At 53.9% G+C, this 67075-nt stretch overlaps 5 protein-coding genes across 12 annotated transcripts; 4 read left to right on the top strand and 1 right to left on the bottom strand.

The window, feature by feature from the left end:
• The first annotated feature begins 22061 nt into the window (after positions 1-22061).
• Positions 22062-27481, top strand: FXYD3 (FXYD domain containing ion transport regulator 3). Its single transcript, XM_059904678.1, has 8 exons — positions 22062-22149; positions 24674-24737; positions 25855-25887; positions 25995-26018; positions 26565-26639; positions 26719-26755; positions 27082-27119; positions 27284-27481. The coding sequence occupies exons 2-8, from the start codon at positions 24698-24700 to the stop codon at positions 27301-27303; spliced, it is 267 nt and encodes an 88-aa protein (XP_059760661.1). The 5' UTR covers positions 22062-22149; positions 24674-24697; the 3' UTR covers positions 27304-27481.
• Positions 27482-28388: 907 nt separating this feature from the next.
• On the bottom strand, positions 28389-36556 carry LGI4 (leucine rich repeat LGI family member 4). 2 transcript variants are annotated; one of them, XM_059904192.1, is made up of 9 exons: positions 35947-36556; positions 35449-35520; positions 35125-35196; positions 33678-33749; positions 33494-33565; positions 33091-33260; positions 30773-30937; positions 30185-30690; positions 28389-29338 (listed from the first exon to the last, which is right to left on the bottom strand). In XM_059904192.1, the coding sequence occupies exons 1-9, from the start codon at positions 36114-36116 to the stop codon at positions 29024-29026; spliced, it is 1614 nt and encodes a 537-aa protein (XP_059760175.1). In that variant the 5' UTR covers positions 36117-36556; the 3' UTR covers positions 28389-29023. The 2 variants fall into 2 exon arrangements, with proteins under 2 accessions (XP_059760175.1, XP_059760177.1); XM_059904194.1 differs by lacking the exon at positions 33678-33749.
• A 4182-nt stretch (positions 36557-40738) lies between these two features.
• On the top strand, positions 40739-45301 carry FXYD1 (FXYD domain containing ion transport regulator 1). Of its 2 annotated transcripts, none has more exons than XM_059904225.1 (7): positions 40739-40872; positions 42078-42142; positions 42607-42639; positions 43224-43298; positions 43790-43826; positions 44755-44804; positions 45000-45301. In XM_059904225.1, the coding sequence occupies exons 2-7, from the start codon at positions 42082-42084 to the stop codon at positions 45020-45022; spliced, it is 279 nt and encodes a 92-aa protein (XP_059760208.1). In that variant the 5' UTR covers positions 40739-40872; positions 42078-42081; the 3' UTR covers positions 45023-45301. The 2 variants fall into 2 exon arrangements, with proteins under 2 accessions (XP_059760208.1, XP_059760209.1); XM_059904226.1 differs by lacking the exon at positions 40739-40872 and adding an exon at positions 41576-41668.
• Positions 45302-45441: 140 nt separating this feature from the next.
• On the top strand, positions 45442-53873 carry FXYD7 (FXYD domain containing ion transport regulator 7). Of its 2 annotated transcripts, none has more exons than XM_059904872.1 (6): positions 45442-45622; positions 49848-49877; positions 51517-51591; positions 51708-51741; positions 51909-51949; positions 53510-53873. In XM_059904872.1, exons 1-6 carry the CDS (start codon positions 45592-45594, stop codon positions 53530-53532), a joined length of 234 nt encoding a protein of 77 aa, XP_059760855.1. In that variant the 5' UTR covers positions 45442-45591; the 3' UTR covers positions 53533-53873. The 2 variants fall into 2 exon arrangements, with proteins under 2 accessions (XP_059760855.1, XP_059760854.1); XM_059904871.1 differs by having other exon boundaries at positions 51708-51750.
• A 474-nt stretch (positions 53874-54347) lies between these two features.
• On the top strand, positions 54348-66232 carry FXYD5 (FXYD domain containing ion transport regulator 5). Of its 5 annotated transcripts, none has more exons than XM_059905116.1 (10): positions 54348-54438; positions 54962-55077; positions 55168-55228; positions 57060-57140; positions 57892-57945; positions 59269-59367; positions 62094-62162; positions 63448-63477; positions 63557-63631; positions 65917-66232. In XM_059905116.1, exons 3-10 carry the CDS (start codon positions 55168-55170, stop codon positions 65964-65966), a joined length of 519 nt encoding a protein of 172 aa, XP_059761099.1. In that variant the 5' UTR covers positions 54348-54438; positions 54962-55077; the 3' UTR covers positions 65967-66232. The 5 variants fall into 5 exon arrangements, with proteins under 5 accessions (XP_059761099.1, XP_059761098.1, XP_059761100.1 ...); XM_059905115.1 differs by having other exon boundaries at positions 54355-54496; XM_059905117.1 differs by lacking the exon at positions 54962-55077 and having other exon boundaries at positions 54355-54496.
• Positions 66233-67075: the final 843 nt, after the last annotated feature.

Raw genomic sequence — 67075 nt, 5'->3', positions numbered from 1 at the left:
ATGAGTGACAGACAATGACTTTTTAAACCCACATTTTACAGCTGGAAAAACTGAGGCTCATAGAGTTAAAGTCACTTGTCCACAGCTAATAAAGGACATCGTTAGACTGGAACCAAAGACTTTCTTTCTCCAGGGATGGAAGAAGTTTTATTATAGCAACATCCTGCAATTCTTTCTTTCTTATTTAATTCGTTAGCATAGAAAATTTCAAACACAAACAAAAGTAGAGAGAATAGTATCGTGGAGGTTCTTGTACCCAACAGGCCGCTTAACAATGGCCAAGTTGTGGCCAACTTTGTTTGACCCACCACACTCCTCACCTTATTATTCACTTTTTGTAAAGCAAGTCCCAGACCTCATGGAAGCCTATAAATCAGCATGATTCTCTAACAGATAGGGCTTAAAAAAAAAGGCATGATTTGCTCACACCTAACAAAATGAACAAGAATTCCCTGATATGAAAAACTGAGTCCATATTCATATCTTTCTGATTGTTCCCCAAATATCCTGCCCTCCTCCACTGCACCACAATTTTTCCTGACTCCCTAATGCTTGGATATCAGAGGTTCGAACATTAGGGATGCAATAGGGACAAGGCATGTTCTCTGTGGGGTACCACTCCCTCGCCCAACCCAAATGCACCAAAAGTCTTCATGGGACCATCAGGGGATCAGGACGTCCCTAAAACCATGCCCTGTCCCCATGATGTTAGATCCAGATGTGACTCTCTGGTACCATGCACTAGGGAGCCCTTCAAAGCTTTGGAGTCGGGGAGAGAGGGCTGGGATAGTGCTCCTGGAGAGGGAAGGATAGGCTAGGGGCTGTTTCTAGAATAACAATAGGTCACGTTTATCATGGGCTCATGATGTGCCAGGTGCTGTCCCAAACCCATAGTTTATTTTAACTTGCTTAGTCCTCAAAACAAGTCTGAGGCCAGTACTAAAGAGTCCATTTTATTTATTTATTAATTATTATTATTATTATTTTTAAAGAGTATAGTTGATTTTTAAAATATTTATTTATTTATTTGGTTGTTCCAGGTCTCAGTTACAGCAGGCGGGCTCCTTAGCTGCAGCTCGCTGGCTCCTTAGTTGTGGCACGTGGGCTCCTTAGTTGCAGCATGCAAACTCTTAGTTGTGGCACGCATGTGGGATCTAGTTCCCTGGCCAGGGATGGAACCCGGGCCCCTGGCATTGGGAGCGCAGTTTTATCCACAGCGCAACCAGGGGAGTCCTAGGAGTCCATTTTAGAGATGGGGAGGCTGAGCGCTAGTAGAGAGGAGAGCAACAGGATCCTGGTCGGGGACAGAGCCGGGATTTGAAGCACAGAGGCAGGGAGCCGGGGCACCGGGGTGCAGATTCTAGTCGCTGCGTTTGTTTTCTCCGCCCTGTCAGCTGCGACGGGCCCCAAGCACAGCCGCTACCAGCTCTGCCTGGACCCCTGCCGCGCACGGCACCTCGGCGTCCCTGTCCGGCTGCACCCGCCCAGCGGCGGCCTTGCCTGTGCTGAGGGCTGCGCCTGCCACGACATGAGCACCTGTGGGCCCCGGGCCAGGTGTACGCGCCCCGAGCAGTGTGGCTGCTCCTATCAGGTGAGTGGGGGGCTGGGCTTTGCTCTAGTGATGGGGGCGGGCCCATCTTGAGGGTCAAGAACCCCCCAAACCTGCTAAGATTGCGGTCCCAATCCAGGACAGCATGTTCTACTGGTGTGGATGGCAGATTGGGGATTTACAATGTGTGTCCCTGCGCTCAGCACTGTGTGATAAGTGCTTATTATTATTACTATTGTTACTAGTATTGTTTGTATTTAGCCATCATTTATTTATTTATTTATTTATTTATTTATTTATTTATTTATTTATTTATTTATGGCCGTGCTGCACGGCTTGTAGAATCTTAGTTCCCTGACCAGGGATTGAACCCAGGCCTCGGCAGTGAAAGCACCAAGTCTTAACCGCTGGACCACCAGGGAATTCCCAAGCCATCATTTATTGAGTGCCTACTAAATTTGAGACCCCTACCAAACACTTTCATAATAATAATGATGGGAATTCCCTGGCAGTACAGTGGTTAGGGCTCTGTGCCTTCACTACCAGTGCAGTGCGGCCGAAAGTAAAAAAAAAACCTGATAATAGTAACGATGATGATAACAATAATAAAGAGCAATAATTACAACAAATAAAACTATTTAGCATTAATAGGTACAAAACTTTGTGTGCTTTATTATTGTTGGTGGTGGTATTATTTTAGTGGCTAATATTTGAGACCTGACCATATGTCAGGTCCCTTACTACTAATGCTACTAGTAATGAAAATATATTGGGTATTTACTGTGTGTTAATGTCTAGGCTAAGCATTTTAATAACAACAACAACAATGGCTAGTATATTTTGGGCATTTCCTATGTGTCTATCTGTTTGTAAGCATATTAAAATAATGAGGATGGTGATAACAATAATAATGGCCAATAGGTACTGGGCATTTGCTATGTTCCTGTGCTAAGTGCTTAATGACATATAACAACAATGGTGAATATGTTTTGGTCATTTACTACGTATGTAATCCTGTCATCATAATAACAGGTAATATTTTCTGAGACCTCATTCTGTACCGAGCACTGAGCCAGCATGTTATTGACAGTAATATTAGCCAATGTGTGTCGGCAGCTTACTGTGGGCCAGCTGGGTGCCAAGTGCCTCATGTACACGATCACACTGACCCTCAAACAGTGTGAGTTTAATACCCATATTGTGCAGAGGAGGAAGCCGAGACTACCAGAGGCACAGAGCGATCAAGGGGCAGATCCAGGTCTGGAATCCTGGTGTCTCTGACCCCAAGCTGTGCTCTTAACCACTGGCCGGCGCTTCTTGCCGAGGGACACGTGTTTCACAGTTTGCTGCTCTCTGGGCCCATCATGAGCGTCAGGCATGCCTGTTGCTGACTCTCAGCATCGCTTCATGCCCATCCTCGCTGAACAAGCCCCTCGGCCTTTGCTCTTTCGGGCCCTGCGGCCAGACCCAAACTTCTGCCTGCCCCAAGCCTCCACCATGCCCTGTTTGGGTCAGCTGGGCTGGGCAAGGGATGCTTATCTGGCCTCCCTCCCTGATGAACTGATGCACCTGCTGCTGCAGCTGCGACAGACCAGGACATTTCCGCGGCAGCTCCGTGCCCTACTGGGGAGGTCTGTGGTCTGCGGGGTGGCCAGCTGGACTGCCCGAGCCCCCTAGGCACCTGTGTGGCCACCGGAGACCCTCATTACTTCACCTTCACTTCCAAGGCACCTGCACCTACCACCTGGCCCATTCCTGCGAGCCAGATCCCATCACTGAGGGCTTCTCCTTCAGCGTAGCGGCTTCCAACAGGAACTTTTGCAGCCTGCACGTGTCCTTCCTGTACTGCAAGGAGGAGGAGCTCAGCAGCTGGGGACTGAAGACCCGTGTGATCCTGGAATGGGGGCAGCAAGTTCAGGTGACAGGGCAGAAGGGTAAGGCCCACTCTCAGTCCTGTCCAGGTTAATCCCTCATCCCACCTTCATGCCTTTAAGTCCATGCTGTCATCCATCCACCAATCCTTATAACCATTCTTCCATACAGTCATCCTCAGTCCATCCATCCACCCTTCCATCCATTCATTGATCCATCCATCCCCTACCCTTCCATCCTTCCACTCCTCAATTGACCTGCCCCTCTATCAACTCCTCCCTTCATTGAAATTCCCCTGCATCAAACCATCTCTAACAGTATAGCACACCATCGATCCCTCCATCCCTCCATACTTCGGTTCATTCCTCCCTCTATCCATCCATCCTTCCATCCATCCATTCAACAAAGCTTTACATTGACTTTGTGTCAGACCCTGTTCTAGGCTCTGGGAGCACAGCACAGAACAAAACAGACAGGTCCCTCCTCTCCCTGACTTCACATTGTAACAGTGGGAAACAGACAGTAAAACATAAATATATAATATATCAGATGGTAATAAGTCCTAGAAAAATAAAACACCAAAGGAAGATTGGGACTGCGTGTGTGTATGGGGTGGGGGTTATAATTTTAAATGGGGTGAGGTTCCCTCTGGCTTCATGTGGGGCACAGACTATTGAGGGCATCTGGGGAGCGGGTGGACCATAGAGGAGGCTAATGGGATAGGCCAGGCGGGAAGTGACAGGGGTTGGAATCAGGGAGAGGGTAGTAGGGGATAGAGAGAAGTGGGTTTCTGAAATATTTCGAAAGGATCGGATGTGGGGTGAGAGAGAGGGTGAGTTCCAGGATGTCTTGGGTTTTGGCCCCTGCACCCTGAAGGATGGAGCTGTCCCTGCCTGAGATGCAGAAGGTGAGGGGCAGGGCTTGGGGTATGATGGGAGCTCAGGTTTGGACACGTGGAGCTGGAGATGCCCCTTAGCGCTCCCTCCCTTCCCCCATACCTGCGGCATTGGTCAGGGGCAGGAGGTGGCATGAAGAGTCAGACCCTGAGCGCCCCCCATGCCCAGGTGGATGGCGAGGTGGTGGGCCTCCCGGTGCAGCTGGGCCCCGAGGCCCACCTGTGGCGGGCACCCAGCTCCAGCTATGGCTCAACGGCTGCACCACGCTCTTCCTGCAGGTGGGGCCTGAGTACCAGGGCCGCCTCTGCAGCCTCTGTGGCAACTTCAGCGGTGACCCTGGTGATGACAAGGTGCTCCCCAGCAGGGTGCCCGGCTCCAGCGATGCTGATTTTGGCAACACCTGGCAGAGCTGGGACAGCTGGCCTGGGTGAGTGGCCATACTGGACCAGGGAGGCCTGGGCTGGGGGAAGTGCGGGGCTGGGGGCAAACAGCGGGTGGTGCCTCAAGGACAGACAGGCTGAAACAGAGGTCGCTAATAGCAAACATGGGGTCCCCCTTATTACCAGGAACTATGATACCCATTGACAGATGGGGAAACTGAGTCACAGAAGATAAGTATTCGCCCAAGTCCTCACAGTAGCAAATGATGGAACAGGGATTAGAAGCCAGGCAGCCTGGCTCCAGAGTCCTTGATCTTAAATACTCCACTTAAATACTCCACTTAAATACTCCACTTAAATACTCCACTCCTTTGCCAAAAGGAGACAGCCAATCCTCCCCGTCACCAGACCTTTAGTCCTGAGATGTCCCATGCAGCAGCCACTAACCTCATGTGCCGCTTAAAATTAAATGTGAATTAATTTAAATTAAATTAAACCTCTCGTTCCAGTCACACTGGTCGTATCGCAAGTGCTCAATAGCCACAGGCGGCTGGGGACTGCTGTATTGGACGGCACAGATTTAGAGAGTCGTCCAAAGGCAGAGCTGGGATTTGAAGCCAACAAAGCTGATTCCAGAACCCATGCTCTACTGGCTACTCTGGGCTGAGCGACAGTATGAAAATCATTTTACTATGGGTTGGGGTTTTTTAAACTTTATAAAACTGTGCCAGGGGCTGTCAGGGCCTGAACGGACAGGCTGGCAGGGGCTGGAGGAGGAGGGCTGGCAGAGGGCAGGTCCGGCAGGGGGCAGGACGTGAGGCTTGGAGGTGTTCGTGCTGAGTCCCCATGACCCCCCAGCTGTCAGCAGGACATGGCGGGGATCCGAGCCCTGCCGGGACCGGCCCCGCAGGGGAGCAGCTCTACAGAGTTCTGGCGAACAGCTCCGGGCCCTTCGCCGAGTGCCACTGGTACGAGGACCCCGTGTCCTCCATGCAGGCCTGAGTCTTTAACCTCTGCCAGTACGGCCCCGGCAACCGCGTGCTGTGTGCTGCCGGAGGCCTACGCCGAGCTCTGCACCCTGCGTGGCGTCCGCCTGCCTGAGTGGCGAGCCAGCCTGGGATGCAGTAGGTGTCTCTTCACTTCTGACGAGAACCTCACCCCTTGGGCAGCTAGGATGTCCCCTTCCTCGGCTGATTGGAAACCCCTCACCCCCAGGGAGACCCAGAATCAGGGCTCCTCTCAGCCCCTGTCTAATCTCCCCTCCTACCTCTCCGTACTTGATCCCGAGTAGCCCTCATTGTTCATCATGTGCCATGATTTTTAAGTGGCCCGTGGATGTGATATTAATAAACCACATGGAGGGAAAGCATTAACCGGGATCAACGGCGATATCCAAAGTATCCCGAGGCCCATCCCCGCCCCCTCCCCCTCCGCCCCGCCCTGCAACCATCCTAGGTTTTTCTCCCTCTGATTGAGGGATCCAGGGTTTCAGGGTGGTGCCCCTCCCCCAGGTATGGTGTGTCCTGCCAACAGCTACTATGACTTCTGTGGGCCACCCTGCCCAGCCACCTGTGCCAGCCTTAACCCCTCCGCTCCCTGGGCTTGCCAGTGCACGGCGGGCTGCTTCTGCTGCCAGGGCTTCGCCCTGAAAGCGGACATCTGCGTGCCTCACACTCGCTGCGGCTGCTGCCCGCAGGGCTGCTACATCCTTCTGGGCGCTGGGGTGCTACTCACGGCCACCTGCGACCAGAGGTGCTGGGCCACAGGCCTGGACACCCACTCGAGTGCTACCCTCATGCCTGCGGGCCCCACGAACTGTGCTACCAGCGCAGGGGTGTTTGGGGCTCCGCCCCATGTGCTACAGGACATTCTGGCTCTGTGGAGACCCTCACCGGCACACATTCAGTGGGACTCGCCACCAGTGTTGAGGGCTTGGCTGGGAGACACTGACCAGAAGGTGCTGCCACACCACACCCCCCCCTCGCCCTCTGAGTGGAGCCCTGGGGTGCCACGTGGGCCCAGCAGGTGTATGTGGACATGGCAGGATGGCGGCTGTCACTGCTGGTGGGACAATTTGGGGGGGTCCAGGTAGGCATCGGCCAACTCATAATGAACATGAATAACAACAGGCTGACAAAATGGAAGGCCAAGGGCATTCCCTTTGGAGACAGAGATACTGGGGTTCTGATGCCCTTAGAACTGGGCAGAGGGTCCCTGCCCCAGCCCTGCAATTCAGAGGTCCCGCTCCGGACACCTCTGACTGCATCCCTCCCCACGGGTGGCAGAGTCCAAGGCCCTTTGAGAAGTGCCCCCAGGAGCCTGCTGTCCCTCCCAACCCCTTCTAGTCCTTGCTCCAGAGAATGGACCAGACAGCGGCAATGAGCACACGCCAAGGCCCCCCTGCAGGGGAGGGTGGAACCAAACTGGGCTGAGGAGGGCAGGCTGGGTCGTATGAATATGCAGGACCTCTGCCAGGGCTGGAAGGTAGGACGCAGGCCTGGGGCAGCCTGTCCTTGGGCACCATTTCCTGTCCAGGAACACTGAGGAGTCACACCTGGCCTCTGGGCATTAGGAAGGTCCTGGTGTCAAGGCAGGAGGATAGAACGTATTTCCTTTAGCTGTTTGGCAGCTTGAAGACATATGAGATGTGGGCCTCCATTTATACTCTTGTTCTGGGCCCACAATTCAGGGACAAATGGACACCGGGCCCACCCAGTATTAGTCTATGCTCTAGCCGGCCATGGGGTGAAGTGGTGCTGGACCTGGAGGCCTGGGTTTGAATCCCACTGTGCCATTTGCTAGTGACCTTGGCTTGGTGGCTTTACATTTCTGTGGTTTGGTTGCCTCATCTGTAAAATGGGGGATAATGGTACTGTGAACACTTCTGTGGCCAGACGTGTGGGTTTTCCACTCCAGGCAACTCTCCGTGGATACCAGCTGGGTGTCTACAATTTAGTTCCATTCTGACCCTCTGTACCTGGGTCAGCATCAGACCCCACAGGCTAAAAGGTTCAATCTCCCAAGACCGTCCCCACTTCAGATGCCAAGCCCAAGTAGTGGGTCCCCATGTTACCCACACTTCTGTCTGATTTGGCTACAAATCAGGGGTTCCCACAACCCTCTCCTCTGTTTCGATAATTTGCTATAATGACCCACAGAACTCAGGGAAACACTTACATTTACTGGTTTATTATAAAGGTTCTTACAAAGGATACAGATGAACAGCCAGAGGGAGAGGTGGAGAGGTACATAGGGCGGGGTCTGTGGAGGGGTCCCGAACATGGGCGCTTCCGTCCCCGTGGAATTGGGGTGTGTCATCCTGCCAGCATGTGGATGTGTTCACCAACCTGAAGCTTCCCAAACCCCATAGTTGAAGTATTTTTATGGAGGCTTCATCACATAGGCGTGATCAGTGACTCAATCCCTACCCCCTTCTCCTCTTCCCAGAGGAAGGGGGGTGGGACAGAAAGTTCCAGGCTTCTAATCATAGCAACAAGCTTCTAATCTTGGCTTGATTTTTCAAGGGACCGGCCCCCATCCAGAAGCCCACCAAGCATTGTCTCATTAGAACAAAAGACACTCCTATCACCCAGGAAATTCCAAGGGATTTAGGAGCTCTGTGTACCAGGAACAAGGGTCAAGGACCAAATATCAAAACAAAAGATGCTCCCAGCACCCTTATCACTGAGGAAATACAAGGGTTTTAGGAGCTGCTGGGGGCAGAGACAACATGTATATTTCTTAATATGTCACAGGGGCCTACCTGTATGTGAAGATGAAAAGGTATAAATTGCCTAGGACAAGGCATTTAGTAAGGGCATAAAGTGTTTGATAAATAAATCAAACATATAACTGCAAAGGCAAACCAGCTTTCTAGCGGTGCTCCGTCCCTCACCGCAGAGTAAAGATACAATCTTGAAAAATCTAAAGTCAGGTCACAAGGGTCCTATCTCGAAGCCTTCCCATGGCTCTGTCTTACTCGGAGTAGATCTGTGGCCCATGTGACCCCCCAAAACTGGCCTCTGTGACCTCTCTGCCCTCATCTCCTCCGACTCGCCCCCTTAATCACTCTGCTCCAGCCATACCAACCTCTCTGCTTCTCCTCCAGCAGCCAGGCAGGCTCCCGCCTCAGGGCCTTTGCACTGGCTCTTCCTTCGGCCTGAAACACTCTTCCTGGAGAGGCTCATATATAGCTGATGCACTCTCATTCTCTCAAATGTCACCTCCTCTGAGAAGCCCTCCCTGACCACCCCCATGAAAGGAGCCATCCCTCCCAGTCTCTCTCTATTATAATCCCCCATTTTCTTTCCTTCAAAGTAATGTATCAGTATCTTAAATCATCTTTTCTTTTTTAAAAAAACATATTTATTTATTTTATTTTTGGCTGCGTCGGGTTTTAGTTGCGGCATGCGGGATCTTTCACTGCGGCGTGTGGGCTCTTTGTGGCGGCGTGTGGGCTTCTCTCTAGTTGTGGTGCCTGGGCTCCAGAGTGCATGAGCTCAGTAGTTGCGTCACGTGGGCTTTGTTGCCCCGAGGCATGTGGGATCTTAGTTTCCTGACCAGGGATCAAACCTGCGTTCCCTGCGTTGGAAGGCAGATTCTAAACCACTGAACCACCAGGGAAGTCCTTAAATCATCTTTTCTATTGATCACTTCTTTGTTTCCTGTCTGTCTTCCTCTTGACAGAATAAGAGTCCTCCAAGGGCAGGGACTTAGTTTATTTTGTTGAAAAATAGACAAAACCCCCTGGGAGAAAGATAATAAACCAGTACATAAGTACACTTCTAGTGTGTCAGAAGGTAATACAGTTGTTCTGCAGAAAAATTAAGCAGGAAAGGAGACAAGAGCATGCATTGGGGTGTTACGCTTTAAGAAGGAGGGCAGGGAAGCACCGGGGCAGAGACCTGAAGGAGATGAGGGAGGGAGTCAGGTAGACACAGGAGGGAAGGGTAACCAGGCAGAGGGAACAGCCAGCGTAAAGGTCCAGAGGTTGGAATGGTGCCTGGTGTGTAGCTGGAGCAGGGTGAACAAGGGGGTGAGTGAGAGGAGAGGAGGACAGAGGAGTGACAGAGGCTGGTTCTGTGGGCGGCACAGGCCACAGGTGGGAGTTTAGAGTTTATCTGGGTGTACTAGGGAGCCATGGGAGGGTTTGGAGCGAGGGAGGGACAGGATCTGATTTGTGATTTTAAAGGATTCAATGCATGCCGCGTGGAGAGCGGATCACGGGGTGGGGGGCAGAAGCAGGGGGGCCCCAGAGGGACCGGTATCTGGGCAGGTCTGCCTGACACAACCTGGGTGCCTGTGTTCCAGGTGAACGGGTCCCGACCCTGGCTGGGGGCACTCTCCGGGCCTTCTCCACGTCCTCGGCCATCACAGTCAGGCGGCCCCTGGCCTCTCTGTGGCCTTTCACGTGCTCTCTGGGTGACAGCGCCTGAGAACTACACTGGCAACCTCTGTGGCCTGGCTGGGGACGTTCACACGGATACTCATGTTGGCTTCCGTGGCTCCCACAGCACGTGGCTCTCTGACGCCCACGGCTCAGCCACAGGCCTGCCACCCTCTGTTCCCGCAAGACACAGACCTGACAAGGCAGCCCTATTCCAGGCCTTCTGCAGATGGCTGGGGCCCGGACAGGCCCTATGGGGCCTGCAGTGAGGACATGGAGCCTCGGGTCCACTTGGAGAACTGCGTCCACGACCTCTGTGCCACAGGGGGATCGCGGGAGACCTTGTGTGCCATTCTGGGGAGCTATGCCCAGGAATGCCAGTGACGAGGCCTCCCCGTGCAGCCCTGGAGGCACCTGTGGCCTGTGATGAGTGGGTGTTGCCAGGGGAGGGTCCTTCTCAGCCTGTTCTCACCAGCTGGCCCAATACCACCTCCAGGAAATCCTCCTAAGTCTGTGCCACCCAAGTAAAGTCACTGCACACCCTGCTGGATAACTGCCCCCTTGAGGACTCTCCCTCTTTAAAATGCTTCATTAAAAATGATAGCTGGGGGACTCCCCTGGCGGTCCAGTGGTTAAGACTCCACGTTCCCAATGCAGGGGGCATGGGTTTGATCCCTGGTTGGGGAACTAAGATCCCGCAAGCGGTGCGGCACAGCCAACAATAACAACAAAAAAATGACAGCTGACATTGAGTGACATCGAATCAGCCAGGATAGTCTAGGTTCCGCTGCAGTAACCAACCAACCTGACATTTCCATTCCCAAACATGACCAAGGGTTAGTCTCTCTCCTACAAATTCCGCAGTATTGTCCAGGACACGATTCAAGTTCATTTCCAGCCCGTGATACCACGCCGGTAACACGTGCACCCCCTGCTCTTCTATCCTCACCTTGGAAGTCATAGCACTTTGGCCAGAACTCATCGTGGTCCCACCCACCTGCAAGAGTGGTGGTGGAACGGGGAAGCACGTGGGCATTCAGTGGCCATAAGTGACTCTACCATATGCATTAGCTCATTCAGTCCCCATCACAACCTGCCAAGGGAAGGGCTATTATTACCTCTGTTTTATGGATGAGGAAACTGAGGCACAGGGAGGTTGTATAACTTGGGCAAGGTCACTCAGAGAGTCAGCAAGATGCATGCTGCTTTGATTCCTGCTGCCCTTAGGAGGAAGTGCAAGCCTTTGGCTGAGCACCTGAGCCCTCACGTGGACTGACTTGCCCACCCTTCTGACCCCTGCCTGCTGCCCTTCACCTGTCTTTACATTTCCTGATGTGTGTCTACACCCTCCAGATGGTTTCTTGCTGCTTCTTCAGGGCTCAGAAACCCAAATGCCAGCGGAGCCAGGCAGGCAAATGGCTGATGCGGATGTAATAATGAGGGGAGACTGCTGTATAGCACAGAGAACTCTACTCAGTGCTCTGTGGGGACCTAAATGGGAAGAAAATCCAAAAAAGAGGGGATATAGGTACACATGTCACTGATTCGCTTCTCTATACAGCAGAAACTAACACAACACTGTAAAGCAACTATACCCCAACTGAAAAAACATAATGACGGGAGGCCCAGCAAATGTGGGAGTCTGTCCTTCCTATGGGGTTGGTGCTGCTCTCCCCAGATAATTCTTGCTAAGTGGGAGTCCAGGCTCAGTGGAACCCAATAGCCTTCAAATCCCAGCTCTGACACTCAGTAGTCGTATGACCTTGGGCAAGTCACTTAACCTCTCTTGGTCTCAGTTTCCTTATCTATGAAAGGGGGTGATGAAAGTCCCTGTCTCCTGGGGTTGCTGTGAGGTGTAAACAAGATGCTATATGAAAAGCAAGCTCCTGGTATCTGCTCAATTATGGGTAGTTCTTTTCATCAATGGGATGATAACGACCTTGCATGGTTTCTGGCTAACTCAGTTTTCTTCAGTGAATTCAGGAAGAAAATATGAATAAGTATAAAATATAATACCCCGAGGAAGCATAGAGCAGAGCCCAGTGTATAGTAAGTGTTCAGGAAATGTTATCTCACACCATCCTCATCACTATCATCATCTCCAGCATCACCATCACCATGATCACCTCCATCATCATCATTACCACCACCATCCTCCTCTCCATCGCCATGATCAACACCATCATCAGTACCATCACCAGCGTCATCATCACTATTACATTACCTCCTGATGATACCCCCACCTTTCCCCTGCCCTTATGACCTGCCCTTGGCCCCCTCAACCCTCCCTCTGCTCCCTTGGTCCTCTTCTGGTTGGATACTTTCCAGAAGAGTAATGCTTGGCTAGTTATCAACTCTCATCTGTCTTCCTCCAGAGCTGGTCTGCCCTCCCCACAGCCACCACAAGCTCTGTGGCTCCTCGTGTCCCAGCTCCTGCGCTGAGCCCACCCTGCTTGACGTCTGCCCAACAGGAGGGCTGCCAGTGTGACACAGGCTTTGTGCTCAGCGGCACTGACTGCGTGCCCCCCCGTCCAGTGTGGCCTCTCCATGGGGGCAGGTACCACCGGGGAACACTGCGGGCATTACTGACACTGCGCGTCTTCCACCAACGCTGTGCCCTTCTCCCCCTCCTCCTGCGGGTCTGGGCAGGAGTGTGAGACCCTGAGGGGCATTTTTGGGTGCCACCCGCTCTCCGCAGGCACCTGCCAGGCCTCTGGGCACTCACACCTTCAATGGGAGGACTGCTGAGTTCCCAGGCATTTGTGCTTCTGTCTTTGCGAAGTCTTGTGGCTCCTCCAGCACATTGTTCTTTTTCAAGGTGGAGGTTGGGAGGGAGGACAGGTCCATTTCAAAGATGTCTATCCAAGTGAATGGGACCCAGGTTTGTTTACAGAGAGAGAGAGAGCATTGATCTGGCCAAGGTAAGCACTCGTTGACCCCTGGAGATGCTTGAGCTGACTGAAGCTAAAAGAAATGATTTGGCTGAAACTAAGTACTAAATCATGTGACATATCCTAGGGAAAGTGTAGTAATTCTGGGTCCACAGAATTTTTCTGTATACCGGTTTGGTTGTTTTTGTTTACAAATAACAGGAAAACTTACTAAAACTAACTCAAGTCAAAATTTTAGAGTGTATAACTGAAAATTCCAGAGGGAGAGATGGCATGACTTGATCAGGGTGCAGACTCTATTTATCAGCATTTCTCTTGGTCTGTGGTCCTCCATGGTGTTAGCTTTGTCCTCAGGCAGGCTTTTCTGGTGGTGGCAAAATGACTTCAACTTCCAGGCCTCAAATGTGCTTTCTCCACTGTCCGAAGCAAAACCCAAATCTTTTCTTCCCTCAACTACTAAACCAAAATTCCTGTGTTTCACTTTGATTGGACCCCACTGAGCCAATTGCTGTGGCCCAGGGATTGTCTTAAGCCTATCTGGTCCTAGCCTTAGGAGTTGTACGTAGGAGAGATCCCTCCAACCCTCACAGCTGCTCATTGTAGGGAGAAGGATAAAATGGGAGCCCACTCCAGTGGGCTCGTATTCCCAAACCAGTATTTCTTGTTGCAACAATCTTCAAAGAATGTAAATGCGCTGGAAAACATCCCTTCTGAGACCTGAGACTTTTGTCTGAAACCCACAGGGGTGGATGTGTTTTCCATGCCTGAGGGCTCCTCCTACAAGAGTTCCATTGTTGGCTGTTGGAAAACACACAGCTGTGCCCCTCCCACCCCACCCCCTTCCAGGAAGGGAACCAGCTTTCAGAATTAGTCACGCTGTCAGCATCCCACACAACAACCCAATTGAATCCAAAGGGCAGCCCTACCGGGTGAGTATTATTCTTATCCCCATTGTATAGATGGGGAAACTGAGGCCCGGGGAAGAAGACTTGCTAGCCCAAGGTCACTCAGTGAGAAAGAGGTGGAGCTAGGATTTGAACCTAGGTTTTCTGCCTCTGAGATCCTTCCCTCTCCACTTGTGGGTTTGGGTGCCTCCAAAGTGTGATCCACTAAAGGAAAGGGGAGGGGGGTAACTGATTCTTCTGTTATGGGTCCTGGGACATAGTAACTCTCAAGAATGGTTTTCATTCATTCACACAACACATATTTCCTGAGCACCTACTATGTGCCAGACTTTGTGCTGGGGACACAGAGGACTGTGTTCCATTGAACAGCCAAGGAAGGCCCCTCCCTCCCAGAGCTGACATTTCGGGACGTGGGAGAGAGAATAAATATAACCAATAAGCATATAATTACACAGCATGTCAGGAGGTGATATATGCTAGCGCTACAGAAAAAAACAGAGAACAGGGTGGGGCCAGGTGGTTTCCAGACTGAAGATGTGGTTTTTTTGTTTTTTTTAAATTTTATTTTATTCTTAGCCGCCTTGGGTCTTTGCTGCTGCACGCAGGCTTCTCTCTAGTTGCGGCAAGCGGAGGCTACCCCCCGTTGCGGTGTGCGGGCTTCTCTCTGCGGTGGCCTCTCCTGTTGCAGAGCATGGGCTCTAGGCGCGCGGGCTCAGTAGTTGCGGCTCACGGGCTTAGTTGCTCTGCAGCACGTGGGATCCTCCCAGACCAGGGCTTGAACCCGTGTCCCCTGCATTGGCAGGCGGATTCCCAACCACTGTGCCACCAGGGAAGCCCTTGAAGATGTGGTTTTAAATCAAGTAGCCAAGGAAAGCCTCATCAAGAAGGTGGTATTTGAGCAAAGCCCTGAAAAAAGAAGATGAGGGAGGGACCCATGTGACATCTGTGAGAAGAGTGAGCTCGGTAGAGGGAACGGCAAGTGCAAAGGTCCTGGGGCTGGAAAGGCACCTAGTGGGTTGGAGGAACAGCAGGGAGGCCAATGTGTCTACAGCTGAGTAAGTGAGTGAGTGATGGGGAGGAGAAGTGATGGGGGACCAGGTAGGGGAGTGACTTACAAGGTTGCGGGTCATGGTGAGGACCTTGGCTTTTACCAGGAGTGAGATGCAGCCAGAGGAGGGCCCTGATCTGACTCAGGGATTCACAGGCTCCCTCTGGCTGTGTGTGGGAAGCTGACTGTAAGGGGAGGGATGGGAGCAGGGAGACCAGGGAGGAGGCTGTGTGATGGTCCAGGAGGGAGAGGATGGAGGCTGGGCCAGGGTGGGGACAGTGGCAGGGAAGGAGTGGTTGGTTCTGGCAATATTCTCTGGTGTCTCATTCCCTCTTCTGACCTGCTGTCTTTTCTTGGGACCCACAAAATTATGCGGGGCCCTTGGTCCTACACACTCACAGGGTGTGGAGCCAGACAACCTGCCTTGGAATCCCAACTTTGATCCTTAAATAACTGTGTGTCTTGTGGGGAGGTGACTGAGCTCCTCTGTGCCACAGTTTCCTCCACTGGGAGAACAATGCCTGCGTAGCAAGTGGTAAGTCCCACAGCCCCACACGTTGCAGGATTGTTAGTTGACAACAGAGAGAGGCAGTTAGCAATAGCAGGTAATGACTCAGGGATGTACAGGGGTGTGCAGTTGGCTCTCAGCACTGCCTTCTTGGATGCCAAGGTGCAGGGGGAAGGGAGATGGGAAGACTGAGATGTCAGGGGCCCTGGCTGCCAGAGGGCTGCCTGGTCAGTACCTCTGCATGGCAGCGGCTGCCAGCCAAGCTCTTAGAACTGCAGACTCATCTCCCTGCCTCTGCAGCCAAGCAGGAGCCTGCCAGCCCTAGCATCAGCCTCAGAGCCTCAGGGCCCCCCTACCAGGCCAGGGCCGGGCAGCCAGGAGTGGGTAAGGCACCCACGGCTAGCGGGAGGGGCAGAGTGGGCACCAGGGGGTCAGGGACTGATCCGAGAGAAGGAAAAGGAAGACATTGTGTGTGGGGGGGAAGAACACAGGCTTTTATCTAAAAGGGAAAAAATGTATATATATATTTACTGATAAATAATATTTATTTATTGTATAGTATGTACATAAATACATGATATCCAAAGTTCAATTAAATTCTGTTGATTTAACATTTAGGTTACCCAATTCTGAATTTATTTTTCCTCCGTTGTTTTTTGATCTTGTGTTTTATTATTTTTGTGTAAATGTTAATTAAAAAAATTTTATTGATTCTCCCCAACTTTTATTTTGATTTTTTTTTAACTACAGAAAAGTTACATATACAGTACAGTGAACCCAAATACGCTTCACGGAGGTTCACCAATTCTTAATAGTTTGCCTCATTTGCTTTACCTCTCTATGTCTCTACCTATGTTCATAATTTTTTCTGAGTTCTTGCATCTCAGAAGTGTTCTCCTGCCCCTTCTGTGTGCAGGCATTTTACAAGGCTTGGTCTTTTCTGATGCTAGTTGCCAAAGACTTTTCGGGAGGGAGTCTCAAAATATCACCAGGTTTTTCTGTAATCATGCCTTTTCCCCTGACCTCAGGCAGACTCGGGATGACAGTCCTGGGGATTTTTCCTGCCTGAACCGCGCCATGATACATCCCCCAGGGATGAGTCCCCCAGGATGCGTGTGTCCAGGGTCTGTGCTGAAATGGTGGCCACATAGGCAGAGGGTGGGTCTCAGATGGGAGGTGACAGGAGCAGGCCTGGGACCAGAGCAACTGTGGGTCTCCCTCTGCTTCCCTCCCTCCCTTGAAGCTTCCTGTCAGGGCAAGATGGGGCCTGGGTCACCCCGGGGAGACAGACCTGCCCCTCCAACAACTAATGCCAAAGGGGAATGTGGCCCAGTTAGGCCAGATCTTCCACGAGAAGCTGAACATGCAGCTTGTTATGTTGAAATATCCCGAGTTTAAATGTTGGCAACAGTGAATTTTTGCAACACTCTTTGAACTCAAGCAAACATGTACCATTGTTGGGTTGGCCCGGGGGCCGCCAGTTTGAGATCCTTGTCTCAGGGACTGAGACAGGCTGGGAGGAGGCTGCAGGGCTCCCCTCTCAAACCCCCAATCCCCTCTCCTGCTTCCCTATAATTCCAACTCACACTCAGGACTCCTAGCCATTAGCCCAAGCCCCCATCCCCAGTGATGAGGAAACTGGTCCAGGACTGTCAGCAAATGTGGTCCCCCTTGCCCACCTGCCCGCATTAGCAGCACTGCCCTCACCACCCCCGCCTCACTCCGGCAAGGCCTCTGTGATGGTGAGGGGGAGCATAAGAGCTCCTTTCTCTTATTATTTAAGAAATACTTCAGGAGCACCATTACTGCCAGGCGTTGTTCTATATATAATTCAGATGAAAATTTGGGGGAGGACCTGACATGCCAGCAGGGGAGGCGGATAATCAAAGAAGCAAAGAGGAGTTTCCTGGAATATGCTTTGAAGATAGATAAGTCAGAAGGGAATAGAAAGGGAGAGGGAGGATGTGATTTTAAATAGGGTGATCAGGGAAGGCCACGTCTTCAGCCAGGACTTGAAGAAGGTAAGGGAATAAGACATTATGTACTGACATGTGGGAGAAGAATCCCAGACAGAGGGAACAGCTGTTGCAAAGGCCCTGAGGCAGAAACATGCCTGGAGGGCAAGAGGGGTAGCGCGGGGGGGCGGGGGGATGGTGGTACCTGAACCTCCCCCCCCGCCCCACCCCGAGCTTGCCTAGTCCCTAAGATAGAGACTCACACAGGTGGCCATAGGGCCAGATCCGACCTTGGACACATTTCATTTGGTACACAAAGTGTTAGGGAAATTAAAAGTCAGTTACCAACATTTAAAAATCAGGAGATTTCATCGTAAAAATCAACCTTTCCAACTTCTCTTGGCGGGTGATGACATTGAGCAGCACAGAGTGCAGATCTCAAGGGGCCTGTTAACCTTAAGTCGCCTTGTCTGGCACCTCATGTGGCGCCCGGAAGCCAGGCAGACAGCAACATGCCCACAGCCACACCCCCAAAGTGTCAAGACAGGACCTGCCAGCTCCCTCTTTTTTCCCACAGGTGCTGAATTCTGAGGCCACAGGGAGCAGCCCCACAGAGCCGCAGGAGGCCTCATTTGTCTGCCCAGGGGTATCTCTGTCCCCGTCTTGCCCAGGAAGTAGGAGCTTGGAGCGTCACTGTGATCACGCCTTCCCAGCCTCCCAGCCCCCCAGCCCAGCCTCTCAGCCTCTACCTGGGAAGGTGAGGCCCCAGCCCCACCAGGACCCCTCTCATGGGTCGGGGTGCTTCCAGCTCCCACAGCCCAGGCTGGCCCATTTAGGGCCTATGAATTTGCCAGGATCCTGAAGAAATACAGCCTCAAGAGAAGAGCAATAAAATGACTGAGCCCTGACTAGCAAAAGCAAATGGCAAAACCCCAATTACTAAAACTTTGAATTGATGACTACAAAACACCCCACAGCCTTGATTTTGTACTTGAATTCGGCATTCCTGAAAACTTTGTGATGTTCAGAAACTGTCTGTAGGTTTGGTTTTGCTCATTTCGCAAGAATTCCCAGGATACTGAGAAATCACAGCTAATCTCTGCTTCAGCAAATGATTTCGGGCTTCCCTGGTGGCGCAGTGATTAAGAATCCGCCTGCCAATGCAGGGAACACGGGTTCGAGCCCTGGTCCGGGAAGATCCCACACGCTGCGGAGCAGCTAAGCCCATGCGCCACAACTACTGAGGCTGTGTTCTAGAGTCCGCAAGCCACAACTACTGAGCCCGTGAGCCACAACTACTGAAGCCTGCGCGCCTAGAGCCCGTGCTCCGCAACAAGAGAAGCCACCACAATGAGAAGCCCGTGCACCGCAACGAAGAGTAGCCCCCGCTCGCTGCAACTAGAGAAAGCCTGCGTGCAGCAACAAAGACTCAACGCAGCCATAAATAAATAAATAAGTTAATTAATTAAAAAAACCCCAAAAACAAAAAACAGACAAAAAACCCCAAATGATCTCAAAAGCAAAATGAAGGAGAAATATTCCAAATGGCTTTATTATCTATATAATATGATAATATATATAAACACATATATTTGTATATAAACATAAACACACAACACATATACATATATAAATAACTGGACACATGTTGAATATGACTGAAGTCAAGCAGGCCTAGAAGACTCATCCCAAAAGAGAGTCAACCCCCAATAGGATGCAAGCGGCTGCATGCACGCCACTCCCTGCAGACCTTCCCCAGGGTCTCAGTGTTCACACCTGTACCCATCCACACGGGAGGCTCAAGTCCTGCCCTAAGTCCCAGCCCCTGCCCAACATCCGCTTGGATGGGGCACATTCTGTTCCACCCTGGGTTAGGTATAGGCTTATAAACATCCAAATGCAAGACCATGTGATTAAAACTTCAGGGAATGAGGTTTGCAGAAGGCTCTAATTGGTGGTCCCCCCAGGCTGAAACCAGCCCTTAGATTTGTTTTGTCTGACCTGCATAATTTTTTTAAAATCTGAGCCTTTTTTTGTTTTTTGGCTGCACCACATGGCTTATGGGATCTTAGTTCCCAACCAGGTATTGAACCTCGGCCACAGCAGTAAAAGTGCCGAGTCCTAACCACTGGACCGCCAGGGTATTCCCTGAGCCAACTTTTAATATTGGGAACTCTACATAAAGGTTCAGGTTCCTGACATCTTTTGAAAGTATAGAAGCAATTGGCTAGAACTGTGTAGAGGTTATCCTTGAAATTCTTTTAATTAAACTTTTTTTCAAAGTAGTACATTTGCAGGATTTAAAATTCAGAAGAGGGTGCATGAGCTTAAGTGAGTCTCCCTTCCCAGCCATCTCCCAGCCTCTCGGTCTTCCTTTTCAGAAGCAGCCATGTGTGCCAATCTCCAAAGATACTTCATTCATTTATAAGTATATGAATATACATTATTTTTCCCCTTACAAATGGTAGCATGTGTCTCTACATCTTGCTTTTTTTCCCATAGCAAGATGTCTGGGAGGTACTCCTGTATCTGTCCACATGAGCTTGAGCCAGTGTTTCTGGTGGCTGCCCTTTATTCATTTAAACATTTTATTTTATTTTATTTTTATTTTTGGCTGCATTGGGTCTTCATTGCTGCGCGCGGGCTTTCTCTAGTTGCGGCGAGTGGGGGTACTCTTCATTGCGGTGTGTGGGCTTCTCATTGTGGTGGCTTCTCTTGTTGCAGAGCACGGGCTCTAGGTGCATGGGCTTCAGTAGTTGTGGCATGCGGGCTCAGTAGTTGCGGCTCACGGGCTCTAGAGCTGAGGCTCAGTAGTTGTGGCGCACGGGCTTAGTTGCTCGGCGACATGTGAGATCTTCCTGGACCAGGGCTCGAACCCGTGTCCCCTGCATTGGCAGGCAGATTCTTAACCACTGCGCCACCAGGGAAGTCCCGGTGGCTGCCCTTTAGACAGGACAATAGTTCTGTTTGCCCAGCTGCCACCGTACCTTATAGTCTCATGCCTGTCCTGCTTCACTCATTCATGATTCTTTCCTGGCCCCATTGGCATCTGAGTGTGCAGACTCCGGCACAGGTGAAGGATGGAAGCATCCCTCCTAGCCACCCAGCACTCGCCCCTTCTGTCTCGGACGCATGCAGTTCCTGGACTTCCCAGCAGAGGGAGACACCACCCCATCCCCAAGACCACCAGAAGGGTCTTAAAAGGAACATCGCAATCTTGAAATGTTTGGGCAAGAGATGTTATCTGACCGGACACAAAGACCCCCTCAGCTGGACTGGGATCCTCCCCTACCAGGCCTCCCCTTCTCTGTTTCTATCTCCCTCTGAACCTCCTGCTTCGACTGAGCCCCACCCTGACTGAGCCCCACTCTTGGCAGGGACTGGCCCCTCCTTGGTGGGAGTTGTAGGGAGACCCTGTCTTAGTCGAGGGCCTGGGATTGAGAAATTGCCGAAGGGACCCACATAAAGAAAGCGTGTAGCTGGGCGGGCGTTCCTTGCCCCACCCTTCCCCCTCCCTGCTGAGAAGTCGCGGGGGCGGGGGGGGGGGTCCTTTCTCCCTGCCCCCAGCAGAGCCTTGACCTCAAAAGCCCCTCTCCCTGTCCTGCCCTCCACACTCCCCATGGTACCCTCTCCCCAGCCTGGCTCCTGCGCCCCCTCCCACCCCCGCGATGGTGTTGGGGGTCGCCTGGAGTCCAGCTGGTGGCCAGTGCAGATCCACCCTAGGAAGGCCCTGCCCCTCCCCGTGACCCCAATCCTCCGCCAGACACTCAAAGGCGCCTTGTTCTCCATCCAGCCCCCAGACAAAAGTCCCTCTGTCTAAAAAGGCGGAATTGGGGGGAGGGGGCACCCCAACGGGGAACAAGTGGGGGCCTGCACAGACCCCAGCTGGAAGGAATGCCATGAGGAGGAGGGGCAGGAGAGGGAGGAGGGAGGGGAAGGGAGCCTTGCACAGTGCAATGGCCTTATCCGGGGTGAGAGACAGCCCCCGTCTCAACACCTACTGTGGAGACATCTGGCTCCCAGCACCCTTGGGAAGAACCCAGGCTGGGAAGGTCTGCCTGGTGCTGGGAACCAGGTCCCAGTCTCCCTAGGCCATGATGGGCACGATGGGGGAGAGGTCATGGTCTACGGCCCAACAGCTCAATCCCCACTTACCCCCCTCCCCCCCGTGCATCCCGTCCCCACCTCATGACCTTGGTCCTATCAGCATCTTCTGCTGACCCTCAAACTGTGTCAACAGCAACAAGTGGCCCGGAGGAGGACTTTAGATCTCCCGCAATGGCCACCCATCCCCCCTCCAAGGACAACACACAATCTAAGTAAAAGAGATTAGGTTATTACAACCAAAGCCTGGCCTTCCCCCCACCGCCCCGCCAGGCAGAAGCTCTGCCGTTAAAGACCTGAACCCCTCCTCCTTCCAGGTCCTTTTCTGAGGGGCAGGAGACTGGAGAAAGCCACCTCCCTGGATGTGCGGGGCAGAGTTCCAGCCCTCATCGCATTCTCCTTCTGCCTCGCCTAAGGCTGCTGTGACCCTAGAGACCCCAGGGAGCTCCCTGCCACTAGTGGTTGGGGGTTGGAACTGTCTCTTTAAGAGCAGGTGTGAGGTGAGAGAGCCCCTGAGCTTTAGGGAGTCAGACTAGTTCTCTACCTGCCCAGGTTTGCTTAGGGCGTGGAGGCTGCGGATAAAGGCAGGACTCAGGCTAAGCAGCCCGGCTCTCTCCCGGAACCTGAACCTCCGCGCGGCCTGTGGAGCACGCAGGTGAGGGGCTGGGGCCCCCCTCCTTCCAACCCCTTCTTGGCTCTGCCCCTCCCTCCACTGCTCTCTGCTAAAGACCCCTAGAACCTTCCCCCTTCAAGGTGCTTTGCTGGGGGAGCAGATTAGAGAAAGCCCCCCCTCCCCATCATTCTCCGCACAGGAGGCTGGGTGAGCCAGCTGGGGTGAAGGTAAGGCCCACAGATGGGATTGGGGTGTCTGTTGGACTGGGGGGTCTGGGTGGATCGGGGGGGTTTCTGAGTAGAACAGAAGTATCTGGATCGGGTGGATGACTAGGTAGACTCAGGGCGTCCGTTCATTGGGAATATGTGGGTCCTGGAGGCCTCTTGGGGAGGGCGCTGGTGGCTTCCTGGGGAAGCTCTAAAATGGGGAGGTAGCGCGGAGACTTCAGGGACACGAGGGAGTCATTTTGCTCAGGCCTGAAGGGCCTGGCCACCATCATGGAGAAATAGAGCGATAGTAGGGGGTGGACGGCGTAAAGTCCTCACACCAGCACTGGGATCTCTGGGGCCAGGACGGAGCAGAGAAGGGTGGGCGCAGCCTCCGTCTGCAGGCTTTCTCTCCAAGGCTTCACACCGACGGCAGTCAGTTCTGGAGCTGCCCGGGGGCCTCTTCCAATAACAGCCTGAACAGGGCAGGAGGGGGCAGATGCCCGGACGCCAGCTCCCAGCAGCCCACACCATGGGACAGTAGGGTGGAAATGTCGTGCAGGGGCTGGGGTACGGCTGAGACCACCCATCAGTGCCCCTTGTGCTGGGGGTGCTGGGAGATGCCTGGGGAGGGGGTGTATGGGGGTGTACGGAGCCCTCACCGGCCAGGGAGGCTTGGAGGCTCCCATGGAAAGAGGCTGAAGCGCTGAGACTCTGAGTCCCGGGTGACAGTACAGAGCATTAAGCTGAATTCGCAGGGGTGACAGGGTTGCGACAGCGACGTGGGCTAATCATAGTGCCAACTTCATCAAGCTGCGAAGATTATATGCGAGAACAAGCGCAAAGAGCTGAGAACAGAGCCTGGTGTGGGGTAAACATTCAATCAGCACCTGCTCTTATTACTAGTATTAGTGTGATCGTGGGGTGACAAAGGCTCACGTGTTCGCTTTAGACTACAGGTGGTCCTTCTACAGACCTGTGCCGGGAACCACTAGGCTGTCCTGCCCACATACACACTCCAACTCTCCCCGCACCACCCCAAATTTGGGGGGCGGTCTTAAACGCCTTAGTAATGTTCCCCAAAGCTACAGGCCCTTTTCCTGCCTGAATGCTCAAAGAAATGAATGCTCAAATTAAAACCGTGAGTCTGGTATATGGGATGAACTGGGAAGTTAAGAAGGTTCCCAGGAAAGAAATTCAGGGAGGGGGTTACATGGAGGCCAGAGAGAGAGAGAGACGGGATGTGCTCTCCAGCTGTGGGCAGGAGACAGAGCAGGGAATGTCAATGGGCTTTTTACCAGGCTTAGGGAGGGTGTGTGTTTTGCTGTCTGTGAAACAGGGCCTATAACCAATGGCCTCCGGGATTCTTGGGGGATTACATGAGAGAAAACCCAGCAAGGTCATTTGGCGGTGCCCAGCACAAGGTGGATCTAAGTGTGAGCTCTTGCTATCAAGATTGGGACAATGTATGCTGTGGCAGTGGGGCAGGGGCGGGGGAGGGGACAGGGGGACGCACAGGGGGACTGATACTGGGCCAGGAAGGGGGCGTCAGAGTGTTCTTCGTGCTGGGCAGGCCTACCTGGGGAAAGAGGAAGTGTTTGCTGCCAGAGGAGCTTGGTAGGGGTAGAGGCAGGACCAAGAACTGGGGTGGGGCAGAAGCAGGACGGTGGGGTGAGAGGAGTGTGGGGCAGAAGATGAGGCTGGGGCTGCCCTCTCCCTCCCCCCTCCCCCCTCCCCCCATCCTCTCTGAGTTCTCTCCTCCCCACATCCTGCCCAGAGCAACAAGAGGAGCCAGCTCAGTCCCCAGCCCTGGCCCAGCCCAAGTTCTGCGAAGTCTGGGCAGGGCGGGCAGGCTCCGAGCTGTCTATGGGAGACACTCCCAGGAACCGGGCCTCCTGCCACCTGGCTCCCAACACCCCATTTCCCACAACACCCCAAGGCCCTGAGAGAGTCCTGAGTTAGGAACAGCCTCCGCAGAGCCAGGTCTGGTTTAAATCCCGCTTCCTGGCAAGGTGACCTTGAGCACCCACTTTTACCTCTGGAGCCTCAGTTTCCGCATCTGTAAGATGGGAATAACAGCGGGCGGCACCTTCCTCATTTGGTTGCCAGGGCAATTCACTTAAAGCCTCAAGTCCACGTCCAGCGAGTTATTATTGCTGCTCCCCCTTCAGGTCTGCGTTCTCACCCAGCCCCCACTGCACTTTCCGGCTCCTTCTTCCTTATCTCTCAGCCCAGTGAGTTTCAAGGCCAGGCTTTCTGCCCTGGGGTGAGCTGTGTACCCTGGATAAGGAGCACAGTAGCAGGGGATTGGGAACCAGAGGCATCCCGGTGGCCCTGCTAAAGCTGGACCTTCCCCCTAGATCCCTCCAGGCCAGCTCTCCGACATGCAAGAGGTGGCCCTGAGCCTGCTCGTCCTCTTGGCAGGTGAGTGCCCGTTCCTGGACTGCCTTTCCCCTGACCCCCTCAGCTGCATGCTGACCACGCTTGCGTGTGGCTCTCTCATGCTTTCTGCCTCCCCTGTGGGGTGGTGAGTCTCAGGACAGCATCTCCTGGAAGGTGGGAAGTGCCACACTGGTGATTTCAAGGAACACATAAAGGAGGACCTTTTACAGCAGAGGTTCACACAGCTCGTCATGCATGGTCTTGATGTCTCCTTGATGATATCAAGAAGTCTCAGCCCTGGGCTACTGTGTCTTTAACACTTCTTAACACTTGATTACGAGAGGTAAAAGTTTCGAGGTTATGTGGCAAGTTACCAAAGCCCCTTGTGCCTCAGTTTCCCCATCTGGACAATAGTAGCACCTACTTATAGAGTCACTGTGAGGATTAAACGAGTTACTATTTGCAAAGCACTTAGAAGAGTGCCTGGGACAGAGTAAGCACCATGTGTTTGTGCTTTAAATATAATTTAAAAATGTGAACCTCCCTTTAACAAAGAAAGAACAGAGCTTAGGCCCAGAGCTAAGGCAGCCCACTGCTTCTAGCCAGAATTCAATCCTAGTCCTTTGCTTTCATTGTATCTGTTTTTATCCATTAGATTGGGCAAGACTGCCATTCCATTCAGGGTAGTGATGTAAAGTTGCATTTTTAAATAAAGCGTACTAAGTTTATAATTAGTAAGTCACTTTAAGGGGAATGGTGAGGGATGGGTGGGATGTGGGCGTGGCAGAACCAGGAGATGAGGGCTGAGAATGCCTGGGAGCTGAAGCCACCTGTCATCTTGACAAGACCATCGCTCGTTTCTGCAGGGGGTGCGGATTAGCCAGGTGTCTGGAAACATCAGGCCAAAGGCTGGCTAGGTGGCCCAAAGCCACCCAGGTGAAAACCTATTTCAGGTGTGGGGCTGAGTCGGGGGAAACCCTCATTTCCGAGGTGGAACGTGCAGAGGAGCTAGTTTGGGGTTGGACCCCTGTGCCCGTGGGAGGTGGGGAACTGTCCATCAGGGGACCCTACGCTGAGGCCTGGAGCTCCAACGGCCCTGTCCCCAGCTTTGCCAAGGCCAGCACCCCCATCTCTCTCCTACCCTGCTTCTCCCCGCCAGGACTGCCTGCCTTGGATGCCAACGACCCGGAAGGTGAGTCAGACCGACTCTTCCACCAGTCCCGCCCCCAAAGTCTCCCCCAGGACCCCTGCATCCCCACTCTTATCCTGGATTCATGTCCTATTTTTCTTTCCTTGCAGATAAAAACAGTCCTTTCTACTATGGTGAGAGCCTGTGCCCCTCCCTTTGCAGCCCCACTCACCCCTCAGACCGATTTCGTGCCAACGGTCCCACACAGGGTTGGGTGAGGGTCTGATGGGGGTGACCCGGGGGCGAGGATTGGGGCATTGAACAGTAAACACAGTGGATTAAGGGAACAAGACATGCCCGCCTGGTCCTTGGAACCACCCCCATGTTTTCTTCCACGTAGCCCCATGCTCCCTCCCTCCCCTCCTCAGGCCTCTGCTCAAATATGCCCCTTCAGCAGGGTCCTCCCTGGCCACTGTCCCTAAAAGAGCTGTCTTCTGACCCTCCGTCCCCCGGCCCTGCTTATTTGTCTTCAGACCGCTTCTCTCTACCTAACCCCACGTTAGATCTCTGTCGCTTGCTGTGTAGAGACTGGAAAGTGAGAGCGGGGGCTGGAGGGCCGTCTGTTCTCTCCACTGCTGCATCCCACATCAGGGGTGCCTAACGCATATCGTCAGGCGGTTGGGGGCTTGGATGAGGCGGGCACGGGCTGGCACCCAGGGCCCCCTCTGGGTTTCTCCTAGACTGGTTCAGCCTCCGTGTCGGCGGGCTCATCGTCGCAGCGGTTCTGTGCGCCATCGGCATCATCGTCCTCATGAGTGAGTGAGGAGCTGGCGGGGGAGCGGGCAGCGCAGGGCGGTGGGTGTCCTCCCCTGACATCGCCCTCTCTCCTAACAGGTGGGAAATGCAAATGCAAGTTCAGCCGGAAGCCCCGGTAAGATGGGTTCCAGGCAGTGTGCCTGCCTCATAGTGGACAGACACCTTTCAGGGGTAAAGAGCTAAATCTCGCAAAAAAAAAAAAAGGCCAGGTCTCTGGGTCTTGCCCTGGAGAATTCCTGCTACTGAGATTTTCCAGGTTTATTCTTCAGAGCCATGAATCCTCAGAGGGCCTCCAATCACGAAATGCTTTGGTCCCTGGGATGGTAGAACTCTGTGGGAAAATAGATAGGAAGCTACGTCGGGGCAAGCTGAGAATCCTCTAGCCTTGAGGGAGAGGATAAACGGGGGCGAACGGAGATCTCACCATTTTTCTTTCCCTAGCCACCATCCAGGGGATGCCCCACCTCTCATCACTTCAGGTAAGACAGGGACAGAATGGGGCTGACTGGGACACAGGGTATGAGGTGTGTGTGTGTGTGTGTGTGTGTGTGTGGTGTGTGTGTGTGTGTGTGTGTGTGTGTATGCCCCCTGGGGAGAAATAACCTGATCCACTCTCACAAGCTGACCCTGTCACCTCTCCCAGGCTCTGCCCATAACTGTTGAGGATGGATCAGCTGAAAGAGCACCGAGGGCCACTCTTTCCCCAAGTCCTGGCTCTGCACAGGAGCCTGAACTCCAGGATGGAATTCTCAGACCCCCCTGGCCAGGGCTCCATCTCATCTCTCACTGGAGGGGGTCTTTGTTCAATTTTCACTCTAAAATGATCTTGCTTCGTGCCCAAGCAGCCTCGAAACTCCCTATGTGCGCGTTGGGGTTTTGGGGGGCCAGGAGAAGGTGGATGTGCATGGGGGCCAGCATGGAAGCTGGCAGCTGAATCTCTCCACTGAGACAAGCCCACAGGCCTGCTTCCTCATGACCTGGCGGACGGCATGGGGCCTGACCTCTGCCTCCGTGGCCATGGGAGCCACATCTGCCATTTAAAATGCTGTAGTAGCCACATGGGGGACATTTTGAGAGTGAAAGGGAGCTCTAGCCAGATGGAATGCTGGGACACTCAGGTGGACAGTGGGACCATCCCAGGAAAACTAGGATGTGGGATCATCCTGTCACAACAGGAGTACCCAGATAGCTTATGATTATAATAGTGACCCTCCGACTCACCTCAGACCCCATTTTATTATAAAAGACCCTTCTTAACACTCAAATGGTCCTGTAAGACCTTTAAATTATTCCCCATGATACTCCTAATAACATATAATGGCCGCATGGTGTGAGAACTTCCAACAAACCCTAAACTCCCTTGAGACAGTCTCCAATACCCAATAAGACTTCCAAAATGTCCCCAAGAGCCATAAAAATGCCTAAAATCCTTCAAAACACCCCGAAGTATCTCCTACAATACATAAGACATGAGACCAACAATAAGCCCGTGACCTGTCCCCTAATAATGCCCTTAAATCCCTTGGACATCCCACGAGGCCCCCCATAAGCATGAGCCCACACTCCTTAGAAACCTCCTGAAAGCTCAACAAGGGCAGCCAAAATGTACCCTGGGACACCTCCCCCCGCTCCATAATACCGTTCCTGGGACACCAATCCTCCTCCCTCACCCCACCCCATGCCACAGCAGACACCCTCTCCCAGTGACCCCACAACAACCGGTGAGGCGGGTGCACAGCGCGTTTATTGAGCTCATACACTTTCTGTCCTCGCCCCTTTCATCGACCGAGGACGGGTACCTCGGACTCCGGGCAACAATTCTCAATTTCCCGCCTATTCCCTGCGCAAGCGCAACAAGGAAGACACACTGGGCTTCCGCCTCGGCAGCAGGCATGCGCACAAGCAGCAGAGGAAGTTAGCAAGCCCGGCAGGGAAAACTGCCCAGCTACTGATGACGTCATGGAGGCGGGCACTAAAAGCGATTGGCTGGATTGAGTTTAGAAGGAAAAGGAAAGCTATCCTCTCCGTAGTACTTTTACAGGGAATAGGAGGGGTGAGAGTGGGTTGAGGGGGGCGCTTCCAGACCTCATGGAGCGCTGCACATTACCCCCCCCCCCATGATTTCTGTACTGGCTCTGTGCGGCGGTGCCCCAGCCTGAGCCCCCAAGTCATCATTGGAGGGGGAGGGGTCATCTGCCCCCAGCCAAGATGTTGCTTAAGACTGGAGGAGCAGCTCTTGCCTTGAACTTGGCCTGTGGTCAGTATCTCACAGGACCAGCAGTCACCTCTGAGTAGGGCCAGGAGTCCAGGCAATGGGGCATCCAGAGGCCCAGGACTCCCCATGCCAACCCTCTGCCAGCCATGTCCAGGGTCCCTTCCAGTCTCAGGCACTGAGGTCTAACTCGTGATGCTGGTAGATCTGTGTGGGGCCCTTGAAGCAAGCAGCGAAGAGGAAGCGTCTGCCGGCCATGGTGATATGGGCAAAGGCACGGGGGGCCACCAAGGCTGGGGGCCCCAGCTCCTGCAGTGGCTCCAGGAGCCCCCTGTCAGGCTCAAGGCGGAAGACCTGGCTGAAGGCGAAGTCGCTGCCCAGGATAGCCAGCTGGTCCCTGGCGATGAGCAGTGGCTGGAAGACGTGGGCACCGCGAGAGGGAAGCTGCTGCAGCGGGCGAAACATGGAACCATCCCAGCGCATGACCTGCGGAGGGTGGCCGCTCATTAGGGCTGGGGTCCAAGAGGGCCAGGCCTGCCCGTCAGTGGTCCTCTAGGCTTTGGAGGACTTGGAACAGCTTGGGAACAGAGGCCTGTAGGTCCCCAAACTCCCACAGCTTTCTTATCTTCATAAATGTCACCACCCAGCTGCTCAGGCCACCGACTTGGAGTCATTCTGAGCCCTTCTCTCTCCCTTACACCCCACATAGAATCAGTCAGCCCTGGAATCTGTCAGTTTCACCTACGGTGGTATTTATGTCTCTCATTTATTCTGGCCGCACTCCAGCCCAGCCACAGATGGTCCCTCCTGGACCATCACACAGCCGCCTTCCTGGTCTTCCTGGTCTCCCTGCCCCTGTCCCTGTGCCCACAGTCTGCTCCCCATGCAGACACCCTGTGAACACCTGCGTCAGATCAGTGCCTTTTAGGCTCAGAGCCCTCCCCCTGGCTGTACCTCACTCCAGAGAGAGAGTGTTGGAGGGGGTGGGCCGTCAGCCCTGGGGCTTCAGGGTGTGATGGTTGTGATTAAATGTAGGTGCTGGGGTGTGTCGGAGTTTGGCGGTAGAATCTCGGGGCCAGTGTCAGTGTTGGGGGATGGGGAGGGGTTTAGGGTCAGCCAGCCTCGAGGGGTCACAGTCTTGGAGTCAGTGTTGGGGTGGGGTCAGAGCTCAAAGATCGGCACATTAGGAAGGTCAGCCCGTGAGGCGGGTCAGAGTTCAGAGGTCAGTGCGCAAGGTGTGGTCAGTGCTGAAAGGCCAGCCCTGAGTGGGAGTCCGCTGCTGCAGGTCAGGCCCGGCCTGTGCCTGCCCCACGGGACTGCGCTCAGCCTCACCATGGAGTCCCCGATGTAGCGTGTCAGGCACAGGAACACATCTCCGCTGGCCTGGAAGTGGCGTGTGGCATAGACGTCCTCGGCCTCGGGGATGTCCGTGCGCCTCTCGAAGCGGCCCCCAAACCAGTGGAAGAGCACGGGCCGCTGCGAGGCGGAGGCTAGCAGCAGATGGGGCCGGCCGTCCAGCTCGAGGGCCTCGGCATCCGTGTCCCGGTGCCAGGCGTGCAGGCTCTGGCGCGGGTAGAAGCCGGGCCCGTCGCGGCACAGCAGCGTGGTGCTGCCCGCCTTGGAGGCGTCGGCCACCACGAAGCAGGGCTGCCCGTCCAGCCACAGGAGCTCGGCATCATTGGGCCGCAGCAGCCGCCGTGGAGCCAGGGCCTGCAGCGGGGCCAGGCGCAGGTCGGGGCCGGGCCGCGCCCACAGCTGCGAGCCTCCCCACAGGCGGGCGGCCAGCACAAAGAGGCGCGGGCCCAGCACCAGCGGCTTGCAGGACACCACCGAGGGCGCTGTGGGGAGTCGGGGAGCAGGGCGCCTGTCAGGCGAGCTGGGCAGGCTAGCTGGCAGGCGGGAGGATGGGAGTGGGCTTACCGGACAGCTCTTCCTCCTGCCGGAAGCGCTGCAGGCTGTAGTCCCAGGTCAGGATCAGGCAGCGGCCGGCAAAGGGCTGTGCCAGGACGACGTGGGGCTCCCCTTGGTAGGAGAACGCCTCTACGCCCAGCGCCGACTCGCCGACCGTCTGGAACCAGGACAGCTCTGGGAGGGGGTGCAGCGGGGAGGGGAGATTCAGGCAGGCCAGGGGCACCCCACGGGTCCTCATCACTGAGCCCCGGCTTGCACACCTCTGGGATGAGGACCACCACGGTGTTGACCTCACAGGGACATACAGTGGAATCTTTTTACCTGTGGACGTATTAACTCACAACAACACGGCGGTACTCTATTTTCTAAGCTGCGTGGCCTCATCAAATAGCTGCTTAGAAGTAGCATATTTATTCATTCATTTAATTTCACAAGACCCCTATAGGTTATGTTCTGTTATTACATCCACTTTATAGATGAGGAAACTGAGGCTAAGAGGCTCAGGCAGCCGGCTGTCCAGCCAAATCCATCCTTCCCGTCTTCCAGGAGGTAGGATAGCAGCTGGGCACACAGCTGCCCAGCCAGAGGACACATTAGCCCAGCACTCCCCCTACGCTGCCCCCCGGCCTTGAGGTCCGGTGTGGCCATGACCAGACCAGGTTCCCAATGGAACAAGAGCAGAGTGATGGCCGTAGTGCTCGCCTTGCTTGCAGGAAGATGGCTCATCCTGGACTTGGCCCTTTCCCCTTCTCCTTGTGAACTGGCATATGCACGGGGCCACAGCTCGGTTTCAGCCGTGGAAAGCAGGATAACACCCAGGGGCTGCCGCACCCGCCTGGACTGCTCACCTCAGACCCTTCTGTTTTCTTTAATTCATGGTATTTACAGCCTCTTTGTTACAGCAACTTAGCATTTTTGGTAATGGCGCACCCAGATTGCCCAGTGTGGTGGCAGTGGAGCTGGGTGGTGGACTCCAGTTTACAATACTTCACTCTACATGCCAGGCCCTACTTCTAGGGACCAGGGTTGAAGCAATGAACCAAACCACTAAGCATACCCATCCAAAGGGGATCTTTTAAAAACGGCCATCAAATCATGTCACTCCCTGCTCAAAACCCTCCATGGCTTCCCACAGCCCTCTGGATAAAGTCCGCCCTGTTCTCTGTGGCTTTCAAAGTCCTGCAGAGTGAGGCGCCTGCACCTTCCACCTCATCTGTGTCCTTCCCTTCCTCACTCCCGCAAGCCAGACGTGCCTCCCTTTGATCCTCATTCAGGACGAGCTCTGTGCTGCCTTGGGGGTCACTGCGCATGCTGGGCCCTTCCTCTGTACTCCACTTAGCTACGTCCACATCTAGTGCTACCTCTTCAGAGAAGCCTTCTCCGATGCCCCAGGTAAGGCAGGACCACCCCCTAAACTCTCTCATCACCCCCTGTGTTTATCACAATGTGTACCATACACTTATTGGTGCAATGTTTTATTTAATGTCTGTCTCCCCACCCCCAGGACTGTGACCCCATGAGGCCAAGGCCAAGGCACTTGGTCACCACAGTGTGCCCATCGCCTCTCACAGGGATGGGCACCGAGTGGACCTCGGTGACTGTTTGTTGAATAATGGAATGAAGAGTGACTAAGTTCAATTCCCTTGTTCTGTGAATCCCAAAGACCAAAAACATGTCTTACGCTTTGATGATGATGATGTTAGTAATGGTCTTCAGGTTTGAACTCAAATGCCCACTCCTTCCTGACCCTCCAGCTGTGCCTGGCCCCCGCTCTGGCTCTGGGCTCCCCTAGCTCCATGGTTTCCCTCCATCCCGGCCCTGACCCCTCTGTGCTGACCCCATCCCAGCCCTGATCATTCTGGGCCATCCCTCTCTGCTTGCCTCTGGCTGTGGGCTCTGTGAGGGCAAGACCCAGGACTGGCTTCATCACTGCTGTGCTCTCTGCTTTGCCCAGTACCCATAAAGGTACCAAAATATATTTGTGGAAAAGCAAAATGATCATAGGAAGTATTTTTTAAATGGTCGATTTTATATCAATAACAACAAAGACGAGAATGAACATTTATGGGGGCCTCCCCTCCCAGGCCCTGCGCCAAGCACATCACTGAAGTCTCACAGCAGCCCTATGTCACTGTTTATTACCCCTATTTACAGATAAGAAAACTGAGGCTCAGGGAGGTGATGCTACTTGCTCAGAAGACTCACAGCCAGGAAATGGCAGAGCAGGGAGGGAGGTGAGCCCCTCAGGCCTGGCAGCCGTTCCCCAATCTCCCACCTTCTTCCGGGAACACCTGCTGTCCCTCCCACCCCACCGGGAAAGCCCCCACCTATGGCTCTGCACTTGAACGTCTTGGGGTCGAGGTTGTGGAGCTGCATGTGGGCCAGGGCGGCGGGGCCGGCACAGGCCCCAGTCCCCACGCTGGCGTTCACGGTGGGTATCCACTGCAGCAGCCAGAGGACACGGCAGTCACACTGGAACGGGTTCCCGCGGAGGTCCCTGGGGCAAGAGGCCGGGGAGGGGCTGCGACCCGGATTCCACTCCCTGGGGGCCACGCTCCCCACCCCTCCCCAGGCAAGGTTTCAGGATAGGGCCCCCAAGTGGTGTGGAAAATATGTAGGAACCATCGCAGTCATACTCATTTGTGCCAACCAAGAGTGGGCACAGATGTCCCCTTCCCCCACCCAAACATTCCCAAATCCCCCCACCCTCCCAGCCCCCTTGAGCCTCACACGTGAGTCAGGGTCTCCAGGCCTCGGAACAGGAATCTGGGGAGGGTCTCGAGATGGTTATTGGCCAGGCTTCTGGTGGAGGGAGAGAAGGAGAAACCATCAGCAGCTCCCAGGATACGCTGCGTGCCTGGGTGATGGGTGCGGGGTGCCTGTCAGGGCGGGCTGGGGCGATGGAGGCACGCACAGGTGTGTGAGGGAGCGGAGTCCTCTGAGAGCGTTCTTAGAGATGGAGCCAATCTCATTGTCTTCGATAAAGCTGTGGAGGGAAGGTGGGGTCAGGGGGCGGCCCTTGGTTCCCTGCCGTGGCCCTGCAGTGCTTGGGGAACTCACCCCATGGAAGCCATAGGCCACTGGAATGTGCCGAATTCTCCCCCAACACCTTGCATAATCCCAGGGAAAACCTCCCAGGAACCTGTCCTCACCAAGGTCCCAGCCTACAGTTTCAGGACCCAAGAACCTGACCCTAGGGTCATTGCCAGCCTCACTGTGAACACTGCCACCACCATCACCACCACTGCTGCCATGATCACCAACACCAGCACTAGCACCAATATTACCACCCATACCTCCACCATCATCCATTATGCCCAGTGCCTCTACCATCGTCATCAACCCCAGTACCAATAACTGCCGTCATCACCAACAATATACCATGTCACCACTGTCACCAGTACCATCACCACCCATTCCCATCATCAAGACCAACACCAACACCAACACCATCATTACCAAACCCACACCAGCAACACTGATAAGCATCACCAAGAACACAGCCTTTGTGATCAATACCAAAACCATTGCCACCATTATCACAAGCTTCAGCACTAGCACCAGCATTGCCAACACCAGAAACATCACCTTTACCCCCAGCACTCACATCATCACCCATCAACACCACTACTGCCACAATTTCCATACATACGAACATCTCCGCCATCACCACCAAACCCCATACCAACAACATTGCCATTACACCAACACCAACATCCTACCCAAAACCATCACCAACACCAACACCAATACCAATACAATAATTACCAGTGCCCAGAATACTGATAATTATCACTAACACCAACCCTTCAAACTTCATCATCTGTACCACCAATAGCACCATCACCGTTGGGTCCACCATTTTTATCAAAATCATCCCCACTCCACCACCCTCAATAATGCCACCACTTCCCTGTGAGTAGCTGCAGCAGAATCACCACCACCACCATTACCATCACCACCAGCACCAGCACTAATGCTGGCATAGTCATACTGTCATCACCACCATTACCATCAGTACCACCATCACCACCATCACCATCTAACTCAGAATAGTTTCCTCTTAATTTGAAACACTTCCTTATCTCTGGCCTCTTGTAACCTCCCTGGGCTCCCGAAAGTCAGGTAGGACCCGAAACAGTCATGGGTCATCCAGGCCTTTTGTGAATCTTGAAACAGAGAGGGCAGTTGAGCAGGAGCCCCAACCCCATTCAAGAGGCCCGGCCTCTTGCCCCCTCCAGGATGGTCCCTTGTCCAGACACTTCCTCCCCAGGGCAACAAGCCCCTATCTCCCCCACTCTAGGAGACACAGAGGGGCTCCTCCTTCCTCTCCCGGGCTCCCATCTCCTGGCCTCACTCACAGGTACTGCAGGTGGGACAGGCCCGCAAACGCATCGTCCTCGATGACGGAGAAGGAGTTGGATGTGAAGAGGCTGGCAAGGAAGTTAGAAAGAAATTTTTCCAGGGTTGCTGCTCCCTACCTGACACGTTAACCTTGCCCCCTCCCAACCCCAGCCCACGTGGGCACGGTCACACACACATACGCATGCAACGTGAGTATGTGCGTGACACGGATGCTTTCACGGACACGCACACACACGTATGTGTGTCCAAGCCTCCCCCACGCGCATGTGCACGGACACCCCCTCCCTCAGGTGGTCGTCGCTAAGCCGGGCCCCACTCACAGCAGGTGCAGTGACGGTACTCTCAGGAAGCTGCCGGCCTTCAGCTGGGTGACTCCAGTCCTAACGAGTGAGCTGGGGATGTGGGCAATGGTGGGCGAGGAGAAAACCGCTCCAGTGTGCCAGTCCCATCCCAGAGCTGTCTCCTGTGTCCGGGGGTGGGGCGGAGGGGACCCTGGCATGCCACCTGACCCTGGGTGTGTGTAATTCCCCTACATCCCAGGGGAGACAGGCATTTGCCCTCCTCGCTTGGCAAGGATCCTGGCAGCGCTCAGCCCACCCCACGGCTCTCCCTCCTCCCAGGCCCCGATGCTGCCCCTGCCCTTGGAATTTCCCTCGCGCTCCTTTCCAAATCCCAGCAGCCCCCTTTCAGGCCTCCCGACATCCTTTGCTGCCACCCTCCCAAGATCCTGATGGGTCCCTGTTTCCTTGGGGAGCCAGCCCCTGGGGTCCCAGGACTCCCATCCCCAGCCTCAGGCTTCCGGAGGGCCTGACACTCACAGCGACAGCAGGGTCGGGGCGAAGCTCTCGGGCAGGTCCGGGGAGCCCTCACACAGGGCACTGTCTTTGGAGCAGGAGCAACCCAGAGGACACTTTCCCTTTGGGGGTCTCCAGGCCTCCCCCACGCCCACCCCAGCCAGCAGCAGCAGCAGGATTCCTGCCCCTCCCATGCCCCCTGACCTCCGCCGAGGCACCGGCTTCTCTCTGCCCACCCAGCTTGGCCCAGGTCGCGGCCACTACATCTCCCACGCCAGGTGACCCTCTATGCCGCCAGCTGGCACGCTCTGCCCTGGCTTCTCTCTCTCCTCTTTCTTGGTCTCTCCTCAGTCTGTTTTTCTTCCTGTATCTCTTTGGTGTCTAATTTTCTGTTTATTTCTCTTTCCCTGTCTTTCTGTCTCTCTGCCTTTTTATACTTCTGACTCCGTGAGTTAGTCTGCTTCCCACTCTCTATCTCTGTCTCTCTATTTCTATCTGAATTGTCTCTCTGTCTCTGTTTCTCTTTTTCTCTTTCTGTCTGGCTCCTTCTGTCTGTTGGCCTCTCTTTCTGTGTGTGTCTGTGTGTGTGTGTGTGTGTGTGTGTGTGTGTGTCTCCCTCTGTCTGGTGTCTTTATTTCTGTCTCCCTACCCCCCCTTTCCAGCTCCCTGGAAGTTTCTTCCCCTCCTCCCACGTCCCTTCTCCCAGGAGGTTTGGGAAAGGGACTCGCTGGGTGCTCCAGGCAAAGCAGGGCAAGGAGGAGGGGGTCAGAGGCCATAGGAAGAGCAGCCCTGGGGAAGGGGCCAGAGGGCCCCATGGGAGGGGAGGGGCCACGGAGGGTTGGAGCTGCCCTGGCTCCTCCTGGCCAGCCCCCTCCCCAGATTCCCCACTCCACCCCACTCACGGAGTGTGAGGAGGGTGTCACCAGCGTGGGGGCCGGATGGCTCTGCAGGCAGGAGGGGGGTGGGAGGAGAGACCACTAAGGGCTGGAGCCGCGGTGGCCACTCCCAGCCAGCCCCCTCCCCTGGCCCCAGTAGGGTTGGGTGGGCGCTGGCACCCAGGCTTGAAGGGACCAGCTCAAGTCCAGCTGCTCCCTCTGGTGGCGACACTCAGCAGGGCAGCCGCCCTGCCCCAAACCCACAACCTCTCTTGCCCGAAATTAACTCCTTGAGTACCCACCACTCACTTAGGGGTAGGGAGCTAACCCAAGGAAAAAAGGATGATAATGATGCCACCCCTTTCTTCAGCACTGACTCTGTACCACGCCATGTCCTACAAGTTCATCTATTAGCTCGTGCTGACCTCACTACAGCCCTCCGAGGCTGATGCTATCATATGGCTCTTTTGCAGATGGAAATACTGAAGAGAGGGGTCAAGTCATTTGAGATCTAGGTTATCTAGCTGGGGCAGAGCCAGGACTCAAGCCCAGGCAGCTGGCTGCACAGCCTCCCAGTATGATTTTGCATTCATCCTTTGGAGATCAGAACCCATGGATATTGGCTGTTTTCATTTGGACTAAGCTTTTAGCAGTTTGGATAGATTCTGTTCATTAAATAAGAAAAATAAATAAATGATATTGCCCAATCTGAAGTAGTAGTAATAATACTCACTGAGCCCTTACTATGCATCAGTCTTGACATGAATTTACTCAGTCCTCACAACAACCCCTTGAGGTGGGTAGTATTATTAACCCCCACTTTACAGATGGGAAAACTAAGGCATGGGGAGAACACACAGCCTCTCTTGGCACTGCTGCACACACCCAGAACACTTGGAGGACAAGGGGCCTAACAGCACCAGCTAGGGGTCATTGGTCACGAAGCAGGGCACGGGGTGGGCCTGGCACACGGGCTAGTCGGGTCTTTGGAGGGCACCGGGCAAAGCTGCGGGCAGGTGAGGCCCAGGCAGCGTTGGGTCAGCTTCAGGTCAGCATGCTCAGGACTGTTCCACTAACGTCTTTTACAGAAAAGTAGAAATGTGTGTCTTACTGGTAAAGCATAAATTATTAAACTTGAATATTTTTTAAAAGTATTAAAAGTGACCCCCCCTGACACCAGGTGAGGTCACTCAGATCTGGGTCCCTGATCCTCAGTTTGCCCATCTGTCAAATGGGGCAATCGTGTCACCCACTTCTCAGATGTGTAGAGAATTCCTCCTCTATCCGAGAGGATAGAGAGTGTTCAGAGCAGGGTGGGCACCTCACAGCTTGGGGTGGATTCTGGACCCAAGTGCTTGTCCTGCACCTGAACATCTCTGTGATTAGAGCAAGGCCCTTCAGGTCTCTGTTACCTCAGCCTTAAAGCAGGGATGATAAACTTCTTTACAGGGTCTTTGAAAAAGATAGATAAAGAGCTTAGGGCCAGGGACACCAAGGGGAGACAGATGGGCCTAAATCCATACTCACAGAGTGTTCAGCCCAGCAGGGTTCTCCCTCCTGTTTATGATAAGAATGACAAGGATGATGATGGTGACAGCTTACTTTTCTTTTTTTTTTTTTGATCACTTACTGTGTGCCAGGCTTTGTTCTCAATATTTTCCATGGATCATTTCAGATAATCATCCTGACCTCCCTCTGAGTTGAATAGTATTATCATCTCCATTTTACAGAAGGAGAAACTGAGCCACAGAGAGGTTAAGTCATTGACCCATCACCCAGCCCGAAAGTGGCTGGGCCTCTCCACTCTGGAGCAGCTGGCCCTGTGAGGGGAGGGAGGCCAGCACTGGCTAGAGCTAGCCAGGTGCCCCCCTCCCTGCTGGCCCCCCTTGCCCCTCTGTCACCCCTCCCCAGGGCTACATAGATATTAGGGTTATCATTAACCAGGGACTGCTGGTGACTCTGGGGTATAGGGCCACAAGGGGCAGAGGCTCATGAGGGAGACTTTTGAAGCTGCCGGGGTCCTCTGAGACCATGTGCACATGCGCGCTCGCGTGCGTGTGTGTGCGTGTGTGTGTCAGGGCCACCTGTGCCTGGGTGTGAGCTCGTCTACCTGCTCCTGATCTGTGTCCTGCAGAGTGTGGTATCTGGGCCCAGGTCTCTTTCAGGTGGGGGCAGTTTCTGTCCTTAACCACCAGAGGGACCTTGGGAGAATTATCTCCACTTTGCTAAACCTTGGTTTGCAGATATCTAAAATGGAGTTAATGATAAGACAACGTCAGGGGAACTTCCCTGGTGGTACAGTGCTTAAGACTCTGAGCTCCCAATGCAGGGGGCCCAGATTCAACCCTTGGTCAGGGAACTAGATCCCACATGCATGCCACAACTAAGAGTTCGTATGCCACAACTAAGGAGCCCACGTGCCACAACTAAGGAGCTCTTGAGCTGCAACTAAGACCCAGCGCAACCAAATAAATAAGTAAATAAATATTAAAAAAAAAAGACAATGTCAGATTCAGAGACCTCTGAGCCTGGCCCAGGGTGATACGTATTACCTTAGTGATTTCTTCATTTTGTAGGATGGGAAACCAAGGCACAGAGAGGTCTCTTGGGCTGCTCGAGCTCTCCCAACTAGGAATGGCAGAGCCCAGAGCTGATCCCCCTTTACTCTGTCACCACTGCCTGGTAACCTGGCCCGCCCATGAGGACGCCAGGTGTGTTGTCCTGCAGGGGGTTTTAGGGGTCACATGAGCTCAGGGACGGGGAGGTTCTGGGCTAAACACATCAGCGCACATTTGGTGGTGTCTCCAAGTGTGTGAACACAGAGCGTAGGCCTGTATGTCTGTGACTGTATGACCAGCTGTGTGCCTGTTTGCTGGTGCATGAGGATGCATGTGTGTGTGTGTGTGTGTGTTTTTACGGTTATGAAACCACAGCATGGTTGGTTGTATGCCTGTGTCCTTGACAGTGTTTCTGCTTCTCCATGAGCCCACATAAATGTGTGTGTGTGTGTCTGTGTACAAATGTACACAGTTTGTGTGCCTTCACATGCCTGAGATTGTGTAGGAGTGCTGGCTGTGGCGGTGCCTTTGAATGTATTTATGTTTAGTGTGCATGTGTTGGTGTGTTTCTGTACAGACATTTGTCAGTATTGTCCTCGCAAGAGTGTGTATCTTTGTGACCATTTGTAAGAGTGCACAGTTGTGTGGTTGTGTCTTTGTGCCTCTATATGGGCATCCATCTCAATGAACACGTGTGTGTTTTGTGTGTATACAAATGTGTTTGTCTTAGTGTTTTGTGACTGGTGTAAGAAGTGCTGGTGAGTGTCTTTGGGTTTCTCGATGGATGTGTTATTCTGAATTTGTATGTATGTACATGCATGTATTTGTCTTGTTTTGTGCCTGTTTATCCAGGTCTTTGGGTTTCTGTGTGTGTGTGTGGGTGTGGTGTGGTGTGGTGTGTACCCCTGGGGGACCTCACAGTCAGTAGAAGACAACCTACATACACTGAATGTATATGTAGGGCTGAAATGCCCTCCAAACAACCCTGTGGTGCTGACGAGGGCCCCGCAGGACCCTGGGGTCAGGGGTCAGTGGACTCCTAGGCGCTCAGGCCAGGTGACCTTAAGCCCAGGCTGGGCCCAATTCCCAGGGAGCAGCGTGGAAAATCATTGACACCCACCCTGCCCCCCCAGCTCAGAAGCCCTCTGAAGTGTGCCCGAGGCTCACGTGTGAGCGTATGTGTGTGTGTGTTTGTGCGCCTGTAATACAGTCCTCCCTGCCGGCACCTCCTCTCCCCAGCTTTCCCCACGGCTGGCTGCCTACGATTCCTCCCTCTGAGCTGAGAGAGTTAACCTAGCGGGCCAGGGCGGTCTGGGCTGGGGGCCGCCCCCTGGCCCCCCTCCAGCCCGGCTCCAGTTACAGCTGCCGGTTGCGGAGGGTAGGGGTGGGGTTGGGCGGGGAGGGGAGACCGCTGAGGGCAGCGCGGCCAGCTCTGGGCCAGGGGGTCCAAAGTGCTCGGCCCCAGGGCACAGCCGGACGCTTGGGGCCTTCTTTCGGCAGGGGACAGCCTGACTGGGGTGAGCGTCCCCTGCCCCTCCCCTCCAGGCCTCACCCCTGGCCTGGCTGGGCCGCCTATTTTGGGAACAGGAGTGGCTTCCCAGGCAGGCCAGACCCAAGAGGAAGAGAGTGTGGTTGGGACGTTGGGGTTCTCCCAGGGGTGGGAGTGTGGGTGCAACTCCTCCCTGCTCCTGCCGTGGCACGTGCACCCTGGCTGGGTGTGGGTTTTGGACACTCATGTGTGTAGGGTGTAGGTTGGGTTGCGTCATTGTTTGGGGGTGCAGGAGGCCCAGATGAGGAGTAACGTGTGCCTGTGTCTCCACCCCATGTCCTGCTCCAACCAGAAGTTTGGGGAGTGGGCGTTGTCTCCATTCCAGCCCCACTGTGTGTGTGTGTGCGCGTGCGTGCATGTGTGCGTGCGTTCCTGCCCCTGGCATCTGTCTTCTATCTCTCAGCCCCGCTGGCCTGGGCCTCATGTCACTCGCCTGGCATTGTCCGTTCACGAAAGATGTCACCCAGAGGCAGGCAAAGGGGACGTTTTCCCTATTCTCATCTCTTCCAGGAGAGGAGAAGGTGTGGCCTTTCCCACGGGGGCAGCCCATGGCAATGTGGCAGCCCAGCCTCACCCGGGCAGGGTTGTGCATGACCCCCAAGGGGGGGGAGGAAGGCTGTTGCCATGGTGGCCTGTGCGAGGCAAATTCCTCCAGGGTGAAGTGGGAGATATTTATACCCAGGGTCAGGCAGAGAGCGGGCCAGCGGCTGAGGGCAGGAGAGCTGGAATATTACGGACACGGCGAGGCCGTGGTGTGCGGGCAGGTGGGCCCTTGGGCAGGTCCGGGCTGTCTCATCCCTGGCAGTGTGTCTGTCTCTCCACCTGGGTGGGGCGAGGCATCCTGCTCTCCCCCGCCAGGGTAGGCGTGGGGAATCTGCGGCCTGCTGTGGGGACGGCCCTGGCCTGCGGGAGGTCCCTGTGGACTGTGTGTGTCTCACCCCTGTCCTTGCTGCTCTGTGACCCCCACCGTGTGGGTTGTTTTGGTGATGCTGTGTCCCGGTGAAGCAGGAGGGTGCCTCTGTTTCTCAGGGTGACCAAGCTGGATGATGGACGCTTTTGAAATTAACTCCCTGGACTGTCTCTGACTTAACAGAGACAGTCCCCTGAAGAGAGTTCAGGCCCCAAAGGTGGGGGAACGAGGGTACAGATTTCCTGACCCTTGGTGTCCCTCAGGACAATGGCATCTCTCAGCCACATCTTGGTTCTTTGTGTGGGTCTCCTCGCCATGGTCAACGCAGGTGAGTCCGGGGAAGGCAGCCCCACTACCCACTTCAGCCCCAAGGGTGGCAAGGGTAGGGGAAACCCTGCAAGAGAACCAAGTTGGAGACTCCAATCTGAACTGAGTCAGTTGAGGCACCAGGAAATTGGGGTCTCACGTGGGGTCCAGTCACAGGCTGGTATCTGGGGGAGGGGAGAGGATGCCCCAGGTCAGGCAAAGGTGGAGGGCGGGATGGAGGCCTGTGAATGACGGAATCAGAGACAACCTGTAATGAGACGGAGAGCTGAGGCAGTTAGGTGCTGCCCCACCCAGGACAGTGCAGCGGGGCAGCTAAGACCCGGAGAGGGTAGGCAGTCTGCTCAGGGTCCAACAGTCCCCAGACTCTCGGCCCAGGAATGTAAAACCCCCAGAGGGTCTCGTTATGCCTCTCCTTGTCCAGGATCCCAGGAAGCATGCGACCCTGATTTCTTTCTCTCTTTCCAGAAGCGCCACAGGAACACGACCCATTCACCTATGGTGAGGGAGGGAGGGGCACCTTTCTTTGGGAGTTAGGGGGGTGCTGGGCTGGGTTAGTCTGTCCTCTCCTCATTCCTCCCCTCCCCCCACCTCTCTCTGTTTCTGTCTCCATCTATCTCTAGACTCTCAGTGTTTTATGTCTCTGTCATTCTCATTCTCTCTCTTTCTCTTGATCTGGCTCTCCAACTCTTTCTGTCTTGATCTCCCTCTGTCTCTGTCTCTCTGTTGGTCTCTGTCTATTTCATCCCTCTCTGTATCTCTGATTCTTTCTCCTTTTACCTCTTAGTATCTTATAGCTCATCCTCTGCTGCCACCTGCCTTTCTCCTCTCCCTGATCCTCTCCATCATCCTTCACTGCTCCCTTGTTTCCTCCCTCCTCCTTGCCTTGCCCACCTCCTCCCCTCCCTTTTCTTTACATCCTCTCTTCTCCCTGATCCCCCTTCTCCCACATCTCTCTGTCCTCCTCTCATTGATCTCCTTTCCTCTTCCCCATCCTTCCTCCTTGCCCCTTCCTTCCCATTCTGCCCCTCTACTATCCTTCCTCCTCCCCTCCCTGCATTCACGCTCCTCCTTGCTGCCCACAGACTACCAATCCCTGCGGATCGGAGGCCTCATCATCGCCGGGATCCTTTTCATCCTGGGCATACTCATCATCTTGAGTGAGTACCCCTACCCTGACTCCAGCCGCGAATCTGCGGGTGTCTGCCCCAACCCCGTCCAGTCCCCGCTCCGCTTCCAACCCCGCCCCTATCCGAGCCCTTGGCCCCGCCCTTATTTCTGTCCCCGGCCCCGCCCTCGGCTCCGCCCCTGTTTATGCCCCTCCCCTATCGCAGCCCTAGGCCACGCCCCTTCTACTCCGCCCTCGGACCTGCCCCCGTTTCTATCACCGCCCCCGGGCCCACCCCGTTTACGTTCCCGCCCTCGGCCCCGCCCCTGTTTCTGCCCCTCCCCTTTCCCAGCCCTAGGCTCCGCCCTGCCCCTTCTACTCCCCCCTCGGGCCCGCCGCGTCTCTACTGCAGGCCCAGCACCCCCCTGTTCCTGCCCCACCCTTATCCCCCCGCCGCTCCAGCCCTGGCGAGCGCGAGCTCTGGCTCGCTGTGCCGCATAGAGCGGAATCTCAGCGCACTCCTCCCCACGCCCCCACCCACAGGCAGAAGATGCCGGTGCAAATTCAACCAGCAGCAGAGGTAAGAAGCCTCTCTGGGCCCTCACTCATCTACTCCCGCTCTGAAGGAGCATTGGGGGTGAGGCCGGAAGTCCACTCAATCCAGAGCCAGAGAGACGCCTCGGCAAATATGTATCAAGCACCTACTACGTGCCCAGCCCCAAGCCAGGCCTTGGGACCAAGCCAGGAATTAACTGCCCTCCCTGCCTGGCTGAGCTTCCAGCCCAGTGGGGGCGGTGGCGATGGGCTCCAACAGACCCACAAATATAAAATCACGAAGCACGATAAGTGCTGTGAAAGAAAGAGCCGCGGCGAAATGAGATCACCTCACTTGGCGGCCCAGTTTAGCTCAGAGTCCTGTTTCTAGCTCTTTGATTCATCCTTAAATAAAAATGTAAAGCCCAGGCGATGTATGAACACCTTGTCGGTATTAAGATACTTGTAGATGTTATTATAAATAAAGGTAGTATTTATTGGGTGTGTCCCACGTGCAGGATGCTGTTTCATTATGTGTTATTTACCCCTCACACCATATCTATAAGGTAGGTGCTGTTATTAACCTCATTTTACAGATGAGGAAACCGAGGCACAGGAAGGTGGTCACACGCCCCAGATCGCTCAGCTGCAAGATGAAAGCTCTGGGTTTCTAACCTAGGCCGTCTCCAGGCAATCTGCCCTCAAGTCGCTTTGGCTCTACCTCCTCTTCCAAATTCTAGTTCCTTCTCCAGCACTCCGGGAGGTACTCGCTGTTACCGGCTTGGAGCGCCTCCCGCCAAACACTTAAACTGCTCCTGGGTGCACTGGATTCTCTGGCGGCCCGGAACCTGCTCCTCGCCCATCTCTGGGTCTCAGAACACAAGTCTGTGAAATGGGGGCTGCACTGGGGTTTCCCGGGTGTAGCTGCCTCTCTCCTTTTCCATCCCCAATTCCTTCTGCATCTCCTTTCTCAGGACTGGGGAACCTGATGAAGAGGAGGGAACTTTCCGCAGCTCAATCCGCCGTGAGTTTGGGGAGACTTCGGGTGTTTGGGGATGCGGGCTGCTTCCAAGAACCCCTTTCCTGGTCCTCCGTGGGCGCGTGGAGCTGGGGGCTTGATCTGAAGCCCGAGGTCGGGGAGTTGCCCTGCTGTGCTCCCACCTTCCAGAGGAGCTGGGGTGCCCCTCCTGCTACCCGAACTCTATGTGTTCCCCCTTAGGTCTGTCCACCCGCAGGCGGTAGAGACACCTGGTGCGATGGAACCCAGCCAGGTCCTGCAGCTCTGACTAGGCTGGAGGAGGGAGGGGGGAGGAGGAGGGGGCGAAGGGCTGGGATAGGGGGCTTGGAGGGCTCTCCTGCCTCTTACCCTTTTCACCCACACAGAATTCCCCTGGCACCTGACGCCTCCCACCCACCTTCCGCGCGCCCACCTCCATCTGGACTGTCCTCTTCCCCAGCCCTGCCCCCACAGACTCCTCTCTGCCGCTCAGATTTCCAATAAAACGTGCTTTTCTGTCTTGACAGAGCGGTGTGGATCTGTCAGTCCCTTCGCGCGGAAAGCCTGGGCGCCCCCTTGGCCCCGGCAGAGGGCGCCCCCACCCTTGGGGAAAGGGCGGGGACGTCGGCAGTGGGCGGGGGCGGGGGCGGGGGTGGCCGGGACGGGGGCGGGCTCTCCGGGCCCCCATTGGCTACGGCCCCCTCCACACCAGGGCTCCCCGCATCTCCCCCCGACAACAGTCCGTCCCGGTTCCAGCTGCTGCAGCCGCTCCTTCACCACCTCGGCATCCAGCCGCCCCCTGCTCCGGCTTGGCATGGCGACCCCGACCCAGGTCCCCACAAAGGGTGAGCGTCGCCTGGGGAGAGGGCGCAGGGGGGCTCCGGGATCTTAGAGCTTAGGAGAGAGGATCTGGGGAGATTCCAGTACTGGAAGGGGAGGGGAACGGGGAAGGAGATGTCCCTTCCTACCATGGGCGGAGGCCCCTGCAGTGCACCCCTTGGCACCCCTCCAGGCCTCTTGGACACCCTCTCCCGGTGGTGTCGTTCCTGTGCGGGACCCGTGGTTGGAGAGCGGCAGTCCCGGGAGAAAGGATGCTCGGACCGGTAGCTATAGCAACCGGGTGGCTGGTCCAGCACAGCGGTGGTAGTGGCCTCGAAGAGATGGGCTCCGAAGGTGGGAGCGGGTAGATCTGCAGCCACGGAGGTTCTCGCAGATTTCAGGGTCTCTGCGGAGGGTAAGGGGAGGGGGTCCATATGCCTGTTTTTTTCTAGTGCTGGCACCTACGGTGGGTGTTTCCTGAAATCTCTGACAGGCAGGTTCAGTGGGAAGCAGGGAGAAAGAGGGAAAGATAGGAGCTGGAGGAAGTGAGAGAGAGACGGAGAGAGACAGAGAGAGCAAGAGAGAGGGAGACCGAAAGGAATATAGAAAGAGACTGACAGAGAGCCTGAAAGAGATAGAGACTGAGAGATAGAGGGACTGAGGCAACTATGGAGAGGGAGGCGTAAAGACACAGAGGGGGAGAGAGAGAGAGAGAGATGGACCCACAGCATGAGAGGGAAATGGAAAAGAGAAGGGGGGGTTGGCACAGGGTGGGGCCCGTACCACTGCAGTGAGCCCCCATGGGCAGGGATGGGTGTCAGGACCCTCCTTCCCAGCCCACATTCGGGGTGTTGTCTGGTCCGAAAGGTGCACTTGGGTGTGCACACAGATGCCCTCCCCACCTCCATCGCCCACACAGAGATTTACATTTCACACCATTAGCCCAATTAGGCACCCCCGAAATACTCACCCCCCCCCCAACAGCCCCCTTTCTTGCGCCTACTTCTGCAGAGGAGCAAGGGGAGGGATGCTTCCATGGTGGGGGAGAGGTGGGTGAGGGAGGGTCCCCAGCGCTGAGAGCAGGGCCAGGGGAGAGGCCAGCGGTGCTGAGGAACCTCTGGCAAGTGAAGGGAACCCCAATTGCACTCTGATCTCTCCTTCCCTGCCCGCTTTCCCGGCAGGTGGGGGCTGCTGCACTGAGCCATATCTGCAGAATTTGAAGCAGGGCGGGGGGTGGGGGTGGGGGGGCGGCTGCAGAGGCTGGAAGCCACCCTAGGGAGAGGGGGCAGGGCTGAGGCAGCAAGCCTGGAGGGAGCCTAGTGCTTCCTTTCGCGGAGATGGTGGTTAGCAGGATCGATGGCAGCAGACGGGCAGAGGTGGGAGGACAGATGCCCCCGCCTCCCCACACCCTTTCTCCAGTCACAGCAGGAGAGGGGACCACAGGTCTTGGGAAACCCCGGGGGAGGAAGTGCATGTTGCCTGTTGCAAACCACTTAATGAAATTAATTAATTAATGAATAGATTGTTTGGGGGCGGGGGATGGCTCCCGCATCCCCCCATCCCCCACCCCATCAGAGAGCAGGAGGGTGTGTTGGGGACAAACAGAAAGAAGATGCAGGAGCACAGCTGGGCCTGGGTCCCTATCCCTAAGAAGGACCCTCCGCTTGGCCAGAAGCCAGTCCTGCAGAGGCAGCAATAGGAGGTACAAAGGGAGCAGAGGCAGTCAAGGTTGGCCCCAGAGTTAGAAACCCAACCCCCAAGTCCCACACAGGACCCTATCCAGCCTGGGGTACCCAGACCCATCACCTCTCTTCACCTCTCAAGATGCCCCAGTTGCCATAGTAACCACCTCCTTCCTGATGTCTCCTTGGCAACTGGCCAGGAGGTGCACATTCCTTCTCCTGCCTCCTGACTCCACCCTTAGCTCAGCCTCGTCCTGAGGACCCAGATTGCTGGGGCAGCAGAGACCAGAAGAGGAACTTCTGCATGGAGCAAGGAGCACCCAGGGAGGAACCAAAGAGGATTCTGGGGCAGGCGCTCACCCACTGGGCTTCTCTGATGGTTTGGGGAGGCAGGATGTGTGGAAACACAGGAGACAAAAGCAGGATAATTCAACTGCTCCACTTCTGATGCAGTCTCCCTGCAGCCTAGCAGGAGCTCATTCATTCATTCATCCATTCATTCATTCATTCTAGAAAACTTCTTTGAAAAACTTTATAAATGCCAGGATTAACAGTAGAGATGAATCAAATAAATTTACTCTCCATCTGGTGGGGGAGCTAAGACAGAGCACAGATGACTCTAAAATAATGTTTCCCCATCTTGATGCTTATGAATACCACCTTCATGATTTTTGCCCTGTCCAAATGTTCCCCACAATGATATTTATTTAACATTTTCCCTCCAAAGAATTAACTTTTAAAAAACTTTGTTAGCTTTATTTTATACTGCCACCACAATGGAAAATCAGGATTTTTTTTTTTTTTGGTCTTACATTGAAGGCAAGTATTAAAATGATCTTAAACAAGTGACTTCACTTTTCTGAGCCTCAGTGTTCCTCTTTTGTGGAATGAGAATGAAGATAGCGCCTATATCAGAGAGCTGCTGTGAAGATTAAGTGTGTTAATATCTGTAAAGTGCTTAGAAGAGAGCCTGGCATGGACTCAGTGCCATCAAATGCCGCTTAGATAAATAAAGGAGAAAAGCCAATAACGTCATAACAATCTATTTAGGTATTGTTGCCTGCTGAAGGCCCTGAACCCAAGGCCTGTTTTATCTTGGGAGATTAACAAGGGTTGGAAGGTGTAGAGTCACATCAGCTCCTATTTAAGACTTGCTCTTTGAAGATTGGACAGGGAACTGAGAAGGGTGAACTTACACACTGTGAATCAGTGCTAATCAGGGTCTTGCCTGGGCGCCACCTGCATGAGTCAGTTTAAACTAGAGTATGCTGTGGTGACAAATAGTACCAAAAATCTCAGTGGCTTCTCACAATGAAGGTAGATTTCTCATTTAGACTATACGGCCACCACAGGTCAACTGGGGGGTCTCTACTCACCAAAGAAAACTGGAGAAGCCACGATCTTCAACATTCATATCACCAGGCCAAAGGCAAAAGAGAGCTCTTGCGTGGGCACTTAAATGCTGCAGACTGGACTTGCAGTTCATTGGCCTGAATTAGTCATCTGTCCCCCTTCCCAACCTCAAGGTAGCCATCCTTCCTGAGCCTGGATAGGGGAAGAACATTAATGACAACATCTGGCATAGCCCTGGCACTCCTGATAGCCCACCCCCACCCCCGTTCCCCTAGTGGTGCATGTTTTGCAGAATTGTGCTCTAATCAAGGCAGAGTGTACTAAAAGCTGTCAGAGGAATTAGGGAAGCATCAGGATGGGTTTCTTGAATGAGAAGGATGTTCTGAGCTCTCCTGAAGGGGAATAGAGTTTGAGACAGGGAGGTGGGAGTTGGGGAAAAGTAAATCCACAGACACACAGACACACACAAGTTTTATCCACCTGTTAACATTTATGAAATCAGAGTGAGTCTTCCAATGGTTGAGTATGTTTTATGTGGTACAGCTACATACATATGCGTGCATATACACACACACTGGGAAAGTTATTACAGAGTCAATTTTGAATCTTTAAATTGATGTCTGAGAAATAAGTAATATAGGATATATATAATATAGTATGATATAATATAATAAATATAATATAATATAAAATTTTGGACAGCTGTGCTCTGCTGGATTTGGTGGCAGGAGCAAGTGGATGAGAGCAGTAGCCACAGTGTCTGCCTTTTGGAGCTCTCAGATGGCTGAGAAGTTTCAGGGAGTGTTCAGGGGAAGCCGATACACTCAGCAGTCCACTCAGCAGTGGGGTTGGAGTCTCAGCATCATATGCAAATGGGAGTATCTATGTGTATTTCAGGAAATGAGTCCATGCTTGCATTAGACTTCTACAGGGGGCTAGGACCAGGACCGCCATGTATGGTTAGGTAGGTTGTGCACTGTACAAGGGAAGGTATCAACCAATGGAATGAGTGGGGGCTGGAATCCAGCCTATGCTCCTCTCTTTAAGCTTTGTGTCTGGCCATGAGGCAACATCATCCAGAGCAAGAGGTCTCATTATCTGATTCCTACACAGAAACCACTGGACCAGTGGCCCCATCAGGATCCTCAAAAATGTTAAGAAGCTCATTGCTGAAATTTTTTTCCCCTCTCTCTCTTTCTCTGCCTTCTTGCCACAGTTCCTCAGGAACCTGACCCATTTTACTACGGTGAGTGGCAGATTCTGTGATGAGGGTACCCTGGGGCTGGATGGAGGGGTGGCTGTAGATCTCCATGGGTCACTGCTGAAGTGGCTTCAGCTATGGCTACATGCTACGTGCTGGCCCACTGACCACGTGACCATGTGGATATAATTCACATCAGCTGGGCTCATGGAGGGTCGAGTCAGACTTGGGGAGGGGGTACCCTCTATGGACCCTCTTCAGGCTTCACCAGCACTCTGGGCTGGTGCACTGGCGTCGTCAGAGAAGCAAACAACTCTGACACCAGGCTGTCGGGATTTGAATCCTGGCTTATCCACTCACTAGCTGTGTGGCCTTGAGCAAGGAACTTTACCTCTCTGGGCCCTTCTGTAAATAAAGAATAGTAATGGTTCCCACCTATAAGGACTGTGGAAAAGAGTTACTCGGATGATATCATTAAATCTTCCCCACAGCACTGAAGCTCAAAAAATTACTCCAGGTCTAGCAGAACTGACCCCAGTTCCCCCTCTAAATACCCTCCTACCCTCTCCCATTGCTCACTCATACTGCTTCTCCATACGCCAAGTTCTTTCCTGCCTCAGGGTCTTTGCACCTACTGTTCCCTCTGCCAGAATACTCTTCCTCTAGCTCTCCACACAGCTCCTTTTTCTTCTTCAGGCCTCAGATCAAATAATGACTGTCTACTAGGAGAGGCCCTCCTGACTCCGCAGCAAGAGGGGCTACACCCACATCTAGCCATGGTCACATGACTGAGTTTTTTGGTTTTCTTTTGTCTATCACAATATGAATGACAACTCCCCGAGGGCAGGGGCCTGGGCTGCTGCTGGTACGGAGTGGATGCTTTATAAATTAATATTTCGATAAATGTTTACTACGGCATACTAGACAAGAATAATTCTTATGAAGGAAAATAAAAGAAAGAATGAGATTAGGAAATGTTGAGGAGAGCATGGAAAATTCTAAATGAGACAGCCAGAGAATGTGTCACTAACATTTGAATAAAGCCCAGAAGTTGGTAAGGGAGGGATATTTGGGGGAGGAGCTTTCAGGCAGAGGGCCCAGCAAGTGCAAAAGCCCTGAGGTAGGACCATGCCTGATAGGCTCCAGGAACTGCAGGGAGGCTGGTGTGCTTGGAGTAGGGGATTGAGGAGGAGAGTGGAGTGGGATGAGGTCTGAGAAGGGATAGGAATGAGATGGTAGAGGGCCTCATGGGCTGTGGGGAGGACTTTGGCTTTTCCTTGCAATGCAGTGGAAGTGGAAGTTGGAGGGGGTGGAGTGGTGTGCTCTGAACTCAGGAAGACCCTGATCAGACTCAGGTGTTAACAGGATCCCTATGGCTGGAGGGTTGAGTAGGGGGATGGGTGACAGAGAGACCACAGAGAAGGTTGTTTGCTGAAAAATATACACATATATATATATATATATATATATATACGCAGTAGAGGAAGGTCATATCTATATCTATGGCCAAAGAATCCAGAGAGGGGTAAAGAGGAGAGGTTAAGGGGAGCGCCCAATGCCCAAGGCCATGCACTTGATCCTCACGTTGACCCACTGGAGGAGCCTGCAGCCTTGAACCCAGGCCAAGGCTCCAGGGGAGCTGAGGTGCTGCCCCCACTTTGATGTCCTCCAATATCTTCCCCAGACTACGATACTGTCCAGACCGTGGGCATGACTCTGGCTACCATATTGTTCCTCCTGGGCATCCTCATCATCATCAGTAAGTGTGACCCCTTCCTGGGCTCCAAAGCCCCGGGCACCTACAGTTCCCCTGCTGGCTTTTGTCCAGACCCTTATGTCCTCTCTCCTTGTTCTGTTCTGTCTCTATCCTAACAGGCAAGAAGGTGAAGTGCAGGAAGGCGGACTCCAGGTCTGAGAGGTCCGGCAGCAGTGGGGAGAGATGGGGAGGGGTGGGAGCAGCCTGGGGCGCAGGGGTGCTGCCAAACAAAAGGGCCCCCAGGGCCTGCCAGGTGTTTCCCAGAAAGCCTGCGCAATTGAGCCTCTTTATACTTTTCTCTCTCATCTTTGCTTCCACAGCCCAACATGCAAATCCTGTAAGTCGGAGCTTCCCTCCTCAGGTGAGGGTGTGAAAGGGTGTGGTTCTGGGAAGATGGGTGGGGGCAGGCAGGGGAGTCAGAGGGGAAACTGCACTGGATGTCCCTAAGAATGGGGCCACCAACGATGGAGCTGAGACCCTGCAGATCAAACATGGTAAAACATGAAGTTAGCGGGATGTGAAATGTCCTAAAGAGTCCTTGAAACTGCCCAGAAACAAGTACCTAATCTCATAAAAGCAAGGATGAACTAATTCCCCAGATGAGAAAGCCACAGCCTGTGGAGAGAGGGGTCCACATGGGAGAAGGATGTTGGCAGTCAGAATGAAGGCAGAGTTGAGCACTAGAGAAGGCAGGAAGATAGAATGTTTTCCAGACTTTACTGTTCAGTTGGGAAGATCTAGGATGAAATGACTGAGAAAAAGGGAAGAAGGAAGGAAGGAAGGAAAGCTTGTGAATAATTGTATCAAAAAACAAAAGGAGAGACATATAGAATACAGGTTTTAAAAATTGATATTGGAAAAGAGAGAATATAGGAGAGAATATGAGGAGTATGAAGATGGAAAGATGGAAAGTATAGGATAAAGAGTGAAGAGGATGGGGGTGTAAGAGGAGGTGAAGGGTGCAGGAGGGGAGAGAGGAAGAGGGGGAAGGAGTCGTTAGAAAGGGTGGAGAATGGAGGAGGAGGGTGGAATGTGGGAGGGGGTGGGGTGAAGGGGGTGGAGGGGGGGAGGGGGAGGAGGGGGAGAGTGAGTGCAGGTGGATAGATGTAGGATGTAGGAGGGGGGATAAGCATGTAGATGAAAGATTGTGACTCCTTGGGGGTGTTAATTTTAATTATGTAAAAATATCTCGACCTGTTTTTAGTGGAACTGTGTCCTTTCCAGGGACTTTTAAAAAATCAGAGATGGGAATCTCTCTGCCTCTTATAAAGTTTTTAGAACGAAAAAAATGGGCCTTGGGGTACTCCATATTTGGAGGATTTGATGTGGAATTTCATGTGTTTAGTTTCATATTTATTTAATGAGATTTAAGAACATTAATGGGTCACTTTGTGGATGATGGGGGGGGGGTACGGTTGGCCTGGGTACCTGGCCACAGTCTAAGAGTATGTACAGAATTCTGACCCATTCCAGCTGAATGATGGGCCCAAGTGGGTGGGAGACATGGGAATTCCTTTTGTATCCAAATGTTCCAGAGGTGGTGTGTTGGAAAGGAGTGGGGGTATAGGAGGACGTTGGGAGCATGGGAGAGGGATGGAGACTCTTTTTCTGGCAGGGGGACACCCCAGAAAAGCCCAGGCTGGGCCAGGGATCTTCGGCCTCATCACAGATGTGTTCCTCTCAAGACAGTGCCCTGTGGGACAGGACAAAAGCCCCAAAGGTGTCCCTCTATGGACCAGATATTAGGGTGCAGGGAGGCAAGACAACTTCCCAGGGCTAGCTCTAGGGTGACAGTCTGGAGATCTGACTTCCATGAAGGGCCCCTGGCAGTGTGTGGCGGGGGGCTGCTTCCACCCCTCTTGCTGCCCACTGAAGCTCCCTGGCTCTCTCTCTCTCTCTCTCTCACTCCCTCTCACCCCAGCCCCTGGAGGTGGCGGCGTGTAGACCAGCCCTGGGCACCTCCACTACTGTCCCTGCCTGAGTGCGGGAGCCTGAGGACCGGGTGGAGGCGGTGGGGACCCCAGCCTTGCCCAGGGAGCGCTCCCCTGAATGAGCCGTCCCACCCACTCCAAGGCTGGAGCCGCTGCACCTCCCCAGGCCTTGGCAATTACGACCCCCCCAAAGAGCCCGTCTGCATCCCAGACCCAGGGACTCAGGTCTCCAGCTCCTGGGGTCCCGGAGTCCACCCTCAGCCCCCCGCAATCCCTGTGTGCTACTCCCCGGCACCTCCCTGTTCCCCGCACCCTCAGAGTCTATGTGTTGAGCTTAATAAATGTGCATTTGGTTTTTCCCCCTGTTCTGTCTGTGTCTTCTCATCTGTGGGGACAAAACGGGGGAGGGGACAAAGCTGAAACTGGGGAGCTCTCTCCCCCATCCCCAGATTTTCCCCCTTCCTCTCCTTCCCCACCCCCAGTGCCCCACTGGCCGCCTTCTCTCTCAGAGCCCCTCAAGCTTCCCTTCCCTCCCTCAGCGCCACCGCCCCCAGCTGCCCCTTCCCTTCTCATCCCCGAGACCCCAGAGTAGACCCCTCCCCTGCTCTCCCTCCCTCCCCACAGGAGCCCCACCCCGCCCAGACCTGCCCGCCCTGCTGTTCCCCACCCCCACCTTCCCCTAGGCCGGGTGGGTGGAGGCCTCTGCCCAGCCTCTCACCCCAGCCCCCCCATAGCCCTCAACGTCTCCCCCTCCTGCTCCCACCCCGGGCTCTGAAGCCAGGAAACCCAAGAGGAAATGACTGAGCCCGTCTCGGTCCCCGCCCGCCAGCGCTCCCCTGGCCACACCCTCCGCCCGGACTCAGCCACTGCAGCTGCCCTCTCCGCACGAGGCTGCCGGCTCGGGACCCCCAGCTCTGACGTGAGTCTCTCCTCCATCCTCCTCCATCCGCTCCCCTCTGCCCAGGGGCCGGGCTCAGGTGGGTAGAGACCGATCTTCTGGGCGCCTCTCTGCCCCCCCCCATTCATGCTCACCGTCCCTCCTGCTCTCCTGTACCACCGGGTTCGGCACTGCTTCTCTCCTCCTGCCTCAGTCTCCCCAGCTCGCCTCCATCCCTCTCACCCTCCCAGATCTGCCCAGCATCCTGCTCTATTGTCCCCGCAGGGAGGCCCCTAACACCAGCTCACTTTTTCCTCTGAGATCAGGAGCGCATTACTCACTCTTCCTCTTTCCCCCTCCTAGCTGACTCCTCTGCTCTGAGGACTGCCCCGGAGGGAGGGACCGAGGTCCTCAGATCTACTCCGGCGCCCCAGATCCCTCCCCTTGCCCTCCAGGGTCGGTCCTGGCTAGCGCTTGAGTGCTCCTCTGCCTCAGCCCCGTGCAGTGGCTGCTGCTTGAAGCCTGGTTTAGTCTGATGCTTCTTGTTTTCTTTGGGGACCTGCAGAGGGAAAGAGGGAGTGACTGCTGGCGATCCCCACTTCTGAGACCCTCCCCCTGGCCCTCCTTCCTGCAGCCAAAGACCCTGGCAGGGGTCTTTGAAGCCAGAGGTGCCTGCTCAGGGTAAGGAAGGGGGCTGCAGGGTCCCCAGGGGTTGCCCTGGGCCTGCCTCACTGACATCATGGCTGACCCCAGCTCTGGCTTGCTCTATAGATGTCGCCCTGTGGTCGCCTGTGTCTCCTGGTCTTCGTTGGCCTGATTCTCCCCACCAGAGGTAAGGCCCAGCCCTTGACTCCACCCTGCTGCAGAGCCCCCAGCCCCACTTCGAGTGCATGTGTTGCTGGGTGGGCGGCTGGTGAATTTGGATGCTCTGTCCTGTGTCCTCAGTCCCCTCTTGAGCTGGCACCAGGAAGTGGGGGCCCCAATAAGGGGGCCAAGGTTACACCCTGTTTAGATACCTCAGACCTGGGTGGCTGCTTCCAACGCGTCTGGCCAGGGCCTGTCCTGCTGGGCATCCTCTGTTTCATCTCCAAGAAGGACTCACGGAGTTTGATTTGGCGGGGAGATGGGTGTCGGTTTCCTACTTGGCAGCCAGGAACACCGGACTCACAGCAGAGCAGCTCCCTTGGATCCCCGGGTGATATATGATTAGGGAAAAGGGTGAGCTGGGGCCAGTCCAGGAGCTGGAGATGTCTCACCCTTGCCTGAGAAGTGTTTTCTGAAGGCAGTACCTGTGGTGGGCCTTGCAGGTGCTTTCTACATGACAGGTGCTTGTTTCAGCTTCAGCTCTACTCTATGATGCTGTTGTCGTGACCATTTTGCAGATGAGGAAACTGAGGCTCAGTGAAGGAAAGTGCCCTGTGCCAGAGGCTAGTGAGTGGAGGGGCTGGGCTACAACCCTGGAACCCAGAGCAAACTCTGCACTGAAGCTGCCCCATTTCTCTCTGATAAAATGGTTTTCCTGTGTTCATTCAGTCATTCAACAAGTGTTCACTGAGCAGATCCTATTCTAGGCACTGGGGAAACAGCAATTGCATAAAACAGGAGCTCACATTCTAGTTGGAAAGACACACAGTAACTGACACATCAGTAAATTATATAGTATGCTAGAAGGTGAAAAGTGCTATAGAGAAAAACAGAGGAGAGAAATGAGGATTGTTTAAATAGGGTGATCAGGTAAGACCTCACCAGAAGGTGACATTTGGGCAGACACTTGAAGGAGAGGAGGGGACAAGCCAAGTAGGTATGCAAGGAACGAGCGCTGTCTGGAGAGTGTGAGTGACAGCAGGCAGGCCAGGGTTCGGGTTAGGGTTCGGGTTAGGGTTAGGGTGGGAAGGGGCAGGGTGGTAAGAGGAGAGGTCAGGGAGGTGACAGGGGACCGGGTGGAGGGGGGACTTATGGGCCAGGTGAGGACTTTGGCTCTTACTAGGAGTGAGATGCAGCCAGAGGAGGGCTCTGAGCCAGGAGGGCCCCGATCTGACTCAGGGGTTCACAGGTTCCCTCTGGCTGTGTGTGGGGAGCAGACTGTAGGGGGCGGGATGGGAGCAGGGAGACCAGGGAGGAGGCTGTGTGATGGTCCAGGAAGGAGAGGATGGAGGCTGGGCCAGGGTGGGGGGCAGCAGCTCTATCCAGCACTGACTGCATGTTGAGCAGTGGGGGAGACCACTCCCACCTCCATCTCATTTCACCCTCTCTACAGTCCTGAGAAGTAGATTCAAGTTTTATCCCCACTTTGCAGGTGAGGCAGCCGAGACTCAGAGAGGGGTTTCACTTGCTCCAGGACACACAGCAAGGAAGTTATTGGGAACAGATTTTGAGATCAGGGCCCTGGCTGAGTCTAGCACCTGGGCTCTTAGGCTAAACTGCCTCTCTCATCCCACAAGGATGGGCAGGGAGAGGCAGCTGCAGGTAAGGTGCTGGGGCATTAGCACTTCTTAAAACACTTCCACCAAAGCTGATCAATCACACGTCTGTCTGCTGCTCCACCAGCAGACAGGACTTCCTGGTTATCCCTCAAGGTTTCGGGAGAGAGGGCAGGGTGGGGGTATCGGTGAGAGAAGGGGGACCAGAGGCTCCTCCCTGACTTCTCATCCTTCATTTCCCAGGACAGACATTGGAGGAGGCCACATCCATTACTCTAGCAGACCCAGTCACTGAGAACGTTCATGCCCTGACTCCAGCCCCAGGTGAGGAAAGAGGGACAGGTCTGTCAAGATCCTGTCATTGCAAATAACAATGGCAACAAAAATCTCAAACTTGGACCAAACGGGATTTTTTGGATTTGTGTAACTGAAAAGTCCAGGAATAGACCTTCAGGCATGGCTCCACCTAGGCTCAAATTATGCTATGAGGAACCTGTCTCCATTTCCTGGTTCTGTTTTCTCTGTGACGGCTTCATTTTCAGGCAGATTCTCCTTTTATGGAGCCAAGATGGCCCATAGAGACCCGGAGCTTCTATCCTACCTGCTAAGAATCCAGAGGAAAGAGAATTTCCCCTTCCCCAATCCAGCAAATGTCCCAGACTGAGTGTCATTGACCAGGCTCAGGTCACACCCCCACCTGTGAGCTGATCATTGTGGCCACAGGCATAGAAAACTGATTGGCCAGACCCGGGTCTCGTGTTTAACTTCCAGCCGGGCTGGTGCCAGGCCCATTGAACCAAGTGGACTGAGAGTCAGGGAAGGATGTTTCCCCAAAGGAAGTTCCGGGGGCTCTTACCAGAGGCGGGTGGGTGCTGAGTAGGGGAAAAGGCATCTGTGGGAGGGGAGGGCCTGAGGCCAGGGAGATACTGGCATCCCATTTGGGCAGTTAGCAAATGGCTGGATTAATTCGTTTCCATGACATCAAATTTGAGTTGCTATGGAAATCCCCCTGTACCTCCATCCATGCACCTTCTCTGCATCTTCTCTCTTTTCTCTTCCTGTTTCCGGACTCCAGACACCGTCCACCCAGAACTCCAGCCCACTCCTCAGACTTCAACCCTGCAGGCTGGTAATGAGTTGGGCAGGGGCAGAGGGTGGGGAGGTGGGCCTGGGACAGACATTGTTGCCCCTCTTCCTCTGACACTCTGAGTCCTTGATTACCCATTTCAGTCCCCCAATGCTGAATCCCCTGGTTTACTTTGTCGTGGGGCAGCCAGCTAACTCCATTCACTTCTTGTAAAAATTGTTTGAAATCATGAAAAATAACATGCCTATAGAAAAATATAAAAACCGTAAGTGTACAACTTAAATGACTCTAAGTTGAACCCATGTAACCATCACCCAGGTCAAGGAATAGAGCTTTGCAGACACCCCAGAAACTCCCTGTATGCCAACCCCTTCATTTTCTTCCTTTTATCTCTTTATCTTTTTCCCTTTTTGAATTTTCAAATCATTTCTTAACTCTTCCTTGGAGTATAACATCATTCAAAAAGTGTTCACCAATTTTGTCCATTAATGTTTAGTGGTACGTAGACACGTTCTCCTTGGAAATAAAAAGAGTATTGCAGGCAAGATGAAATCCCTTCATCCACTCCCCATTCTCATTCTCTCCTCCCTCTCTGAGAGGTCCCCACCGTTAGTGTTACATTGGGAGTAGTTCCCCAGTGATACTGTATCACATGTGTATTACCTGGGGAAAATATACTAATTGGGAGGTGTCGTTGTGGGAGCTTAAGGATATTGTATGACTGTTGTTCAGCAACTTGCTTTTTTCCCCCATGCAATAATGTGTTTGGAAGCTCTTCCCACAGTCCTATAGAAGCATCCGTGTTGGTCTTTTTCACTGCGTGGCATTCTGCAGGGTGCCGGTGCACAGCTGATGAAACCATGCCCATCTTGATGAGCATCTTGGTTGCTTCCAGTTCTTCCCATTGCTCGCAGTGCCGCAATGAGCAAGGCTGTCCCCTCCTCCTTGAGCACTTATGGCAGAAATTAAGTGCCGGTCATGGTTCTAAATATTTCACCCGCATTCACTCATTCAATCCTCACACAAACCCTGTGAGGTAGAAATGAGCATTATCTTCACTTTACAGGAGGCTCAGAGTAACTCACCCAAGGTGTCACCGAAAGCCAGTGACACGGCTAGGATGAGGGTCCAGGAACCTGGCTCTAAAGTTTACCCACGACACGGTGGGGCAAAGGCACACTGATTTGCCCCACCACCAGTGGCGTGTGAGAGAGTCCCCCTGTCTCACGCCCACAGCAGCGCTTGTACATGGATGTCTTTGATTTTTGCCAACTTGAGGAGGGGAGAGGGCCCCTTGCTGTTTTCTGCAGGTCCCTGATTCGCTTCTTTCTCACCCGCCCCTCCTTTCTCTTCCGACCTGAGTAGAAGCAACCCCAAACCAGATGGAGATCCACACCCAGCAACCGACGGAAATGGATGTGCTTCTTACAACAGGTCCGGGGACAGACAAGAGCTGGACGCAAGGTAGAGCCTGGGACTAGAACAGCAACGTATGAGTTGTGTTTAATTCTCCATCTAGGTCGGCATTTCCCTGAGTACGTTTCTCAGAGCACCCGTTTGGGGAATTAATACATTTTTCAAAAAATTTTTCTCGGTTTGCGGTCAAAGGTATTTGGGAAACTCTGAGTTAAAGTTAAACACGTTTCTATCTGGCGGGACTTCTCGGAGTCGTAATAAAGCTTGTCTGTAGCAGGCATCCCAAGAGGCAGCATCTAGTTTGCAGCGTTTTCCACACTTGGTAGACTCAGGAACCCTCTTTATTCAGATCCCTTCGAAGGGCTGGTGCGGGAAATGTACCTGTAGGTGTTTCCCTTGGTGTAGATCTTCTTAATGTTAGAGCAGGAGCTGTTCAGTTGCAAAACTCAGAAAACCCAACTGGAAAAAACAAGAAAAAAGATGTATTAGCGATATACGCTCTGTAAAGTACAGAGGCACCAATTCCAGGCACAGCTGGGTCAAAGAGCTCAAGCTCTGTCATCACGACTGACTTGCTTCCTCTCTCAGCTCTGTCGTCTTCATTCTCAAGCGGCTTTTCCCCTCTTAGTGACAAAGGTGGTCCCGTAGCTCTGAGTTTAGGCTACAAACTCAGCAGCTAGAGTGCATCTCTAGCTGAAAGGCCTAGAGTTGACTCTCACTGGCCCAGCTGGGGTTATGTGCCCATGTCTGACCAATGGGAGCCTGGGAGATGAACAGCTCTGACTGGTCAGGCCTGAGTCTGTGCCCCATGTCTGACCTGCATAGACTAAGAGTCAGGGGAGAGGTGGCTCCCCTCAGGACAAGTGAGTTAATGTTACCAGAGGCGTGGGAAAGGGGGATGAGCGGAAATAAAGGTAGCAGGGCGTCTCTAATGCCTGTGTGAGGATCCATATGTGAGAGGCAGCCCCCACTGGAAAGTACTATAGATTAGGCCACTCTCAGGCTGAGTTGCATGCACGGTTGCTCAGACTGGGCACTGCACAAGAGCACTACCTAGAAGGCCACACCATTCTCCTTGTAGATTTTTTATCATTGTTACAACTTCCCAGTGATGGCAGTAAAGCATCTCATTCTGAAAGAATCTGTCTATTAAAACAATTTTACAACAGATGGAAATACGGTGTCTTGGGGAAGGGAGCTTTTTTTATTTTGTACAACAGTGGGGTTTGGGGGTGTAGCAGCAGTTTCCACATTTTCCAAATGAGAAAACATCTTCACGTCTCCGGATTCACTTACTCTGAGTCCTTGCTGACCTGGGTTACCCTATGTGGTATTCCACGTTCCTGGTTATACGTGATGGAAATTCAACTGGGCCGAGGGGGGTCAAGGAGTCAGGTGGTAAAAGGCACTGCTGAGCCCAGCGCCCCCAGAGCCTCTGTCCCTTCTTCATCTTTGTCTCTCTTGCACTGGAGCTTGTTTTCCACCTGGCAAGGAAATGGCCAGCTCAGAACTTCCGTCACCTAGCGTCCACTCAAAAGCCCTACTTGGAATTTGAAAGGTAGGGAAAGGTGAGACTGGGTCACATGCTCCCCTTTGTGGCTGGGTTACAATAGGAGACCCAGAAGGTCTGGGGAAGCAGGAACATTTCCCCCAAAGAAAGGGGACTGTTGCCAGAAGAAGGGAGGAGTGAGAGCCAAGTAGACAATAGCAACAATGTGCTGAGGGTTTGCTCCATGCGGGACACTGTGCTAAGCTTTCACGTGGTCAATCGTTCACTGCTGACAACCACCCTATGTGGTAGGAGCTGTCGGTACCCCATTTTACAGGGAAGGGAACTGAGGCCCAGAGAGGTTACTTGCCTGGCCCTAGGCCACACAGTGCAAAGTGGCAGAACGAGAATTTGAGCCCAGGTTCCCTCACACCGGGGTGGCCGGGGTGAGGGCGGGGTGGGGGGGCATGAGCACCACGTACCACTGAGGCTGTCCTTTTATTACATTTCCTGTGGTCCCTCCATCCACTGAGGCTGTCCTTTTATTACATTTCCTGTGGTCCCTCCATCCACTGAGGCTGTCCTTTTATTACATTTCCTGTGGTCCCTCCATCTTTACCCTTGATCTGGCTTATCCCTTTTCCTGGAAAAAGGTTTCCTGAACATCTCGTAGTCCTTGGCTGTCGGTTCGTATTTAGGAAGCGAGGCGCTGAGGCCCGCCTGGGGAGCCCGTTCATGAGGCAGCTTCTCTGCTTGCTGGCTTCACACTGGGGTATCAGTCAGGGATGACTGAGGACATTTCTCAGTGCCAGAGGGGCAGGTCTTTCCTTGGGTATTGATTTTTTTTTTTTTTAAAGAGAGGAACCCTCTGGTGTTTTTGGTCTGGGAGGAGAGGTGAAATTCAACATATTTTCTAACAAGTATCTCCAGGCTCTGTAACTGGGTCAGGGTTCTGGAGGCCCCTGTGTGGCTCTGACAGATGTGACCCTTTATTCATGATCACGGGGTGGTCCGGGAGGTCCTAGGAGAGGAGCCAGGGGCTCCTCGGGAGTCGGAGCCGTTGGTCCTAATCAGGGGGTGCAGGCTTATCGCAGTATTTCCATACCTGCCACTCCTGGCTGCCTGTGTGGGTGGGAGGCGGGGATACCCGCCCTGCGCCCTGAAGGTAGGCGTGGCAGAGGGGCTTCTCCCGGACGCAGATGTTCAGTTGTCTCTTGTTTCCCTCCACGGCTCACTCCTGCCCTCCACCATCTTCTGGCCGCTCTCTCTGCTGATCCCACTCAAGGCCCCACGCGCCCCAAGACCCGACTCCCACGTAAAAACGTCAGGACGGACCCCGCCCTCAAGCAGACTGGTCAGTAACTCCCTTCCCGGACTGGACACAGGCTATTTCCCACTCACTGTGTGTTTCTAGCGCCTCAGTACTGCCCAGCCCGGAATAGTGCTCAGTAAACAGGTGTCGGGCGAATACCTGACTCAGGGCTGGTGTTCTTGTGGGTGGGTACAGGGTAGGCACACAATAAATGTCTGAATAGATGAATGAATGCATAAGTGAGTGCTGCAATGCCAACGACCCAAAAACCCAATGGCTGATGATGACAGTCATTTAGGGACTTGCCTGGTGGGCCAGGGGTTAAGACTTCACGCTCCCAACGCAGGGGGCCCGGTTCAATCCCTGAGAGAACTAGTTCCCGCATGCCACAACTAAAAGAGCCTGCATGCCACAATGAAGATCCCACGTGCCGCAACTAAGACCCGACACAACCAAAACAAACAAAAAAAATGACAACCATTTATGTAGCTCTCAAGTCTGCAGTTTAGAAGTTTAGTCTGGGCGTGGCTGGGTGCTTCTCTGGTCTCAGCTGGACTTACTTGTGCATTGGAGATCAGGTTGGGGTCAGGAGGGAGCTCGGTTTGTAGGGGCACCTTGATTCTTCCCCTCCCGGTCTTATCTTCCACTTCCTGTCCAGCCAACCCCAGTGAACAGATGGAAATGATACACCTACGGGTCATATAGAGAGTTCATTCATTCATTCAAGCAATATTCATTGAGCATTTACTGTGTGCTGGGCACTGCTCTAGGTGCCAGGGCTACAGCAGTGAATGAGACAGACGAAAATCTCTTCCTTAATGAAGGAAACGTTTTCATGGGGAGAGAGACAATAAATAAGAATCATAATGACTATATATCAGGTGGTTTAAAGCTGCTATCAAGAAAAATGAAGAAAAAAAGGAAACAAAAGAAAAACAAAGCAGGGTTAGGGTGAGAGAATGACTGGAGAGTATTTTCTGTAAAGGGCCAGGGAGACCTCACTGAGAAGGAGCTGAGGGGGAGCCATGTGGACATCTGGGGAAGGGAGCTTCAGGCAGCAGGAGCAGCCAGTGCAAAGGCCCTGGGGTGAGAAAGGGTCTGCATGGTCACCAACGGGGGGGGGGTGGGGAGGGGGTGGAGCACAGTGAGTGAGGGGGGCAAGTGAGGAGAAACGGTTAGAGGTGATGGGAACCAGACTGTGTGCTGAGTAAGGACTTCAGTTTTGCTCTAAGTGCACCAAGGCTGAGACCCAGGTGTCTCCTCTCTGACTCTGACTCTCACTCACCGATTCACTCCACAAACCTTTGCTCCCTTCTGTCCCCTCCAGGTTCAAGCGAGGATGACCCCTTCTCCTATGGTAAGTTACCCATGGGAGGCTGTGGGGAGAGGAGGGTGCAGGCCCCTCTCGCCACACGCCTCCATTTCTCTCTCTGCAGACGAGGACACCCTCCGGAAACGGGGGCTGTTGGTGGCAGCCGTGCTGTTCATCACCGGCATCGTCATCCTCACCAGTGAGAAGGGGGGTTGGGCGGGAGGGGCATCAGGACTGGGAGGGAGGAGGCCTTGGCTTGGACTCTGATGGAGGGTAGGTTCTTGAAGGCCCCTGAGCAAGGTTGTTTTAAAGGAGGCATATCCATATAAGCCTCCCCAGAGTTCAGTGGCTTAAGATGATAACCATTTACTGAGTTCTCAATTCTGCAATTTGGAAACTTAGGCTGGGCTCAGCTGGACGGTTCTTCTGGTTGCAGCTGGATTTATTCGTGCGTCTGAGGTCAGCCGCGGGTCAGCAGGGAGCTCTGCTTCTATGGGCACCTCAGTTCTTCACCTGGTGGTCTTCTCCTCCAGCAGGCTAGCCTGCGCTTGTTCACATGGCGGTGGCAGGGCAATGCGATGGTGCAGCTCCCCAGGATTAGCAATAGCGGGAAGCTTTGATGGCCCCGGGCTGCATGAGTGAGCAGAGGTAATGGCTGCGCCAGGGCCTGATGAGAGATGGAAGTGGAGGAGGGGGCCCCAGGCAGGAACTGTGGCTTCAGAGAGAGGTTTCCAGCCATGCCTCCTGGTAAGCCCACCGGGAGGGAGCAGGGCAGGGGTCGAGGGGATCAGATACCTCAGCCTCTCTCTCCTCCTGCCCTCCTCTCTCCCTCCAGGGCCTGGGGGCTGCGGCCTCTCAAGTCAGCCTCCCAGGGCCCAGTGTTGAGCCGGGAAGGGGGGCAAAGGGAAATTAACAAGTGGAGAAACTAATTTTTTAAAAAGTTTAAAAAATGTTACAGATTAAGTAAAACATGCGGGCAACCGGTTTGCAAGCTCTCAGTTAAGCTGTACAACCCACGCCAAGTTTTATGAGTGACCTCTCTTGTCCAACTTCCTCATCAGGAAAATGGGCACAGCCTCAGCTTTTTGCCTTAAGGTGGGAGACGGAACACTGATAGAATTAAAAAGAGATAGCTGATGCGTGTCAGATCCTGTTGAATCAGGGAGTCAATCACTGTTGCCTCAGTTGTTCAACTTGTGCTTATAGATCCTGACTTAGTGCCAGACCCTGTTCTCTCCCCTGCGGGAAAAGTGAGGCTCAGAGAGCTGAGAAGTCTGTCCAAGGTCACACAGCACATAAACATCAGGGAGTGACTGGGCCCAGGTCTGTGTGAGGACAGAGCCTAAATGTCAGCTCCGGGGCCATAAACTCTTCCAGTGATGTTTGTGAGCACCTACTCTGTGCCTAGCCTGTGCTGTGATGCTGGGGGCCCTGGTCCCCACCCTCGGGGAGAACTCACAGCTGGTGGGGGGATGACAATAAACAGCTCAACACATTAATGAGCAGAGTGGAGCAGAGATACAGAAAAAGAGAATTACCAGGAGGAAAATAAAGATGGATTGGGAAGGATCGGGAGAGGCACTCCCTCTAAAGAGGTAAAATCAGAATGGATTCTGATAAGAAAGATGATTTTAAAAAACAGGTAGAGGGAGCAGCAGGTGCAAAGCCCCAGACGCAGGAATGAGCTTAGCGTGTTGCAATAACCACGGGAAGAGGCCAGGGTGGCTGGGGCAGTGTGAGCGGGAGAAGGGTAGGAGGTGAGTCCAGAGGGACAAGGAGGTGTAAGCAAGGGTGGCAGCCAGGAGATGGAAGAGGGCTGTTTTCTGAAGTCCCCTTTGTTTTCTAAGATCCCCCTCATTTGCTTTGGCCCAGCCCCCTGGTCTTCCTTCTCTCCCTTAATCCCACCTGTCTACTTCTGCCTCAGGGCCTTTGCACTGACTGTTCCTTATGCCTGGAACACCCTTCCTCCAGATGTCCATGTGGCTCCCCCCTCACCTCCTCATTGAGGCCCCTCCAGTCACTGCCATGAGGATGCCCTCAGCTCCTGGGTCTCCCTGCATCCTTCCTTGTTTTATTTTTCTTCATAGCATGCATCACTGTCTGACACATCACTGTATGTGCACTTGACTTAGTTCTTTTTCTCATTGTCGGTCTCCCCCACTAGAAAGATCTACTAGGGCAGGGATTTTATCCATTCTTTCTCCCAACTGTGTGCCCAGTGCCTAGATCACTGCCTGGCACAGAGTAGATGCACAATAAATGTTTGCTGAACACACGAATGACACACAAGCTAGGGCTCCTCTGTGTAGGGGTGGGGGGAGGTCCCCCCTGCGGACCCTTGCACCAGCTCTTCCCCCGTCAGTTTCTTGTCACTTGCTCAGAGTTGCCTTGGAGCCTCCCAAGGGGAGGCTTGTCCTCCAGCACCCAGATCACAATAATCAATATTGTTCCAACTCGTGACTGAACCATTTCCTTCACCTACAGGTGGCAAGTGTAGGCAGTTGCCCCGGTTATGCCGGAGTCATGACAGATGAGTCCATCGGAAGTGGGGGCTGATGACCCGATGGGCACCCCGAGACTGACCCCCCGCTGGCTCACCGTGCCTGGCCTCCTCCCTCCCCTCGAAGGACCTACAGACTAGTCAGCAAAGCCCAGCCTGAGAGGTAGGACGTGGATGGAGCCAGAGCCGGGACTGGTGGCCTGAGCCCCCTACTCTCCCAGCCCTGCCCTCCCTGAAGGCTGACTGGCTCCCCATTTATCCATTCTGTTCCGACAAGAAGTAAAGCACTGTGGTCTTTGCCCCATGGTCTCTGATCATTCCTGACCGGGGAGTGGAAGAAAGCAGCAGGGGCTGGGGCAGGGCCCCCAGGAGTAAAGTGAGGGAGTCACAGACTCCAAAGCCAAGCTGGGGGCCACAGTGAACGAAGCCAGCCTGGGTGAGGTGGGGAGGATGGGGGCAGGGGTGGGCCACAGGGGGATCTGGCCAATGAGAGGGTCAATGTTGGATTCCACCCATGGCAGATTGAGACCCCTGGCCTGGTCCTTGTGCAGAGCCTGGTGTCCAGAGCCAGCTCACCCCTGACATTGAGAGGCAGCGCTGGTAACTGGGCAAACACAAATGGAGGGCCCAGGCCCACGGTGACCCGCTTTTTTCCCACTCTGGGTCCCTTCAGCACGTGAGTGTGGACACCCCGCCCTGCACATCCAAGGTCCATCCACACCCCTGGTTGCCTCTTGGTTTTAGGGCTGTGCCCACAAAGAAAGCCTCGCAGGCCCTGGAGTGGGCTCAGAGTAGTTTCGGTGGGGAATTCCAGGGTCCTGGGGACCCAGAGCATGGTTGAGAAGGGGCACAGGCTCCTGTGGGCACTTCCTGAAAGCCCTTAGGTTCTGCAGCCCCTGGGGAGGGACTCAACCAGATGAGGTGGGAGCAGGCCCTCTGAAGTGCAGGGCCTGGGGTGGGGACCTCTGCTCAGGGTCAAGGGTCATCATGCCAAAGCCAAGAGACAAGGTCCTGTTCAAGGCGGTTGCATAACAATGTTTCACAAACTTCAGGTCATAGCCTGTTCCCGGGGTTACAAAATCAGTTTAGTGGGCTGTGAGTAGCATTAAAAAAAAAAAAGAAAAAGAAGTAATAAAATAGAAA

This window comes from Balaenoptera ricei, chromosome 19 (genome assembly GCF_028023285.1).
Source record: "Balaenoptera ricei isolate mBalRic1 chromosome 19, mBalRic1.hap2, whole genome shotgun sequence".
NCBI lineage: Eukaryota > Metazoa > Chordata > Mammalia > Artiodactyla > Balaenopteridae > Balaenoptera > Balaenoptera ricei.
This window is presented reverse-complemented; position numbering and strand designations above follow the sequence as displayed.

Excerpts from the sequence above, each read along its gene's own strand:
- FXYD1 (XM_059904225.1), top strand. The coding sequence starts at position 42,082 with ATGGCATCTCTCAGCCACATCTTGGTTCTTTGTGTGGGTCTCCTCGCC. Across the intron at positions 42,143-42,606 it reads CCTCGCCATGGTCAACGCAG|AAGCGCCACAGGAACACGAC; the intron begins GTGAGTCCGGGG and ends CTCTCTTTCCAG. Across the intron at positions 44,805-44,999 it reads TTTCCGCAGCTCAATCCGCC|GTCTGTCCACCCGCAGGCGG; the intron begins GTGAGTTTGGGG and ends GTTCCCCCTTAG.
- FXYD7 (XM_059904871.1), top strand. The coding sequence starts at position 45,592 with ATGGCGACCCCGACCCAGGTCCCCACAAAGG. Across the intron at positions 45,623-49,847 it reads GACCCAGGTCCCCACAAAGG|TTCCTCAGGAACCTGACCCA; the intron begins GTGAGCGTCGCC and ends TTCTTGCCACAG. Across the intron at positions 51,751-51,908 it reads GCGGACTCCAGGTCTGAGAG|CCCAACATGCAAATCCTGTA; the intron begins GTCCGGCAGCAG and ends TTGCTTCCACAG.
- FXYD3 (XM_059904678.1), top strand. The coding sequence starts at position 24,698 with ATGCAAGAGGTGGCCCTGAGCCTGCTCGTCCTCTTGGCAG. Across the intron at positions 26,756-27,081 it reads AAGTTCAGCCGGAAGCCCCG|CCACCATCCAGGGGATGCCC; the intron begins GTAAGATGGGTT and ends TTCTTTCCCTAG. Across the intron at positions 27,120-27,283 it reads CCCACCTCTCATCACTTCAG|GCTCTGCCCATAACTGTTGA; the intron begins GTAAGACAGGGA and ends CACCTCTCCCAG.
- FXYD5 (XM_059905116.1), top strand. The coding sequence starts at position 55,168 with ATGTCGCCCTGTGGTCGCCTGTGTCTCCTGGTCTTCGTTGGCCTGATT. Across the intron at positions 55,229-57,059 it reads CCTGATTCTCCCCACCAGAG|GACAGACATTGGAGGAGGCC; the intron begins GTAAGGCCCAGC and ends TTCATTTCCCAG. Across the intron at positions 63,478-63,556 it reads GGATGACCCCTTCTCCTATG|ACGAGGACACCCTCCGGAAA; the intron begins GTAAGTTACCCA and ends CTCTCTCTGCAG.
- LGI4 (XM_059904192.1), bottom strand. The coding sequence starts at position 36,116 with ATGGGAGGGGCAGGAATCCTGCTGCTGCTGCTGGCTGGGGTGGGCGTG. Across the intron at positions 33,566-33,677 it reads CTCCGCTCCCTCACACACCT|AAGCCTGGCCAATAACCATC; the intron begins GTGCGTGCCTCC and ends TCCCTCCACCAG. Across the intron at positions 33,261-33,493 it reads CTGGAGACCCTGACTCACGT|GGACCTCCGCGGGAACCCGT; the intron begins GTGAGGCTCAAG and ends CTCTTGCCCCAG.